The sequence below is a fragment of the Sminthopsis crassicaudata genome, chromosome 3, assembly GCF_048593235.1.
Source record: "Sminthopsis crassicaudata isolate SCR6 chromosome 3, ASM4859323v1, whole genome shotgun sequence".
Classification (NCBI taxonomy): Eukaryota; Metazoa; Chordata; class Mammalia; order Dasyuromorphia; family Dasyuridae; genus Sminthopsis; species Sminthopsis crassicaudata.
This window is the reverse complement of record NC_133619.1, coordinates 249,533,882-249,594,829: the sequence shown is the minus strand read 5'-3', so window position 1 is coordinate 249,594,829 and position 60,948 is coordinate 249,533,882. Positions and strand designations below refer to the sequence as shown.

General features: G+C 35.3%; 1 protein-coding gene and 1 long non-coding RNA gene across 3 annotated transcripts; one reads left to right on the top strand and one right to left on the bottom strand.

Annotated features, from left to right (window-relative positions):
- Positions 1-5,086: 5,086 nt before the first annotated feature.
- Positions 5,087-16,157, bottom strand: LOC141561174 (uncharacterized). Its single transcript, XR_012487982.1, has 3 exons — positions 16,075-16,157; positions 15,370-15,500; positions 5,087-5,964 (listed from the first exon to the last, which is right to left on the bottom strand). It is a non-coding gene; the product is annotated as an uncharacterized LOC141561174 (long non-coding RNA).
- Positions 16,158-16,632: 475 nt separating this feature from the next.
- LYG1 (lysozyme g1) lies at positions 16,633-37,909 on the top strand. Of its 2 annotated transcripts, none has more exons than XM_074300388.1 (6): positions 16,633-16,739; positions 28,217-28,284; positions 30,708-30,812; positions 32,478-32,671; positions 37,048-37,183; positions 37,616-37,909. In XM_074300388.1, exons 2-6 carry the CDS (start codon positions 28,233-28,235, stop codon positions 37,732-37,734), a joined length of 606 nt encoding a protein of 201 aa, XP_074156489.1. In that variant the 5' UTR covers positions 16,633-16,739; positions 28,217-28,232; the 3' UTR covers positions 37,735-37,909. The 2 variants fall into 2 exon arrangements, with proteins under 2 accessions (XP_074156489.1, XP_074156488.1); XM_074300387.1 differs by lacking the exon at positions 16,633-16,739 and adding an exon at positions 21,853-21,992.
- The last annotated feature ends 23,039 nt before the right edge of the window (positions 37,910-60,948 follow it).

Sequence of the window (60,948 nt, the reverse complement as noted above, 5' to 3'; positions counted from 1 at the left end):
AAGTAATCAAGACAGAACTCTTAACTTAGGACTTACAACTCCAAGCAAAAAGCTTTTTTCCCTTGTTGCTGGCCAGATGAACCAGGCCAGCTAAGGAGACAAAGATATACTTGTTTTTTTCTTTTTCATTGAGGCAATTGGGGTTAAAGGACTTGCCCAGGGTCACACAGCTAGGAAGTGGTCTGAGAACAGATTTGAACTCAGGTCCTCTTGAATCCAGGACCAGTATTTTATCCAGGGCACCATCTAGCTGCCTCTCAAAGATATATTTGTTCACAAGGAATATTGTGCTATGAGCAGCTATGTGGTCCAGAGCAATGGGCCTGGAAATAGGAATCCTTGAGTTTAAATACAGCTTCAAAAACTTTTAACCATGTAACCCTGGGCATGCCATTTTACCTCCATTTGCCTCATTTTTCTCATCTGTAAAATGAGAGAGTTTAATACTCTGTGAGTACCTGTTTTCTTGCTTTTAGTATTTGGTTGCTACCTCAAGAATCAGTCCTACAATCAAAAGAGATCTGTTTCACTGAAGTCTATCTGTACTGTGGAAAGAAAGGATACTGGATCTGAAATCACAGAACTTTAGTTGGAATTCTAGTTCTGCCACTTATTTACCTTGTAACTTTGGTCAAGTTGTTCAATCTCCCATAAAAAGAGAGCAGGACTAGACGACCTTTGAATTCTTTCCAGCTTCAACTCTATGATCCTAGGGTATAACGAGGTATTTGTCAAATTCACGCCACATACTAAGCATCACACTGGGTGTGGTGGAAGGATAAAAAAAATATCCAGGGGCTTACCATCTAACAAGAAAGTGTGGATACATGAAAAATACTTCGTAGAAAGTGAACAAACAAGAACAAAATCATAGCGTTATGTTAAAAAAAAAATGTCAAGGCACAAAAAGATTTTTGAGATGAATGGAGTTAGTGAATGAGTTAAATTACGTTTTTAAATGGTATTTTATTTTTTCTAAATACATGTAAAGACAACTTTTAACACACCTTCACCAAAACCTTGTGTTTCAGACTTTTCTATCTCTTCTTCCTCTTCCCCCCTTTCCAAGATAGCAAACACTCCAATACAGGTTAAACATGCATTTCTTCTAAATATATTTCCATATTCATCATGCTGCACACACACAAAAAAAATCAGATTAAAAAGGAAAAAATAAACAAGCAAATAAGAAATCACAACAAAGGTGAAAATACTATGCTTTGGTCCACATTCAATCTCCATAGTTCTCTCTCTGAATACAGATGATTCCTTCCAATACAAGTCTATTGGAATTGCCTTGAATCAACTCACTGTTGAAAAGAGCGATGTCCATCAGAATTGACTCATCACATAGTCTTGTTACTATGTACAATGTTCTCTTGTTCTAGTCATTTAATTCAGCATCAGTTCTTTGTAAGTCCTTTCAACTCTACCTTGATGCCTTCTTTAGCATAGTATTCATTGAGTTATTTTTCAATCATGCCAGACTCTATGTGACCTCATTTGAGGTTTTCTTGGCAAAGATGCTGGAGTGATTTGCCATTTCCTTCTCCAACTGATTTTACAAATGAGGAAACTGAGACAAACAGTATTAAAGTTCTTGTCTAGGATCACACAACTAGGCAGTGTATGAACCTTCCTGATTCTAGGTTCAGCACTCTATCCATTGCACAACCTGGATGCCCTATTAAAGCTATTCATAGCCTTCTTGTTGTTGTTCAATGGTGTCCAACTCTTAGTGATCTCATTTTAGGATTTTCTTCACAAAGATACTGGAGTAGTTTGTTATTTCCTTCTCTAGCTCATTTTATAAAAGAGGAAATAAGGTAAACAGGGTTAGGTGACTTGCCCAGGGTCACACAACTATGAAGGATCTGAGATCAGATTTGAATCCAGGAAGATGAGTCTTCCTGATTTCAGGCCCAGCATTCTATCCACTGCATCACCTAACTGCCCAGTAGCATAGAATAGATGCTATATTTAATTGTAAGCTTCCGGAGGGCTTGCATTGTTGTTGTTAAAGTACATTGTGTTTTTATCTTTTTGTCCCCAATGTCCACCTATAATAGGTACCTAAGAAACAAAGTTACTGAGTTGAATTAAATTGTTGAAAAAAGAAGCAAATTATATACAAATGGATATAGAACTTTGGAGTTAAGAAAGTTATGACTTTGGGGTTTTTTTTGTTGTTGTTTGTTTTTTTTTTTTTTCCCAGCAAGAAGCAAATTAACATGGTCCAAGTCACAGGTGTTCCTTAGAATGAAATAATTCTTAGTCATCTGACTTTGATTCAGTGTATACTAAATTACTTAATTATGTTATAAACATCTTACCTTAAGTAGAAATTCCAGGCACTGTGCAAAACAAACATTAGGAAAACATAGATAGGAAAGGGAAAATATTCCTACATCCTCTCAGATGAATTGCTCCGCCAGACATAATACTTTGTTTTCTTTATTTGTTGGATGATGATGAAATGTTCCATCCATTAGTAAACCTATGGTGGGGAGGTAAGGCTGGCCTAGGGATGAGAGGAGGATAAATGAGGCCAAACATAATAGTAAGAGGTTTCCCTCAATGCTGACATATACTGTTTCAAAGCCTCATTTTCAGCTATCAGCCATGATGCCAATAAGTTGAGCAAGGATGGGAATCCCAACCTGTCTGGTGCAGTAATCAGTATTTTCCTTTTTCCCTCTGAGAGGCTGAAGGAGCTCAGCAATTAACTGTTGCTGGTACAAATTATCTGCAGTTTATTGGAATTCTTTATGGTGGTAGTCCAACCCTGTAATTTGTCTCACTGTGAAACAACACCATCTCATGGAATCATAAAATGTTAGCACTGGAAGGGATGTTGGACATCATCTATCACAGCTCCTTCATTGTATAAATGAAAAAATTGAGACTCTGAAAAGTTGTGATTTTCCCCAAAAAATTCATTTAATTTTAATTTAAAAAATAATCCTACTATATTCTACTACAATAATACTATTATAATCCCCCCCTCACTTTTTTTTAAACAGATAAATTAAGGCTAAAGAAGATTAAGTGATTTTTTTAAGTTAAAAAAAATTAATGGGAATGAAAAATCATGAAAAGAATCATGGGAGTACAGTTTAGAATCAGAAGAGGTCCTAAAAGTCAGTAAGACTCCAGAAAGTTGTGATTTTCTCCCCAAAAAATTAATATAATTTTTAATTTTTCAAAAATAATTTAATAAATGTTTTGGGATTATAGGATCATAGGATCTCGAATTTAGATTTACAAAGGAATTTAGGGATTACCTGCTATAATCCCCCCCTTACTTTTTTTTTTTTAACAGATAAAGAAGTTGAGACTAAGGAAGATAAAGTAACTTTTTAAGATTAAAAAAAAATTCATGGGAATAAAAAATCATGAAAAGAATCATGGGAGTACACCTTAGAATCAGAAGAGTCCTAAAATTCATTGAGTTTTATTTCCTCACTTTGCAAATGTAGAAACTGGGACATAGAAGTGATGTCTTTTTGGCATCTTTTTATTTTGCTTTTTAAACATCCAAATGATTCCACCCCAAAATTTCAATTTCTCTAATGTAAAATAGGGATAATAATAGCACCTCCCTAAACGTGTTGTTATAAGGATCAAATGAGATAGCAGAGAGGAACTGCCTTATAAATGCTTATTCCCTTTGTCACCCAAACAGGTCCAGTTTCTAACCTGTTAGTGGCTGGAGCCAAACAAAGCAGACTGGAGACAGGAGAGTCAGGAATCAAAGAGAAGTTTAATTTCAGAGTTTGGGAAATAGCTTACAAACAAAAATACATGTATCAAGTAGTGTGGGGGGGTACCCACCTTAGAACAGTAAGATCTCAATACTTGTACCCATGGCTATGAAGTAAATTGTAGCCTTGACAAGGAAAGGTAACAGCAACAGTGTGACAAGTTTGATTCGTGGTGGGGCTTAAAATAATTTTGGGATTTTGAAGCAGTTGAGATCATCCAGGGGTTAAATGCAAAGGATTGCTCTGATACCAAGCTTGGGGTACAGCTTACTTTGGAAAACAGGGTGTCCCCAATATCTTGACATTCCCTCCTTTTGCCAAAGGGAGGGGGTCTGAGAGAATCCCTATCCTTCTAGACAATTAAGGAGAGGCAGGTATAAGTCAAGATACCACCTCCAGTTGGGCAGGAGGAGCATGTTTATTCCAGGAAGTCAGTTCCTTGAGATTGTAGAAGGAGAAAATGTCAATACATGCTTGGTATTTGGGTACATAACGAAAGAAAAGAGAAAAAAAATACACTAGGACAGTACATTCAGTCCTCATCCAGAATCTTGGGCAATTGTCTCCTCTGGATATCAGTGGTTTCTAAGTCTGTTCTAGACTAACTCGGAGGGTCTTGGAGGGTTTTACCATCCACTCAGCAGAGGGGCTTTTTTCAGATGATCCAGGAGCCTACACTCACAAGTTTGGCAGCGGGGGGAGTATTCAGAAGAACCTGGTAGGAACCCTTAGAGAAAACTCCTTGCATCAATCTTTGAATCTGAGTTTCTGATCAGCATACATAGGTCCTTAGTTAAGAGTTTCTAAATACACAGAGATGATTCAGCTTCCCAGAGCTAAGTTCAAACAAAGCAATAAAGTTTTTCCCACAATTCTCATAATTGCATAATCATATTAAGTCAGGTACAATTCAAAATACTTAGAGTGATCACAATGGACGTAGTTTTGATTAGGGAGATTTATATGTTACCAAGGTAATCAAGAAAACTTAAACATGGACATCTTGAAACAAAAGACCAAATTATTAGTCTTTTAAAATATTTTAAAATAAATTTAAATTAAAATTAAAAATGTTTTAATTAATATTTTTAATATTAATTAAAATTTAAAAAATTTAAATTAATATTTTAATATTAATTAAAATTATCAAGGCTTCTTGTATTTTAGTAACTCATTCTCAATATTCATTTTTTTAATTTAGAATTTTTTTTCCACAGTATATATGCATGAGTAATTTTTTTTTATAATATTATCCCTTGTATTCATTTTTCCAAATTATCCCCCCCTCCCTCCACTCCTTCCCCCCCCATGACAGGCAATCCCATACATTTTACATGTGTTACAATATAATATAGTTACAATATATGTGTGTAAATACCATTTTCTTGTTGCACATTAATTATTAGCTTCCGAAGGTATAAGTAACCTGGGTAGATAGACAGTAGTGCTAACAATTTACATTCACTTCCCAGTGTTCCTTCTCTGGGTGTAGTTATTTCTGTCCATCATTCAATATTCATTTAACCAGTATTTTTGAGTCCCAGATATTTCATGTAATTATCTGGTCCCTAGATATTCTTACTTGGATAATAGGCTTTATTCTCAGAACAGCTCTAAAGGGGCTTCCCTCCTTCCAAATCTAGAAGTTCTTAGATAATTTTGAAACTTCAGAGAATTTCAATTTATATACCATTTGTTATTTCTATTCTTATCTAAATCCTGCACCTAATATAACAATCTTTTAAAAATGTATGAGGGAAAAGTAGAGTCAAAATGGAAGAGTAAAGCTCAGGACTTGCCCAGCTTTTCCCCAAAGTGTCCAAAATTCCTTTAAATAATGACTCTAAACACATTCTAAAGCATCAGAACACACAAAAAAACAGAGTGGAAATTTTGTGGGTGAAGAGAACTTTAAAAAACAGCAGAAAAGGTCTGTGACACCCTGGTGGGAGTCTAGCATGCAGCCCCATGTAGCCCTGGCCCCAGTGGCAGCAAAGCAGGAACATGCCTTGGATCTCTGATCTCTGAATCAGTAGCAGTACTGGTGGTCTGCAAACTTCTCAGCCCAGAATCACCAAAGATGAGTTGAAAGGTCAGTGGGAAAGGTTTGTCAGTAGAGTGAGAAGGCCTTGGGAAACCAGTAGTAGGTGTGGGTGGTGGTAGCCAGGCAGCTTCCTGAGACCATCCTAGAAATGGAGCCCTGTTGAGAGAGAGAGAGAGAGAGAGAGAGAGAGAGAGAGAGAGAGAGAGAGAGAGAGAGAGAGAGAGAGAGAGAGAGAGAGAGAGAGAGAGAGTTAAAGCTAAGTAATAGTCTGGGAAAATGAGCACAACAGAAAAAGATTCTGACCATACAAAGTTACTATAGTGACCAGGAAAATCAAAACACATTCAGAAGAAGATAACAACTTCAAAGCTCCTACAACCAAAGCCTCCAAGAAAAATAAGAATTGGTCTCAGGCTATGGAAGAGCTCAAAAGTGATTTTGAAAATCAAGCAAGAGGATAAAGAAAAAAAATATGGGAAGAGAATTGAGTGTGATAGAACAGAAAATTTAAAAAGCTAATGAGGAGAAGAATGCCTTAAAAAGCAAAACTGGTAAAAGCAAAAGGAGGTACCAAACCCACTGAGGAAAATAATTCCTTAAAAATTAGAATTGAGAAAATGGAAGCAAGTGACTTTGGGAGGAATCAAGAAATAATAAAAGGAAAAAGACCTATATGTACAAAAATATTTATAGCAGTTCTCTTTTGACAAGACAAACAATTGGAAATTGAGGGGATACCCATCAATTGGGGGATGGCTAAATAAATTGTGGTATGTCATTATTATTGTTCTATGGAAAATGATAAACACCCTCCTCTCAAAAAAAAAAAAAAGTAGAAATAAATTGTGTACATGTGTAATAACAGTGGCAGCAAAGCAGGAACATGCCTTGGATCTCTGATCTCTGAATCAGTAGCAGTACTGGTGGTCTGCAAACTGCAAAAATGACTTTGCTATTCTCAGCAGTACAATGATCCACAAATACTCTGAAGAACTTATGATGAAAAATGCTATCCATATGCAGAGAAAGAACTGATTATGTCTGAATACAGACTGAAGCATACTTTTTTTTTTTAACTTTGTTTTTCTTGAGGATTTTTTCTTGGAGGAGAGAGCTATGTTTTCTTTCACAACATGACTTTTATGGAAATGTCTTAACTTCCATGTGACTTCTTAAAGGGGAGTAGAGTGAGGAGGAAAGGAAAGAATCTGGAAATCAATATTTTAAAAAGATATGTAAAAATTGCTTTATATGTAATTAAGGAAAATAAAAATATTAAATATAATAATAACAAAGAGGACTAATTACCAAAAAAAAATGTAGCAGGGTCCAATTGCAAAATGAACTCTTTTGACCTTTAAAATTGTCACAGATACCTTAGAATTGGGAAAATAATTTCACTTTCTTTATCATTAACCATGAAATTTATATGTAAATTTCTTAATCCAGTTTTGAAAACTTCTTACTAAAACATAATCAAAGCCTAAACTTTAATGAAAGATAAATTTTGGAAGCCATCATATATATCTGTATTTAGTTCTTAGAGAAAGCAGTCTAATTTTATCTCTTTCTCAAAATTTACTATTTCAATTAATTTTAAAATTTTCATATTACATCTTTGTCTCATTACATTGTTTAATTATTCCGGCCCCCGCCCCCGCCCCCCCACCCCCCCCTGGGGAGGATATCATCCCTGTATTACAATTTCTTTCTTTCTTTATAAGGTCCTTACCTGTAGATGCTTTAACCAAAGGAATGGAAATTTTTTCTTTAGTTGCAAACCTTTCAAGATTTCTTGGGGTTTATCAACTAGATTTGTTTCTTTCTTTTTTTTTTTTAACTAGATTTGTTTCTTAAGGACCATGCCTTAAACCCAAATCACTCTGTATTTCATTAATTGACCAATAATAGGTCCCAGGCCAACTCCCAGTTGGTTATCGTTTGGGTCATGATTAATTCAGAGTGAATGTATATAGTGATTGTTTCTGTTTTGTTTCTTGTGTGTAGAATCCAATTTGAAGAACTTATCAAAACATGCTCAAAGCCTGAATTTCCATAGTAGATAAATTTGGAAACCAATAATATACATCCACATAGAGTTCTTAGAGAAAATTTTCATTCTGTTGCTTTCTCAAATTTTAATATTCCATTTAATTAGAAAACCTTCACATTAAATCTTTGTAATAATTTCCCCCTTAGGAGGATATCATCTTTATTTTATAATTTGACCACAAATATAGGTTAAAATTGTAAATTTTTCATACTTGCATCCTATTATAGTAACTCAGAAATATTCCAGTGTTATTAAATAGATTTGGTGTTGTACTTAAGAAACTTCTTGATCATAGAAATTTGTTATAAAAAGAAAAAGAGGGACAAAGTTATAACAATATAACAATGTCATGCATCATTAACAGAGGGGAAAATTCCCAAGGGAATTGGATTCTGTTGGATTGGGCATGTCATATCTGACAGCCAATCATGTAGTCATTGGATTTTAAAAGCAAAGCTCAGGATTAACCACATGGGAATTTTCCTTTTCAGAAAGAAAATAGAACAATGGGGAAAGAGTCAGAAGGATCCTATGTAAAATCCTCAATCTTACTACTTTTGACATTTTAAAACTACAGAGTTATCAGACATGGAAGAATTACATTAAATTAAATAAGTAACAATAACATAGTGCTTCTTTTTCACATAAGCAATTTTCTGTAGTAAACACTTTAATCACTGTATAATTTTGATCTTCACAACAACTCTGGGTAATAGGTACCATTATTATTTTTTCTCTTTACAGATTAGAAAACTTAAGCAAACAGATAAGATAACTTGCCTAAGATTACATAGCTAATAAATTTCTTCAACCCGAATATAATTCAAGTTTCCCTGTGTTTTTCAAACATTTTTTAAACACCTGCATTTAGGAATCGGATCTGAAATGAGAGGAGTGAAGAGGGAAAAGGATAAGATCTCTGATCTGGGGGAATTAAAAGAGATCTCTGGTTAAGTACTCCTTTATTTTTTCAGGTCAGAAATATCAACAAAGAGTAAAGAGAGGTTGCTAAAAGGTGCAAATGTTTACTTTTTTTTTTTTTTTACTTTCTTCACTCTTTGATTATACAACTAGCTGCTTTACTTCATTGACCTAAAACAATGAAGCTATTAATTTTGTCATTTACTTTTAACTTTTTTTTTTTTTTTTTTTGCTGAGGCAATTGGAGTTAAGTAAATTGCCCAGGGTCACACAGCTAGAAAATGTTAAGTGTCTGAGATCAGATTTGAGCTCAGGTTCTCCTGACTTCAGGACTGGTGCTCTATCCATTGTACCACTTAGCTGCCCCTGACTTTTAGAATTTTAACTTTTATGTTCCTTTAAAACAAATTCTACAGAGTGGTACCCCAAAATTTACTAAGTTATTTCAGAAGGGAGTGAGTTCCTAGAATTGCCCCAAATCCCAGAAGTTCTCCTCTGCAATCTTAAAATGAGTAATCTTCAAGGTTCCAAAATATACTAAGATGTTTTTAGCATTTCTACAAACTTTGATTATTTCACTTTTTTCTTATTATGTAATGTCTCATGGAAAACCTAAAGTGGGGTTAGTTAGTTCTGCTTACTGGGACAATTGATTCAAGTATGAAAGTTCATAATATTTCCCAGTGTTCTAAGCTCTTTGGCTACAACTCCTAGAAGTTTTAAATCTTTCAAGATAATGGAAACTACAAACATCATACATAGAACACAAACATTTTATATTTTTAAAAGACACAAATACAAACAAAATGACAAGACATATAATTCTAACAAAGAGCAGACTAGAGATAGAAGAGTTAGGATTCAAATAGGAATTTAATTTCAAAGTAATGGAAACAGCTTCAAGTGAGGACACATGTTGGATTCCTTGTGGAGAGAACTTGCTTTAGTGTTAGCAGATCTCTATACTTATATTTATGGCTATGCCCTGACAATAAAGAGTAACAGCAATAATGTGAGAAGTTTGATTTATAGCAGAGTTTAAACAATTCTGGGATTTTGCTGTAGCTGAGATTATCCAGGAGATGAATACAAAGGATTGCTCTTATGCCAAGCTTAGGACACAGTTTGCTTGCTAGACCTTAGCTCTGGAAAATAGGGTGTCCCCTAATATCTTGACACCTTCCTAATGAGGCATACAAAATGCTTTTCTCTACATGCTTAAAAGAATTGAAAATCAAGGGAATGCTCATCAACTTAGAAAACTACTGAAAAAGTTGTAATATATGATTATTGAGTACCTCTTTGCTGTAAGAAATGACAAGGGGAAGTGATTTCAGAAAAACATCTGAGACCTATATGAACTGAGGTAAACTGAAGGAGATCTAGATCATTGTGCACTGTAACAGAAATGTTATAGTGATGATCATTTGTGAAAGACTTGCCATGCTGATCAATACAGTGATTGAAGACAATTTCAAAGGACTCATGATGCAAAAATGATGCTATCTCAAGAGAGAGAACTGATGAACTCTGAGTACACATTAAAGTATAATTTTTAAATTTTAATTTCCTTGTTTTAAAAAATGGCTAATATGGAAATATGATTTTATATTTCACATGTATAATTGATGTCACATTGCTTTCTTAATGGGTACAGAAGGGGGTAGAAAGGAGGGAGAGTAGCCATCTCTAGCAAAAGAAAAAAATTACATGAAACTTTATTATATACTTAAAAGGAACAGTAAGTTGTACATAATACGTTTGCAGTTTCATGTGCAATCATATTTTTTATTCTAATATTTTATGGAAATGCTTATCTTATTTCATAATTTATAAGGAAAATTTAAAAATTTAGACAGTCAAAAAATATATAAAAGCATATTTAAAATCAAACAAATTAAAAAATATGTACCTTATTCTATATTCACTTGTTGCTATTGTTTGTTTTTCATTTTCAAAGAGAGCCAAAGACATCATAGGTCTTTCAAATTAATTGGATTTATGTGAGGCAGAGTAGAGTAAAGTTGTCAGCTTCACTTTTTCTTCCAATCATCAAATACTATCAGAATACTAACAGAAGTATCTCTGCTAATAAATAAGAGGCACGATTCATTATCAAGTCATTTTAGCCTACTTGCCCTTTGCAATTATTTTCCTGGTGTTCTTTTTGTTTATAGTTTATGTCTATCTCACTGGAAGGTGAGATAATTAACTGGGAAATGACTACAAAATGCTGTTTCTTTTTTGCCTTTCATTTTAGTATAAAAACAACTTCACCAAATTCCTTTTTTGACATCTCCAAGTAGTACCTGGCAACCATCCTCCCTTTAAGCTGAACCTTCTTTGTATCTTCCAGTTTAATCAAAATTGAGAATGTAAAATAGGAACAATAATAGCACCTAACTCATGGGGTTGCTGTGGAGATCAAATGAGATAACATGTGTATGATACTTTCTTTGAAAACCTTAGAGTGCTATATAAATGACAGCTATTAGTATTACAACTAATGATTACTTTATTTTTTTAATAGTCTCAATAGTATTTAATTTTTCCAATTACATGTAAAGATAGTTTTCAACATTAATTTTTGTAAAATTTTTACTTCCAATTTTTTTTCTCCCTTCCTCCTTGACCTCCCCTCTCCCCAAGACAGTAAGGAATCTGATATAGGTTACACATGTACAATTAATGATTACTTTCTAATACAACTTCAGGTAATGAGGTCCTGAGCTATAATAGAGTCACAGGTGAATGATTAGAAAGGAGGAGAAAGAGGTAAGATAAGAAAGGTGGCAAAGGTAGAATCAATAACATTTGGCAACTGATTGGATGTAGTTGGGGAAGGGAGTCAAGGATGGCTCCTAGTTTGCAAAAGAGTGCCTAGAAAGATGGCAGTACTCATGAACAAACATGGAGAATTTTGGAAGGGTGGATTTAAGGGAGAATAAAATTACTTCACTTTGGAACATTTTGCAGTTGAGATGTCTATGGTACACTTATTTAGAGATTATTCAGAAGGCAGTTGGTGAAACTGGGAGCTAGGGAGGTAGGCATTGGCATAGCAATGATAATTGACTCCATGAGACTTGATATGAAAGGGTGTAGGAAAAGAAGAGGAATCAGGACAGAGCTTTGGAAGAAAACCTATAATTAGTGCATGGAACAAGCAATGATTCAGCAAAAGAGACTGAGATGACTAATTGGATAGATAGGAGAAAAACCAGGAGGGAGTAATGTCATGAGAACCAAGGGAGGAAAGAATATCCAAGAGTAAGGTGTGGTCAGATGCTACAGAAAAGGTCATCAGATTGGGCAATTAAGAGATAATTGGTAAACTTGGAGAGAAAATTTTCAATTGAGTGGTGAGGTCAGAAACCAGATTGTGTTCAAAGTCCTTTTCAATCTAGCTCCAATCTGTCTTTCTAATTTTATTTACTTATAATCCTTATATACTCCATATTCCAGTCAAACTGACTTACTTCTTTTCCTTGGAAATAACAATCCATCTGTCACCCATGTCTTTGCATATTTGCACCTAAAAATTAAAAACTAGATGACAAATTATAATGAACCAAGACAACATGTTGTGTGACTTCCTCTAATGTCATTCTGCAACATTATTTATTCATTCAGCAGGAACAGAGAAGGTAGATGGTGAAAGATAACCCAGGATTGGGATTTTGCAAATTATGAGTGGCAATAGAATGAGAAGCAAGAGATTCAAAAGTAGGTTTCAGTGTTATGTTTGAACTAATTAATTAAAGAGTACAAAGTGGGAGGGGAGGAAAGTGAAGTCAGAGCAAGAATAATGGAGAGGGAAAAAAGGGAGAAGTGGAGTGACTGGAGGTCACAGTGAATAATAATAATGGCTAGCACTCATATAGTGTTTTACAGCCTGCAAAGCACTATGCAGATAATAGGTACTATGCTAAGCATTTTACACATATTATCTGTTTTTCAGGTTTTACATGTATATTCATTTTTTACATATTTCTATGATGGTATAGGGAGAGAACAATCATACAAAATGGGAAAATCACAGGATAGAAAAAAACAGGAAAAAAAGTGAAAAGAATATGCTGCAATCAGCATTCTGTCTCTATAGTTCTCTATCTGGATACAGATCATTTTCCATCCACAATTTATTAGAATTGCTTTAGATCACTGAATTGCTGGGAAGCGCTAAGTCTATCATAATTGATCATCACACAATCTTGGTATTGCTGTGTATAATGTTTTCCTATAATTTTCTACTCATTTCATTGAGCATCAATTCATGTAAGTCTCTCCAGGTTTTTCTGAAATCAACCTGTTCATCAATTCTTATAGAACAATAATGTTCTATTATTTTCATATCTTATCATAACTTATGCAATCATTCCCCAATTAATAGGCATTCACTCATTTTCCAATTCTTACCCACCATAAATAGAACTGCTATAAACATTTTTGCACATACATATATTATCTTATTTAATCTTCACAACAATTTTGAGACAGGTGCTTTTATTATCTCCAATTTGCAGATGAGGAAACTGACTTGCTTATGATTCAGATAGTAAGTATTTGAGATCAGATTTGAATTCAAGTTTTCCTGACACCAGGTTAAGATTTTCCTCTCTTCAGGTGCAGTACACTACCTAGAGACCTCTGTAATAAAGATAAGGAATAGATTTAGAAGTGGATGGGAGAAAAGAAAAAATAGGAATTGGAAGAATAGGAAATTATGGTCATATAGAACAATTTCAGAGTTATGGATGACAGAAGTGAAGAAGTTATAGGTGAGAATGAGGATATCATTTAGTGAGACTAGGTGGAATGTAGGTCATAAAAATTGAGGAGATTGATGAATTCCAGGGTATTTGAGTGGGCACCAACATGTAAATTCACATCACTCCAGAGGCTGGAATAGAGAGGAAGTTTATGAACCTGGTACTGAACTCCTTTGAGAAAGGAGAAATGATGCTCTGTGCCTCAGAGCATATACTTTCTGAATAAATGAAAGCAGTGAAGGCATCACTGATAATGAAATGTTCCACAAAAGAAAAAAGATTTGTCAAGATTTCTAGGACAAACTATTTTTCTATCTATGATAGAAATCCCCCAATATTTGGATTCTGACATACGTCCCTAATATGATCAATTGTTGAAAGAGTAGAAATCACATCAAATAAGTCAACTGAATTGGACCAAATATACAGAGAGGAGGACCTTCTTAGAAGGAACAAAAATTTAAAGACACTGAGGAATTCATTTTTAAGAAATCCCAAAGGGAGAAGATACCATATGCAGAAAAAGTAAACATTTTCATTGCTAAATAATAACCATAATACTAATAACTACCATTTATAAATAGCATTTTAAGGTTTTCACATTGTTACCTAACCTCATTTGATCCTCAGAATCCTGTGAATTAGGTGCTTTCCCCTATTTTTTAGAGATGAGGAAACTAAGGGAAATAGAGATTAATTATGACTTACCCAGGATCACTAAGCTAGTAAAAGTCTGAGGCAGGATTCAAATTCAGGTCTTCCTGACTCCAAGCCCTTATCTGCTCCTAAAAATAGGGCACTTCCTTTGATCTTGAATTACTTATTAAATTAATTATTTCTTTATAGCTAAAATAAAATATTTTAAATAATAAAATCATGATGACAGGGAAGATATCAATAATTACTGATTGATATGCTTGCTTTCTCATCTTTTATAATCTCTTTATAAGAATAATATATTGAATCTATCCTTAGTGAAGATATGAAGAAGGAATAAGGCAAGTGTCATAGGCCATGCTCACACTTGCATACATTACCTGAGTTTGAGCAGTCACTGGTAATGATACAGACAAAATTTCAAGAATGGAAATTCCATGGTTGTGGAACAGATAGAATTGTAAGCCTTGTGGGATTTAGGGAAGCTTCTGGACAGTAGCCCCTGCCACATAGGCAGTTAGAGCATAAAGTCTTCTTTGTTTCATGTATAATGGAAAGCTTTGCACTGGTGACATATTTCCAGGCATTTTCAGTAGCATATAAAAAAGGCAGATCTCTACTCCCATCCCTCCAGCCTACCCTGCAGCTGTTGAAATGTCCCATTTTTTTTAAAGCAAAGAAACTCAAGTTTATCCAAGTCAATAACAAATCAATGTACATGTGTGTTTGTGAATACACACATACGTATATACACATTTATATGGGTATGCATACATTCATATATGTATGTACATATACACATACTACACATGTACATACATATTTAAGACAATATATACACCAGACTACAGAGAATGAAGGAATTCTCCTATTGGGATTGAAGTAACTCAACTCAATCAAAAGAGAATCATCTAAGGAGAAATTTCCCAAATTCTGTAGTGAAGCAAGATAGTGATAGGGATGCAATGAGACTTCTAGAGCCTTTTACGTTGGTTTTTTCTCAGTCTTATTCTCCCTGTCCATCTTTTCTCTTAAAGCTTGTAATCAGAAGTGCACCAAATAACTGCTGAACCCAGAGACTTGATGAATCCCAAGTGATTTAAAAGCCCAAAGAACAGATGTGAAAACAGAGCTCTCTTTCCCTTCTCACCAACTTACACAGATGTCGGGCAATGATTTCCACCAAAAAGAGAATATTATTCCAATGAGCTTTGGAAGATTCTTCCTCTGGGATTAAAGTCTTTAGAATGCCTTTCAAAGATTAGCAAGGGGAAATCCAAAATCTGAAACTAGACAGTATAAACACAAATATTGGCAATTTAAAATGACAAGGGTGATTTTCCTGGCATCACAAATTTTAAAAAAAAACAACAAAACAAAATGTGGTATTGTTGAATAAAACAATGAACATTAACAATACATGAAGTAGATATGGCTATACTGAGCATCATTTAGAAGGTTAGTACAATAACAACATGACTTGTTATATTCAGGACATAACATATGATTATTTCAAAGGTACAAGCAAATCCATAGTACACATCGAGCAACCAAAACCAATAGCAAAAGCTAATTAGCAAATTGAATTTGAGGCAGCATTCAATACCACTAATAGTTGGTTCCAAAGAGACAATGTCGGTTCCAAAGCATATACAACCTGAATTTAGGATGACTGGGCAGCTATCCATGACATTAGGCTTTTGAAAATTATATTCAATATTGAAATTTATCTTTGCATGTATTTGGAAAATAAAATACTATTACAAAATTAAAAATTAAAAAAAGAAAATTATATTAAAAATCAAACTTAATCTTATTAAGCATGCAATTGATTGAAAGGTACAAAGAATACAGGGCACCTACATGGCTTAGTGCAAAGAGCTCCAGGCCTGGGGTCAAGAAGACCTGAACAATAACACATAAAGAATACTGGATCCTGTTGTGCTTATTCATTTGTGGTGTGTGTGTGTGTGTGTGTGTGTATTTGTATATTTGCTTGCTCATTGTTGACTTTAAAAATTTTGAATCAGTAAAGCAAAATGTAACTTAGTTTCACTACTTCAACAGAATATTTCTTATTCATGTCAAAATCATCCAATATTCTTTTAAGGATTCATCAACATAGATAATGTGGTTTATCTTACCTTTTAATAATTAATATTGATTACTGAAATATGTACCAGGGAGAGGCAGGCTTATTAAAGATGCTCACCAGTACTATGGAGAATATCCAGTATAGAATCCAGGTAGAAGACAGATTCCCCATAGAAAATCAAGTCTTCCAGATGCTTATTTTGGGATGATATTTTGTCGATTGTAGCAAGTTCTAGAACCTTGCAGGATTTCTTAAATGAACTTCATAATTGTTCAAAAGAATTTGGCTATCAGTCCATACAGGAAAAACCAAGTGATAAAGAATGTCTATTGTTCAGACTATTATATACAGTTGCACATAGAGTCCATACCAGCACAAAGGTCTTGGATACTCTAGATGGACAGTGAGCTGAACTGAACAGAGGAGAAAGAGAGTAAGTAGGTTTAGCTGCATTTTGGAAAACTGTTTAATGCTTTCAATGCCTTTAAATTTCCCTCTATCTTTATATGTAATAAGAAATAATAAAGTAATGCTAAGTAGAAAAAATGTTTTAAAACCTTTAATAAATAAATTTCTCTCTGAAACAAATAGCTTCTTTTAAATCTGTGAGGTTTTTAAATTAATTTTTATGTTTTACTTTTATAAGATTTTTTTTCTAATTCTTTTTCTTTCTCCCTCTTTTTCCTTCCCTCTTCTCTTTCTCCTGTCTAAGATGGCAAACAATCTGATAAAGGGTATAAATGTTGAATCATATTAAACATATTTCCACTTTAGTCATGTTGTAAAAGAAGAATGAGAATTAAAGGGAAAAACTGGGGTTGGGGAGAAGTGAAAATAATAATGTTTCAATCTGTTTTCAAACTCCATAGTTCTTTCTCTGGATATGGATAACATTTTCCTTTATGAGTCCCTTGGAATTATCTTAAATCATTGCATTGTTGAGAACTAAGTCTATTTTTATTTTTATTTTAAAACCTTTATTCAACCTTTAGTTTACATATTTTCTCTCATTATCTATTTCTCAGGTCAATTTTTATAGTAGATAACATATTTTATTCTATTTTGCAGACTTTTGACTCTGTTTCAATATTGCTTGCTGTCTTACAGAGAAATTGAATTTTGCTTGCTTCCTTCTTTCTTTCTTTTTTTAAATGGTATTTTATTTTTCCAAATATATACAAAGATAGTTTTCAACATTCACATTTACAAAATCTTGTGTCCCTAATTATTTTTCTCTCTTCCCTGCCCCAAAACAGCAAGCAATCTGATATAGGTTTAATATGTGTATTTCTTCTAAACATGTTTCCATATTTGCTATGGTGGGCCAAAATAAAAAAATCAGACCAAAAGGGGAAAAAACCCAAAAAAGAAAAAAAAAAAAAACCAAGAAAACAAATAATGACAACAAAAAAGGTGAAAATGCTTTGCTTTGATCCACATTCAGTCTCCATAGTTCTCTCTCTAGATGTGGATGGCATTTTCCATCACAAGTCTTGGAATTATCTTCATTATTGAAGAAAACCATAGTTTTATTCTATCATAGTTGATCATCACATAATCTTCTTACTGTGTACAATGTCCTCTTGGTTCCGCTCATTTCATTCAGCATTACTTCATGTAAGTCTTTCCGGGTTTTTCTGAAATATGTCTGTTCATCATTTATTATAGAACAAGAATATTCAATTACATTCACATAACATAATTGGTTCAGTCATTTCCCAATTGATGGGCATCCCCTCGATTTCCAATTATTTTCCACCATAAAGAGAATTGCTACAAACATTTTTGCACATGTGGGTCCTTTTCCCTTTTTTTAGGATCTCTTTGGGATATAGACCACTAGGTTCATGCTCTTGCTGGATCAAAGGGTATATTATTGTCTTTTGACATAGTTCCAGATTGACATCCAGAATCACTTCACAACTCCACCAACAATGTACTAGTGTTTCAATTTTCCTACATCTTCTCCAACATTTATCATTTTTATTTTTTGTTATAATGGCTAATCTGACAGTATGAGATGGTACATGAGAGTTGTTTTAATTTGCCTTTCTCTTATCAATAATGATTTAAATCATTTTTATATGATTATAGATTGTTTTAATGTCTTCATCTGAATCAATTTTAAATTTATTAAGAATAAATTTCATTATTATTTTCTTTTAATATCACTCACCTTCTGAGAGCCATCCTTTAAAACAAAGATTTCTCTTTAATTTACTGCAGAACATGATATAAAAATATTTGTCTAAGCCTAAATTCTTCCAAACCAATTTCAAATTTTCCCAATAGTTTTTTTTAATTCAAATAGGGCATTCTTTCATATATAATTCATGCTTTCAGGTTTATCAAACTTTGGGTTAGTGATTTTTATTATTTCTGATTTTTCCTTATCTAGTTTGTCCTTACAATCTGTTTTTGTAAAGCAATGTTAAATGGTTTTGATGATTCATACTTTACAATACAGTTTGATGTCTAGAAGTGCTATTCTACCTTCATTGCTACTTTTTAATAGTTTTTTTAAATTGTAGATCTTTTGTTCTTACAAATGAATTTTTATTAGTTCAACAAGTTCTGTCAAGTATTCCTATAGTAGTTTGATTGGCATAACATTAAAACCATAAATTAATTTTGGTAGTTTTGCCATTTTTATTATAGTGGCCCAGCCCAAATAGGAACACTGAGTTCTTTATTCCTCCAACTATTTAAGTTTTTTTTTTTTTTTTTTTTTTTTTTTAAGGAACATTTTGTAACTAAATCTATATAAGTATTATGTGTGCTTTGGCACATTGACTCCTAATGAAGTTATTCTGAATGAATAGGCACTTTTAAAACACCCTATTTTCCAAGGTTAATATATAGATAGATAGATGGCTGTAGATCATAGAAAACCAAAATTTCTGAGGAATCAAAATTTCATGTCATCCTAAGGGCAATGAAGAAATACATGCACATTTAAATAAGTTGTAACTTATTATCAAGGACAAATTGTTGGTAAATTGACATATAACAGACATTATCAAAGAGATATATTATCAGAAAAAGGGGATGGCTCAGTCATGCAGTAAGAGCAAGAGATTATAGATGGAAAGCTCCAATGTGGCTCCTCTGAGCATTTTCACTGTTTTCTACAACTGAAATGCTCTCCTAGATCATCTCTACTTCCTGTCTTCCATATATTCTTTCAAGTTTCATCTAAAAATCTCACTTCTGTAAGAAACGTTTACAGACCTCCTATAATTCTGTACCTTCCCTTTGTCTAGTATTTTCAATTTAAACTAAATTTATCCTATTGGTTTGTAATATTGTATTTATATAATGCTGGCATATTGTCTCTCCCATTAGAATATGAGCTTCTTGAGGGCAGAGAATGTCATTTTGTCTTCTTTTCATCCCTGGCACTTAGCACAGCGTCCAGTATACAACATAGTAAGTGTTTAATAAATGTTAATTGAGAAATAAGGATTTCTAGACTTAGAAAAAGGAGTATTAGGGATAGTTCAGGGAGGGGGGAGTAGATGGAAGATCAGAACTCAAGTTTGATAGAATGAATAATGTTCCCCTTCCACTTTCTAGTCTTTTACCCCTGGATTTTGAGAGTCAAAAGGAAACCCAAGATATGTTTATGAAGAGAAAGGGGACCAATCTAGTTGAGTGGGCCTTTAGTCAGGAAAATCTGAGTTCAGATCTTACCTCACTTATTAGTTATATGACCCTGGCAAGTCATTTAACCTCTCTCAATTTCATCAACTGTAAAATGAGGATAATAATAACATTGATTTCACAGGAACATTATGAGGACCAAATGAGATAATATCTGTAAAGTGCCTAGCACATAGTAGGGGCTTATATCCTCATCCCCATGCCTTTAGAAGAAGGGTTCTTAACTAACCATTCACAAAAAGTTGTGGTTTTTTTGGGGGGGGGAAGCTGAGGAGGAAGAGGTCCTGAGAATTGTTTTTTAATACTTTGAGAACTGTCAATATAACTGGTTTCCTTTGTAAGCTCGTGTTTTATTTTATGTATTTAAAAATATTACTTTGAATAGAAGTCCATAGGCTTCCTCACATTGCCAAAGGATTCTGTCACACACACACACACACACACACACACACACACACACACACAATATATCTCTGCTGTGGTATGGTACAAAGAAAAGTTAAAGCTGAATCTGGAGCCAGGATGGAACTGAGGTCAAAGCCTGCTTCTGGCAGGTATAGTCTTATGACTTTGCTTTGGGCGCATCACTACTCTTGGAATATCAGTTTCCTCATCTGTAAAATGGGGATAATAACAGTTTAATGTTTTGAATCAGATGACTTACTGAATGCAAAGTGCTTTGTAAACCTTAAAGGACTATATAAATGTCAGTTATTAGGATGCCCTGTTTCATCACCTTTATGGTGTTGGCAAATACAAATCTCAAGGACTCTAAAACTCACCAATACATTCTCCAATTTTCCTGTGACCTTAAAATTCCAACACTTTCCCATTGCACATAGAAACTTTGATTAGGGACCTGAAAACTGGAGATGTCCGCTTATGGAAACAGACATTCTAAATCCTCTTAACAGTTTTTTTGTTTGTTTGTTTCTTTGTTTATTTGTTTTAGAACTCCTAGTTTCTTAATCTTATACAAAATCTCTTGTAATCTGTCTCTCCTATCTTTCCAGTCTTCTTACACCTTATTAGTCACTATGTATTTTCTAATCTAGAGACATTGACCTTGCTGATCCTTGCCCAAGACACTCTACCTCTTGACTCCAGATGTTGTCATTGATTGTTCTCCATACCTGGAAGACTCCCCTCCTTTCGGCTTCTTTTTAGCTAACATTTCACCTTTTACAGCAAGCCTTTCCTGATCCCTCTTACTTCTAATGCCTTATTACATTATGAGCACCTCAAGTTAAATATTGATTTTATCTTTCTTTGTGTCTTCAGCATTTAGCTCTGGGCAGACACTCTCCATAAATGCTTATTGAAAAATTGGGATGGAAAATCCCATTCCACATCCAGAGAGAGAACTATGGAGACTGAAAGAGGATCAAGCATAGTATTTTTCACCTTTTTTGTTTGTTTGATTTTTCTCTCTCTTGTTTTTATCCCTTTTGGTCTGATTTTTTTTTTTGCACAATATGACAAATATGGAAATTATATTTAAAAGAATTGTACATGTTTAACCTATATGAGATTGCTTGCTATTTGGGGAAGGGGGGAGATACGAGAGGGAAGGAGAAAAAACATGGAACACAAAGTGTTAAAAAAAAAAATGTGAAAATTATCTTTACATGTATTTGGAAGAATAAAATGTTGTAGAGGAAAATATAAATAAAAGCTTATTAACTTCCTTACTTCTGTTAATTATTTCCACTTTATCCCATAGATAACTTGTTTGTACATAGCTGTTTACATATTCTCTCTCCCATTAGGCTGTGAACTTCTTGAGAGTAAGAGCTGCCTTTTGTTTTCTTTGTATCCTCAGTGCTTAGAACAGAGCTTGGCACATAGAAGGCACTAAATAAATCCTTGTTGACTGGCTGACCTTATGGAACATCTATTTTTCCATTGAAAACACAAATATGCTTTTTCATTTCCACATATTTTGGAAGTATCCTGGCAAAGGAACGTCATGGCTGTCACCTACAATTATGCTACTTAGAACCTTCATCTCCTCCTGCTCATGGTATCTTAAATGCATATTAAGTACTCTTGAGGGAAAGCAGATAACGTAGCTAGTTTAATTCAGTTGGATAAACTCAGATGGGTAAAATAAAGACCTCTTGACTAGGTCTGACCACAGCTTTCATGGAAACCAAACACCTACACATCCTTCTTAGCTCAACCTATCTCTTCCTTGCACTAACTTCACTGACTTTCTCCATATGTTCTTTCATTACTTACTTCAATACCTTACATGCCATCCCCTTTTCCTTAAAAGCTGGGTGGAAATGTTAGCACCATTAGCCACTGCTGCTGCTGGTTAGCTTTATCAGTCATACCCGACACTCTGATCCCATTTGGGGCTTTCTTGACAAAGAATGGTTTGATATTTCTTTTCTAGCTCACTTTACAGAGGAGGAAACTGAGACAAAAAGGGTTAAATGATTTGCCCAGGGTCACATAGGTAGTTTGAGATTTACACTCAGAAAATGAGTCTTCCTGACACCAGGCTGGGCATTCTAGCCACTGTGCCAGCTAGTTATCCTCCCTCCATATCCTAGAGGCTGTACAAATGTAAAAAGATGTCAGAATCCAAAAATAAACTCATAAAGGCCTCTTATTCTTTGACAGTGACACAAAGATCCTAACTGGTTAATGTTTGCAAAATATTACATGGCATTACTGAATACAAGGCATTGTATAAGTTTAAAGTATTTTTAATTATTATGATTATTACTATGATTTATTAAACTTTGCCATAAATTTCCTCAGAGTAGGATGAGGTCAGTACTTTTTAAGAGCAGAAGAGAAGCACAGGTTGTACATACATACATATATATATATATAAATGCAGCTTTGCCTATCACCAATCTTACAAGACAAAGACTAGCTGAACACAGGTGAGTCTAAAGGCAAAACAGGATGGGGAAGAGATATTTGAACTTATTGAGGACTAAAAATCTTGTGTATGGGCATATTGATCTCTCATTCGTGAATAGTTTCCATTACAGGAAAATGGAAAAGATGAAAAATCTATTGAAATTATGGACTGCTGTATGGGAAATTCTGGATTCTAAAAAATTGTTGACAGTATACTTTTCCCCATGTGTGGAAATGACATTTAAGCAAAAGTTAATCTGTATGTTGGGGTGTGGGAAAGTAGGTGGAAATTAGAGACAGAAAAAGAGATTGGAGAGAGGGAGAAAGGGAAGACAGAGGATAGAGGAAAAAAGGCTGGAAAGAGAGAGAATGAAGGAAGAGGAAGAGACAGACAGAGAGAAGAGCAAGAGATAGAGCAACAAAGAGAGGGAGGGAGGGAAGGAAGGAGAGACACATAGTGGGGGAAGAGAGAGAAAGCAGGAAAGAAAAAGGAGGATAAAGAAAGAAGAAACGAGAAAATAAAAAAGAGATAAAAACAGAGAGACAGAAATTGAGAGAAAAGAGAGAGGGAAGGGAGGGAGAGAGATTGAGAGAAAGAGAGAGATGAGAAGAGACGCTCGAGATCGGGAGGGGGATAAAGGGAGGACAGAATGAAAAGAGAGAAAAGGAGGAAAGGAAGAGGATGAAGGATGAGGGAAAGGGAAAGGAAGAAAGAGGGAGAAAGAGAATATGTGCAACACGGAAGAATGAGGACAAAAATGTGTGATGATGGCAGCGTCAGGAAGACAGAACAGGGAATTTGTTCTTTTGAAAAAAAAATGTTATTTTGTAATTTGGACAATACAGAAAGAGTTTTGTTTTACCCAATGTGGGGAGGTAGGAGGGAAAGAAAGTGTATGAATATCTATGTTCATTGAAAAAAATTTTTAAAGTTAGTTTAAAAAATGAAATAAAAATAATAAGGGATAAAGGAAGAATACAAAGATGGGTAAATTGTGTTGCTGCTACTTCCCTAAAATTAGCACACCCAAGTGGAATGTGTCTTGACAGGGTCTCATTTTCCCCAGAACAGATGGAGAGAGGAATGTGAGACCACGTGAGCTGGGACCTCTAGAAACTTAGCCATGCTCAATGCCAGTATAATAATGGAAGCAGGAAAAGAAAGCACCCCCTCTAAATAACAAACTTCAGAACAAATTTAATCAGAGTTAATTTGATTTCTTTTTTTTTTTTTCCTAGAACAATACAGCATTAGTTTAGACTCTGCTTAGGGAAGAGCATAAAATCTTTCCCTCTACAAGATTTATTTCAAAAAAGGCATTCTGACTATTTTCAACCCTTGAGAATAACAGCAACTTTTGGAAAGCCAGTAAAGGTTTCCTTAGTCAGATGAAGGGGTCTAATACTAATGTATGGATTATTTGGTTAATATTTTGTATAGATATGCTGAGTTTGGCATGATAAAAAGAACCATAGTATTTAGGTTTGTATACCAACTCTGCTCCCTAATATTCAACTTGGTCATAGGCAAGTCATTTAATTTTTTTATGTCTCAATTACCTCATTTTTAAAATTAAGAAGATAGAATAGAAAATTCTAAAGTCTTCCAAAATTCATGTGGTTTCTTCCTTTTCCTTATGAGGAATGTTTATTCTACTTTTATTATCAGTTCTGTAATGTTTGCAGCTATTCACTTCCCTCTCCAAGTGAATGGGGAGATGGGATCAGTGATATGTTGGTCATTATTTTCTTGATACTTAGCATTTAAAGAATGGTTTCCAGGATCAGGAAAGTAGGTATGTATTAACTGTTTTGTTATCAAACATTTGAAGAAATGTCCTGCCTAGTGGTTATTTTATATATATATATATATATATATATATATATATATATATATATATATATATATATATATATATATATATATATATATATATATATATATATATATATATATATATAATTATGATGTTCAATTTGAGATCTTTTAAGACAAATACTTTTTTGCCAGCCTAGAAAATCAAGCAGCGGGTATTGCACTGCTAAGCATTTTTGTGTCTAGTCTTCCAGCCTTCTTTCCTTTTTTTCCTTCCTTCTTTTCTCCTTTCATTTTTTCCTTTCTTCATTCCTTTTTTTCTTCCTTCCTTCCTTGTTTCTTTCCTTTCTTTCTTCCTTCTTTCCTTCCCTTTTCTTTTTTCCTTTCTATTCATAGAAGGTACTCATTCATTACTAAATGAATTCACTAAAAAATATTAGGGAATCCTAGGTCCAGTAGGAGTCAGTAAGTCATTCTCCACATAACTTTATGGAAGTATATGTCATTTGCTAGCAGAAAGATAGCCCCAGTCACTCAGTATCTCACAATATACCATGCTGAACAAGTTATATAGTTCTCTACTTTGTAGAATAGGACTTCTTAAATTTTTTCCATTCATGACCCCTTTTTACCAAAGAAAGTTTTATGTGACTCCAGGTATATGGGTATATAAAATTAGCATACTAATCAAGCATTTAATGATAATAAATCATAATTTCACATCCCCTATATGAAGCCCCATATGGGGTCAAGATCATCAGTTTAAGAATAGGTAACTCCATAGTTACAGTACCAGAGACTTTCCATTAGTGACTCCATAAAGTAGGTTTTTGTTTGTTTTTTATTTTTGTCAAGGTTAAAGGTGAGACAAAAAAAATTATTGTTCCTCTTTGAATGGAAGTAAAGCATTTTAAGCAGGAGCCTTTTAGAAAAATTTTGGAAGACCCCCCCCCCAAAGATGCAATTTCAATAAGGTAGTCACCCTCTTCTTGTACCAAAACTCTGTGTACAATTCTTTTTTTTTTTCTTTTAGTAGGTTTCCAGGTATGTATGTGCCATACACTAAAAATATGTTTTCTGTTTGCTGCCCGAATAAGTCTATTACAGCCATAGCTGTAGCTTCCTTTATATATAGAACAATAGGACAGTGTTCAGACTAATTGTGGACCTCTTCTCCCTTCTCTTTTAAGCATTCTGAAAAATTAGACCAATGGAGTAAAAGAAAAGCCATATTTGCTGGAATGACTTACACCTTTGACTTGGAAAACAGAAAGTGAATTTATTTCTAGTGTCTTCCTAAATATTTCTCTTTCCAATAAAGTTTTAAGTTTCAAATGAGTTTTCTTTCCAATATAGTCTTAAATTCCTCTTAGTAGCCTCTCCTTCCATGAGGGATGACTAAGGAAAATACTTTTAAAGCATTTTGAAGGTGACAAGTGTTAATGGGAATGTTCAGTGATATTAATGGTGTTTAATAATGATGTAAGTTCAACCTATAACAGGGAAGGGTTTTATTGTTAAATGAGTTTGAGTATGTAGAGTTGATGGGTGAGATAGGGGTCAGTGAAAGCAATCATCCACTATATCCGGGGGTCAAAGTGAAAAGAGTATTTAAATATTTTTCTACTAGATGTTGAAGAAACTGGAACTTTTGTATTTTTTGATGGTGATTATTTGTGTTGTGGATGGGGGGGGGGTCTGGAACAATTGGCAAGTGTCACTTTTCAGAGTGCATAAAATGATAATTTTAACATTTGTATAGCACTTTAAGATTTGTAAAGCATTTTACAAATATTATCTCATTAAATCCTCACAACAACCCTGGGGTAGGACAGAAATTATCATCCCCATTTTACACATAAGGAAACTGAGGACAAGTGTCTTGTCTAGGATCACACTAGTGACAATTAGCCAGTGATTATCTGAGGTAGTTTTGAACTCATGTCTTCCTGACTCAGGGCCCAGCACTCAACTGTGCCACCTAGCTGCCTCAAAGATATTCCCTAGAAGACCATTCAAACACCAATCCCTAGAAACAGTTGCATGTCAGGACATGGCTTCATGGGATTTTTTTTTTTTTTTAACTTTCTAGATATATGTAATCCTATTATGTCTGAGATGCCTTCCCTGGACTCTCTATGCCTTAACTCAAGTCTTCCTGTGTAAATTTTCTACATATCAGATTGGTTATAGCAATCAAAATGAAAATAACTGACCTTTATTTACTTTAAAATATACAAAGCCTTTTAAATACATTAAGTCATTTAGTCCTCACACTAATTGTGTAAGGTAATTGCTTTTATTATTCTGATTTTATAGATAAGTAATTTAAGTGACTTCCAAAGTCATATGATAGTATCTAAAATAGACTATAAACCCAAGTCTCCTTGGCTCCTCAGTTGACATTCAATCTAGTTTCTTCTTCTCAACTGATTTTGAGAATGTGGGACTGAGGAGTCTGCCTTCCTGGATATGAGTGGGGCAGGAGAATCAGGCAGGATCTCTTTTAAGTGAAGATTGGAATGATAAAATTCTTGGTGAAATGAGCTGATCAAATCTCAGCTTTGTAAGTTACTATCTTTGTGACCTCAGCACATTTCTTAACTTTTTTTGGGTTGTCTCTCAATGTCTTTATCTGCAGAATTAGGAGATTGGTCTAAATGGCTTCTGATATCAGTTTCAATTCTAAAGCTATATTGTATGATTTCATAACTTTACTGATGCCAAATTGTTTGCTTTTTCAGTGAATGGAAATGGGAGAGAATTCAGAACTAAAAAAAAAAAAAAAATTAATGCCAAAAAAGTAAAGAAAAAAATCACCTTTCCATCAAACAAAAAAAGAAATATTACCTTTGCATACATATCTTTTCTTAATGTAGAAGCTGTGGGGGGAAGGAATAATCAATTAGTTTGCTTTCTCTAGTCACAACTCTGAGGATGAAGTTTGAGCAAAGGGCAGGAAGAGCATTGGAACAAAACATTTGTCCTAAATTTGTATGTGTCCGAAGGAAATACTCACAAGATGGCACAAAGGAGCAAGTGCTGGGTTAGAATCAAGAAGACCTGAATTTGAATCCAGAGTGGGATACTTACTAACTATATGACTTAACTTCACTTAACTTTGATTGCCTCAGCTTCCTCTTTTGTCGAGTGAGCTGGAGAAAGAAATAGCAAACTATTCCAGTATCTTTGCCAAGAAAATCCCAAATGGAATTATGAAGACACATGACTGAAAAGTGATTGAACAATAATTGCTCTTTAAATACATGCTTTGAAAAGTATCAGGAAAATTCATGGCTCGAACCACTACAAACCAAGGGAGAGTCAGGTTATTTAAAGCTTTTTTGAAGGATGCCAAAGCCTGTAGAACTAATGTTCACTTTTTTTCCCATTACAATTCAGATAATTTCTTTTTTTTTCTCTTGGTTGGGGTCTGGGGAAATTTGGTCCTTCCTATATTTGTTTTTTCTTTGGAAACATTATAGACTTTTATGGCATTTATTGATGGTTTCATTCCTTCAAACTAATATTTTTTTCCAAAACCATTTCAGGTACTGCAGAATAAGAATGATCAAGATGCTTGTTTCCTTCTTGCTTCTGGGACTTGTTGCCCTTATTTGTAAGTCATTGCTTTTCCTTTTCCATTTGGAATTGTTAACATTTATTTGTCCTTGGGGTTGGACAAAAGGGAAAGTATAGGTGGTAAGTGAATGGAGCTTCTAAAATATGAAATTTCAGGTGAAAAAAAAAGACACAAAACCTCTAGGTTTTTTTGTATTTTTTTTTTTTTTTGTTAGGACTAAGGTATGGGAAAAGACCAAGATAATAAGCTCCTACCATGTTCTAGGCTCTGTGCTAAATGATTTACAAATATCTCATTTGGACCTCACAACAATCTTGAGAGGAGCTATTATTATCCCCATTTAATAGTTAAGGAAATTGAGGCAGAATGAAAAAAAAAGTAAAAATTAGCGTTCTTCAATCTCTATTGAGGCAATAACAGTTCTTTCTCTGGAGGTGGATAGTATGCTTCATCATTAGTCTTTTGAGATTGTCTTGGAAAGATGCACACTTTTAAAAAAGCATGTTATACCAATCATAAAGGGAAAATGAATATAAATATTGAAAAACTTGAGCCAAGTCTATATTGACCACAAGTATAAAGGAAAAGAATATTTTCCATTAATGGATCTCTGTATTTATCTGTAATCTCCTAATCCAAAAGATTATAGCTCTAAGAAGAATTCATATTTCTCTTTCAGACTAATAGTAACATTTTCAAACTATAAGCTTAATGGAAGATTGGAAGAAATTTCCTAGAATTCTATTTTAAAATGTATGCAAATATATGAAATATATGACTTATTTTCAAAAGTTCAGAACTGTAAGGAACTTTAAAAAGTCTAGTCCCAATCTTTCAAAGTATATTAGCTAGAAGGAACTTCAGAGGTCAACTAGTCCCATCTCCTTTATTTCATAAAAGAAATGGATACCCAGGAAGCTTATATACCCCAGCCAAGGCCAGGAAAGCAATAAGTAGCTGAATTTGGATTTGGAGCCAGGTCCACTACTCCAAAACCAGTGATCTTTTTGTTGTAAATTACTGTCTCCTAAGGATTCATTGTTGGATCATGACAACTTATTTGATTACAAATTATTGCAATCAATGCCCAAAATAACTAAAAAGGCCAAACAGAAGAAAAGAGTAGCAAGATATTTTAACGGTTAATTCTCCAAGACTATAAGTAGCTTCAAAGAAGATGCAGATGAACATTAATAAAAGGAGCTCCTTTTCCAGATCTCCCAGAGACATTGATGAAATTACAGGTCTGTTAAAAAAAAAGTTTAATAAAAAATGCAATCTCCGATATTTTATTTAGTTATCCTATAACTTGGGAAAGCCTTTCTTTTAAACCCCACCTTAGAAATGCCCTTGCAATCCTCTTTGGAGATGTACCTTCCTTTTTTTGGACTACTAAATTTAACAGCTATGAAACCCTGATCAAGTTATAACCTCTGCCTCTCTCATTTCCTCATCTGTAAAATGGGGATAATGATAGCAGCTAATTATGAGGATTGATAAACCTGAGAATAAAATGAGACATTTGTGAAGTGTTTTGTAAAACTTAAAGTGCTATGTAAATGTTAGTTTATTATTAGAGATTATGAATGTAATTTATGTACACTTCTGATAGTTTCCCTAAGGAAGAAGCCTCTCCTTCCTTTCAGTAATTGTCTACATGCCAGCAGTTATCTTCAAGCAAACGTCCCAGATGGAACAAAATGAGATTTCCCCAAGAGGAACAACTAGTATTTTAATGAATTAAAGAGATGAATTAAAAATTTTCACACACACACACACACACACACACACACACACACACACACACACACACCCTCCACAGTCTTGCTTCTCAGAGTTAGGTCTCTATTTTAAAAACACATATCTGATTAAAGCAACATCTAAGTCCCTAGGGAGAAACTCAGAGACTAAACTGAGGTCCTAGAGAAGAACAAAGGGGAAAAAAAATTAAGTTGAGATAAAAAGTTATATCTCCACTCTTCCAAAACTATATTCGAATATCCATAGGTTAGACTGAACTAGTAGGATTTGAAAAAGAGAGGCTTTAGAATTCAAGATAAGTTGGAAATCATGTTACATTTTATATTTACATTGAAGATCAGTTTCTCAAGAGCTGATGGCCTCCTTTTCTTAGTCCTTGGTCTCTTCAGCTATGTGAAATTTCTCAAGAAGAAAACTCTTCACAAGTTTTAGGGGGGACATCAGCCTAGTCCACATGCATCAGATAGATAATGGAGGAAGAAATTTGTCTCCAACAGTGCATACATAATTTCACAGCCCAGATGACCAGTGTCACTTGATAAGCAAAATGAACCTCCCTGCCCCCTTGTAAAGTTGACAGTGCAAGAAGCAAGAATTCACTGCTAGAGTATTTTCTATTATGTGGCCACACCCACGTCAAAACTGTTCTGAACTATATCAAATAGATAGTTTACTATTAAATTTCTTTTTTCCTACAGACCCTACTGAAAGTAGAAATTGGGGATGCTATGGAAATATCAGAAACATCAATACCCCTGGAGCTTCGTGTATAATCGGAAGACAAAGAGGACTGAATTACTGTGGTATGATATTCACTATAATAGGAAATATTTTCTCTTTTCTAGATTCTTTTTCTGTCCCTTTAAAAAAATCCCTAAATAGCTGATTGGTCCCCTTCTTCCGTATGGCATCCACAATTTTCCTCTTCATGGGAACCTTTCATGAGAACTCAGATTTGCTCCCAACCAATACCATTCTAGAGAATTTCAGAAGGACTTCAATCTCTTTACTCAGCATCCCATGTCCAGTGCTCTCACTTACGACTTTCTTATTTCCTCTTACTTCCTGGATCCTCTAGGATCCTCTTACTTCCTCTAACTGGAAAAATATGTAAATCATTCCTTCCTCCATGCCATACCCTCCACGAGGATCTCCATTTTCTCCTGGCTCTAATTCATACATCTACTAAGTGACTGACTAGTCAGGTGATTAAATATTTGTTTTCAATTTTCAAACTATTATTCCCCTCAATTCTTCCTAAGAAAGGTGGGAATGGTATAGTGCTATCAATAATCATTAGATTAGGAATGAAGGAACCTGAATTCAAGCCTCTCTTTTTTTTTAGTGCATTTTATTAGTATTTTATTTTTCCAAATATATGCAAAGATAGTTTTCAACATTCACCTTTGCAAAAACTTGAGTTCCAAAATTTTCTCCTTTCCTCCCTTTCTTCTCACTTCCAAGATAGCAAGCAATCCAATACATGTTAAACATATACAATTCCTTTAAAACATTCCCATATTTGTCATGCTATGCAAGAAAAATCAGATCAAAAGAGGAAAAAAAAAAACATGAGAAAGAAAAAAACCAAGTAAACAAATATAACAACAAAAGATGAAAATATTGTGTTTTGATCCACATTCAATCTCTAAGTTCTCTCTTTGGATATGGATGGCTCTTTCCATCACAAGTCTATTGGAATCGCCTTGAATCACCTCATTGTTGAAAAGAGTCAAGTCCATCATAGTTGATCATCACATAATCTTTTTGTTGCTGTGTACAGTGTTCTCCTGGTTCTGCTCACTTCACTTAGCATCAGTTCATATAGATCTTTCCAGGCTTTTCTGAAATGAGCCTGAATTCTTGCCTATCTTAACCCTGTTCTTTGGACAAATTATGCATCTTTTCTGAGCTTCAAAGTGACATAGGGTAATAACAATTACTTGGATGATCTCTCAGGATGATTGGAAGAATATCTGCATGAAAGTTCTTTTGAAACTGAATAAGGTTAAGGATCAGATGTGTGATTTTATCTCTGTAGGGAAGTCCCAGATTAAAAACAAAAACAAAAACAAAACAAATAAACAAACAACAACAAAAAACCCCCACAAAACATCAACCACATTTATTAAGTGATTACTACTTGCCAACCACTTTGTTAAGCACTGGGATACAAATAGAAAAAGAAAGTCAGTCCCTGTTTTCAAGGAGCTAAGTAAAAAAAAAAATCTATAAGAAAGTGAATAAAAAAGCCCGGGGATACTTTGTTAACATCACTATGTTGGATGGGAATTTACAAGAAAAATTTGGAACTCTATTTTAGAAGCTCTATCAAGATCCCTTGAATACCCCATCCCAATTGAGATATCAAGTAAACTGGTCACAGTGTTCTAGTTTCTGATATACACTTTGTAGAACTATATTTCACAAAAAGTATTCATTGTTTGCTTTCTTTCCATTTGCTTTAGGTGTTCGTGCTTCTGAAAGATTGGCTGAAATAGACTTGCCATATATACAGAGGTATCAGCCCACATTGAGGATGATTGGCCAAAAATACTGTGTGGATCCTGCTGTGATTGCTGGTATCATGTCCCGGCAGTCTCATGGAGGCAATGTCCTGGTCAGTGAGGGGAATATACCCAGTGGAAATGTTTTGGTGCAGGTATGTTGCTGCTGCTGCTGTCATTATTACTACTACTACTATTACAATAATAATTAATAATAATAATAACTGGCATAACTTTCCTCATAACTCTATGAAGATAGTGATTCAAGTATTGATCTCTGTTTTATAAATGAAGTCACTGAGGCTTAAAGAATGATTTGACTAATATTATGTTTATTAGTAAGGGTAGGAATCAAAGAGAACCTCGAACTCTTTTGATTATCAATTACCTGTCAATAGAGAACAGAAAATACTCAGCTATATTACTACTTCATTTAGAAGGATCATGGATTTCTTTTTTCTTTTATGAGGTAATTGGGGTTAATTGAATTGCCCAGTTACCCAGCTAATAAGTGTGAAATAAGATTTGAACTCAGTCCTTCTGATTCCAAGATTGGTGCTCTATCCACTGTACATCCATTTGTGCCTTAGGTTTTTTTTTCCAAGTAGATAGAGCTATGCTATGCTGACTCCCATTTCCCTTCCTAGGTGCTCTATTGCTCAGCTAAGTTGACTTGCCTGTCCTGTGGGTGTCAGTTTACATATGGTGGGAATGTCTGGTCCTTTCTCCATAAATTACTTCTCTGATAATGGGCTGAAGGATTGGAAAAGGGATCAGGAGTCTGGGAGTAGATGCTGCCATTGCTACTCCCAGGACTCTTGTGCTTATCTGCTTGCTGGTGGTTGTTAGTGGTTACTGCTGCTGCTGGGAAAGGCAGACCCTTTCTCATCAATGATTTCTCTCTTCAATGAAGATTTCTCTCTTCAATGAAGGCAGTGGGGGGACTGGGCTGGAAAAAGATCTGATAGTCTGAGGGCCTTACTACTCCTAAGGCTCTTGTGTAAACTCCTAGACTGTCCCCATCAGGAGTTTAACTTACCTAGCTCATGCTGTTCTCAGTCTCTCCTTCTGGTACAAATAACTGTATATATATAATCTAGATTCAGTGAAAAGGAAAAGGCACCTCAGAAGGAAGGCCCAAGTAAGGGGAAGGAATAAGGAAGGACTAGGAAAGGCCTCCTGAAGAAGGTGAGGTTTGAATTGTGTCTGAAAGAAAACCAAGAAAGGTAGGAGGGAGAGATGAGGGAGAGCATTGCAGGCATAGGAAATAGAGAAAAGGTTGGGAGGTGGAGAATTGTGTTCAAGAAAAACAAAAAAACCAGTTTCACAGGATCATAGAATACATGGTAACAGAAGAGGGGGAAGAGTAACGTATAAAAAGACTAGAGAGGTAGGAAATGACTAGATTCTGAAGAGCTTTAAAAGTCAGAAGACGTTTACATTTGATCCTGAATATAATAGTCAGCTCCTGGTCTGTATTGGAAGGGTGACATAGTCAGATTTGAGCTTTAGGAAGTTCACTTTGTCAACTTGATAGATATCATGAAGACAGAAATAACAAGACTCAGCAAAAGATTTAAAACATGAAGATGGATGAGTGAGGGGTCAAGGATGATTTTCCAAACCTGAGTGATGAGAATGGTGGCCCCCTTGACAGTCATAGAGAGCTAAGGAAGATGGAGAGGGTTAAACACAAATATACAGGATGTGTTGACTAAACTAAGAGATAGCAAAAAGAAAGAAAGAAAGAAAGAAAGAAAGAAAGAAAGAAAGAAAGAAAGAAAGAAAGAAAAAAAGAAAGAAAGAAAGAAAGAAAGAAAGAAAGAAAGAAAGAAAGAAAGAAAGAAAGAAAGAAAGAAAGAAAGAAAGAAAGAAAGAAAGAAAGGAAGGAAGGAAGAAAGAAAGAAAAGAAAGAAAGAAAGAAAGAAAGAAAAGAAAGAAAGAAAGAAAGAAAAGAAAGAAAGAAAGAAAGAAAAGAAAGAAAGAAAGAAAAGAAAGAAAAGAAAGAAAAGAAAGAAAGAAAGAAAGAAAGAAAAGAAAGAAAGAAAGAAAGAAAGAAAGGAAAGAAAGAAAAGAAAGAAAGAAAGAAAGAAAGAAAGAAAGAAAGAAAGAAAGAAAGAAAGAAAGAAAGAAAGAAAGAAAGAAAGAAAGAAAGAAAGAAAGAAAGAAAGAAAGAAAAGAAAAGAAAAAAGAAAATACCTCCTTGGGTTATCATTGTATAAGAAAAATGAGCAAACGGAGAAAGTTTGGTACTTTTACTATAATTGCTTGTATTCGACATCAGAAAAGAAGAGTGGGGCTGACTTTGAAATAAAGAAGAATTTGGGTTCAGATTCTACTTTTAATGCATACTGTGTGACCAAGGACAAGTTATTCAGTTTCTCAGTGCACTCCAGAAACTCTCTTAAGTTTATAAATTATAGAGTTGCTAATCTGCATGAGTGGAGGGACATTCCATCCTGGGTCTTCTTAAACTATGAAATTAAATATCTGGACTTCTTACATAGAGAAAATAAGTAACATCTTTTTTTTTTTTTTTTTTTAATGAAATTCCAGGAGGCAGCTAGGTGGTACAGTGAATAGAGTACCAGCCCTGAGATCAGAAGGACCTAAATTCAAATCTGGCCTCAGACATATGTGATACTGAGCAAGTCACTTAACCCCAATTGCCTCAGCAAAAATAAATAAATAAATAAATGAGATGCCAGGGAGATTTAGGCTTTCATTGAACTTTTAAAATTACTTCCTTACAATTGCTTTCAGGTATACTGTAGAATTTGATTCTATTGATGAGTGTCAGATTTTCCTATAATGAGCGAGTTTGTCTAGGTAAAGTTAGATAAGATTTAGACTTTTCCCCAGACTTGCAAAAATGTTTTTGGAAGAAGCATTGATTTTCTTTTTCTTTCTTTTTTTTTTTTTTTTGGTGGCAAAGAAGTAGAAATTAAGGGGGATGTTCATCACTTGGGAAATGGCTGAATAAATTGTGGTATATGAATGTATTGTGTTAGAATATTATTGTGTTAAATGAAATTATGAACAGGCAGATTTCAAAAAAACCTGAAAAGACTTATAGGAACCAATGCTGAGTGAAATGAGCAAAAACAAGAGAACTCTGTACACAATAACAGTAATGCTGTGCAATGATGTGATTGCTTTAACTCTTCTCAACAATACAATGATCTAAGACAATTCCAAAAGACTCATGACAGAAAATGCTATCCACATTCAGAGAAAGAAGTATAGAGTCTGAATATAGATTAACGCATCTTATTTTTCACTTTTTCTGGTGACTTTTCCCTGTTGTTCTATTTCTTCTTTCACAGTCTAACTAATGTAGAAATGTTTCCATAATTGCATATGTACAACCTATATCAGATTGCCTGCCATCCTGGGGAGGGGGAAGAAAACTTGGAACCCAAAATCTTATAAAAATCAATGTTAAGATTTTTTTCTTTCTTTCTAGATCTGATTTTTCTTGTGCAGCAAGATAACTATAAATATGTATACATATATTGGATTTAACATATATTGGACTTTAACATGTATTGGACTACCTGCTATCTAGGGGAGGAGGGAGGGAGAAAGAGGGGAAAATTTGGAACAGAAGGTTTTGCAAGGTCAGTGCTGAAAAATTACCCATGCATATGTTTTGTAAATAAAAAGCTATAATAATAAAATAAAAAAATCAATGTTGAAAACTATCTTTACATGTAATTGGGGAAAAACCCCCAAAATATGATCTGCAAAGAAAAGAAAAAAAGAAAAAAGAAACATTAACATGTTCCTTTACTCTTCCAACTTTTCCTTCCTCTCTTTTTCTTCTTTCTCTTCCTCCTGCTCCTCCTTTTTCTCTCCCCGCACTGGCAAAGCCAATAGATTACAGTAAGTTCAATCCTCAGATCCTTTGAATAAAATTATAATTTTGAATGAAAAACAATTTTGAGTCATGTTCACTGGATATGGTTCTACCAACAACCCACAAATGTTATATTTGTATGATTTGTATGATTATATTAATTTTGGACTCTTTAGAATCAGCCAAAAATGCTTGGACAGAAAGATGTGATTCAAATTCATCTTCAAATACTAGCTTTGTGACTCTGGGCAAGTTATATAACTATATGCCTCAGTATCCTCAACTGTAAAATAAGGATAATAACAACACCTACTTCAAAGAATTGTTAGGATCAAATATGATAACTGCAAAATACTTAGTAAAGTACCTAGCACATAGTAAATACTTAATAAATACTTGCTTCCCTCCTTTTCTTCCTTTTTTTCTTTTCTTCCCTGATTTTCAGCTCTACCTTTCTTTTTTTCTACTATTATGCTTCATTTTAGAAGCAAGAGGTCTAATGGTTGGTACTGTCCCCTTCCATAGCAATCTTTTAAGCTTCCATCTTTGCTTAAGAATAGAAGTAGTAGTAGAGTACTGAGGACAAGGATAAAAATAGAAATAGAATAGAAAAAGCAAAGGTAATAACATCAAATCTCATTATAAGGTATCTCTCTGTTACCTTTTTCCTAGACTGGTGGTATCCAGCACATTCCTGTATATTGGACCAGTGAAAACCAGGTTGCTCAGAATGTTGAAAAGCTGAATATGAGAATCAAAGAAATTCAGAGAAGATTCCCAACATGGACCACTGACCAGTATCTGCGAGGTAAGTGTAATGTCATTGCTCTCCTCATGATAGAACATCCTATCATTATGTGAAAGGTACCCTGCATTCATGAAGGCTTTGCTATATGGAGTTCTAAACAGGGCTACCAAGCTGGAATGCCATTTCAGAAATGGTCTGTCATCCAAGATCTACTAAGGGATAGGATATTATGAATTGTGTAGGTAGAGGAAGTACTGGCATTAATAAAATCAAAGATCATTGGTGAATTGATTTGATCAATCAAATAGCATTTTAAGTAAAGAACACACAAAGATAAAAAGAAAAGAGTGAAATAAGAGCGATGGAATTCTTAATGACAAATTTAGTGTCATTGAGCCATTTGTCCCAATATCTTCATGGTGACCAGATGCCTTTGGAAACAGTTTAGGGCTGAAAGAATAACCTTCTAAATATTACTTTGTCCTATTTCAGGTGGACTTTGTGCCTACAATGAAGGGATAGGATATGTCAGAAGTAATCAAGACCTCGGATGTGACTTTTGCAATGATGTCCTGGCTCGAGCCAGATATTACAAGAGACATGGATTGTAACTTAAAGATAATTCATCAATTATCTGGATTCAACTATTCATCATTACTATGGGAAAAAATAATGAAGGCAAAATATTAAATAAAGATTGGACAAACAATTATAACTATGAACCTGTTTGTTTGAGATTCCCATAATAATAAGAAAAATAAAAATTAAAAGAGAAGTTATAATCAATATCTGGTACTTCTCCAATGAAGTATGTGCATTCACTACTTTTCTTTTAGGGTCTAGACATCGGATTTCCTTGGCATGGAAAGATCCTGGTGTGGAAACACCATCCACTGATGCAGAAGAACAATGTAAATTCATAAGATTCTAGCTTTCAGATAATTCAGCCATCATCTAGTCCAATCCCCTTATTTTTTAACAATAAGGATATTGAATCCCAGGCTAACTGATTTGTCAAAGGTCATAGAGATAGTGATAAGAAGCAGAATATGAACCCAGGTCTTCTACCATGCTATCTTTCATAGGGAACTACTTGCCATACTGAGAGGTTAAGCAGCTTGATAAAATGATTATTATGTGTCAAATGAAGAATTTGACCACAATTGTTCTACCTCCTTCCCTCTGGATATATCTATATTGTATATATAATGTATGTACAAATGTATAAGTGTACTTGATACTTATAGTATCTAATAGAGCCAGACTGTAACATAATACTTAACCACTTGGTATGGCCATCTAGAATACATAGTTTTAGTCTTTGATCCAGAATGTTAGAAAAGAAATAGAAATAATCTAATCCAATCCTCTCCTATGGGTAGAAGGTAAACTGAGATGCAGAGATAGGAAATGACTATCTGAAAATTACACAGAAGTGTGAGAAATAAACCTCTAGGATTCAGAAAGGGCTGAAGTTAAAAGTCTGTTTTATTACCCATCTGCAGAAGCCCTTGTATCCTATTATAGTATGCACAAGCACTAGGAGAGAGAACTCCTCCCCTTGAACAGGACAGAACCAGTTATACTCCATTTTATCTGATTCTTCTGCTACTTTGAATTTATGGAGAAAAACACTCTGTTATATCTCTCCGAAGTTACAGAGCCAAGGTTTGAATTTGGGTCTCTTGACTTCTGACTGGTCCAGTAAGCTTTCCACTCACTGCAAATGCCTCAAGGCACTTATCATCAATTAGTTTAAAATTCTATTAAAAATATTTGTATATGTGTTTGATCAGGTATGAGAGATATTTGTGTATGTGTTTGATGAAGGGGGAGATATGGGTGGGTTCCTGATGAATTACATAGATTAGAAAGTAAGAGGCAGATAAAGAAGTATTAAACTAAGTATAAAGACCATTTGGAAGCAGCTAGGTGGCTCAGTGGAGAGTGCTGAGCCTGGAGACAGAAAAACCTGAATTCAAATCCAGCCTCAGATACTCACTAGCTGTGTGGCCCTAGGCAAGTCACTTAACCCTAATTGTTTCAGTTTCTTCATTTGTAAAATGAATTGTAGAAAAAAATGACAAATCACTCCAATATTTTTATGAAGAAAACCCAAATGAGGTTATGAAGAACTGGACATAACTGAACAATAACAACAACAAAGACTATATATTCTACATTCCTTTAAAAAAATTGTTAAGGGATTCTCCTTAATAGAATTAGGAGGGGAAACTGGCCACTTAATCACCAAGTTGCAACCTTCTGGAGAATGTAGTTCAACGAATTTCTACCAATGAATGAAGGCCTTTTAGTCCCAAAAATGATGAGAAATTATGTACTAGGAATTTTCCTCCTCAATTATATAGCCTATCTAGTTCCTTATGGTTTTTAATATTTTCCTTGAATTATTCAAATAATTCCCTCATACCCTCAAACATTTGACTTTCTTGGAGCCATTGTGTTTCTTAAGCTAAGTTCCATAAAGTCTGCTATTCAGTACAGTTCTCTGACCACAATACTGCACTTACTTAATATAAGGTAATGTGCAGCAGTGTGATATAATATAGTGTGGTATAATAAGAATAGAGTTTTGTGAGAAAATATCCATGCTAGTGGCACTTCTTCTAAAATCTTAACTATGAAATATTTATGTATCAAAAATACTTATTACATGCAGAAATTTTGGGAAATGAAAATAAGTTTAATTCTTTTTTCTTTTATTCCCAAATTGCATTGGGAATTTCCATATCCCCAAAGCCCTGATGCAGCATTTATGGTTTTTGCCAATGTATTTCAAGTGTTCTATGGTCCAATGTGTTCCCTAGCCAAATTCATTTGGCAAATACTGCTGTAAATGATACACAAGAAAAAGCATCCAAAGAAACAAATTAACTTTTTACCAGTCTCTAGGGACCATATGTTTACCCCAAGGAGATAATTTACCAAATGACAACCTGTGGCCTTGAAGATTGTTTACTGTTCCTGGGGATGTCCTTTCTCTCAAGAAATATTTTATACTCCTTGCTTTATCACAGAAATATAGAACTTTCATATATGTGTATGTGAAAGAGAGAGAGAAAGAAAAGGAAAGAGAAAGAGAGAGAGAGTTTAATTTTTGAGCTTCTATCGTAGATCTATAGCCTGGGGAAGGGTATTCTAAACGGAATAGATATTATGGGATAGCCTATGAGCTAAATGGAACAAGTTGCTGCTCTAAGAAATCAGTCTCTGGGGTTGCTTTTGATGAAATGATACATAATTTCATTGTTTTTCACCATAGTCCAGATGTACCAAGCATACCCAAGAGCCAGAAAATGACTGAATCTTTTTTTTTTTCCTTCCTGGCCTTTGTCAGGGTTAGGAGGAAGGCAAGAGGACAAATGAAAGTGCTGTGATTACATTTCTCTTCCTACAATTAAGTTGTCGTTGTTTGTCCTTTGTTCTATAAGAGTACCAATGACATTATGATAGTGATGTCTTGATGAGAAAGTGAACCAGATTTGAATGAGACAGAGCTGTGCAAAGTCTGTCAGCTTCAGTCTCTCTTCTAGTCACCAGAGACAAAAATCGAGATAAGTGATGATAATCCATGAGGTGGTGGGTGACCTTAGCCTTTCTAAATTAAGGTCTTTCCTATATTTCACTTTATTTGAAGCTAAGCCCATTCAATGACTAAGGATTAGATGAGGTTTGAGACAAAAAATGGCTTAATTTACCATCCCAAAAAATATCAATCTGGGAGTGGAAAGCTCTCAGAGTTCCTGGCCCAAACAGAAAACAACTGCTATTTCCATTCATTCTAAATCATGAGTCAAAGAACCTTGAGCTGGGCCATTCAATGAAAACCAGAATTTTCCCAGTGCTGTACACCTAGCTTTAAGGCATACAGGATAATTACCAGGCAATGACACTGGTTAATGGGGCTTCCTGAAGGCTTCCACGTTTAAGAAGCAGAGCCAGAACCAGAGTTTCAAGGTGAAAAAGAAGAAAGGGGGGGGGAATATATGAAAAAGACAGAAGCCACCAAGCAAGGGTTTGTTAATAATAACACCTATCCTGAGGACATGATGTGAGGATCAAATAAAATAGTATTTGTAAAGTACTTTGCAAATCTTGAAGTTCTCTTTAAATGTTAATTATAAAAAAGAAGGAGGAAAAAAGAGGAGCTGAGTAATGTGAATTTAAATGAGAAGAAAAAGCTCTACCCCTTAAAATTAATTTTCTATGATGCTTGGGTTGAAAGACCTTCATTCATTGGAAGAAATTCACTGGATTATATTTCCCAGTGCCATACACCTAGTTTTAGGACATACAGTCTTATCACCAGGCAATGACTCTGGTTAATGGGGTACACTCTGAAGGTTTCCAAGTTTAAGAAGCAGAGCCAGAACCAGAGCCACAGGATGAAAAATAAGAAGAGGGGAAAACATGGAAAAGAGCTTCCATGCCATACTAATCACAGACTTATGGGCAAAGGAGCCAAGCTAAGGATGATGCTAGCTACTGCAGAATGTACTGAAGAGAGGAGCAGGAGCAGCAAAGATAGCAATGGTGGCAGCAGATACTAACATTAAGAGACAGAAGTGGTACCTAGCCAAAGGTGAGGATCAGTCTCTATTTGTCTCAGAATAAGCATCTGCAGTGTACTTGGATTCTGGGTTTCTCCTCTACTAATAGACAACAAACTATTCTTGGATATGGAAGGATAAGAAATGGTCCTCAGCTAAGAGTGAGATACATTGCTTGTCCTCTTGCTAATGGGGCTGAGATACTGGCTCCATGTCTATTTGCCACTTTACTCAACAGTCTATATTTATGATGACTGAAAGCTTTAGTTTGCTTGCAGGAAGGAAATTAACCCCCAAGGAAATCTAGAAATCTAGTCAAACTCTGATGGGACAGCTAGGTGCAGTGGATGGGGCACCTGGAGTTAGGAAGACCTGGATTCAAATCCAGATTCCTCCCAAGGTAGTTGGGAAGATCAAATGACATAATTGTAAATCACTAAGTATAGTCCCTGACACATAGTAAGTACTATGTAAATCTTCTTTTTATTTTCCTGGAAAGATTCTCAATGGAGGCAAAAACTAAAAAGTGCATTAATTATTTAATAAAACTTTATGATTGATTCTTTGTCCATGTCTATCCAGAGCTTTACTTATGAATAATGAATACTAGAGGCTTCTGGGTGACACAGTGAATAGGCATTAGATTTGCAGTTAGAAGCCTTTAAGTTCAAAACCAGCTCAGATACTTGGGCAAGTCTTAGAATCTTATCTGCCTTAGTTTCTTTATCTATAAAATGGGGATAATAATAGTCCCTACCTCTCAAGATTGTCGTGAAAATTAAACTAGATAATATGAATAAAGCATTTTGCAAACCTTAGAGCAACATGCTGGTTATTATAATTGCCTAGCCTATAGGAGCTGAATAATTACCTCTGAATGGCTTAAACTTAGGAAAGGGAGTTTCACATTCTACAAGTCATGCAAAATAAATTATATTTAGAAATAGGCACATCTAATGATTAAATGCAGACTAAATCCAACCACTTAGTAAAACTCTCAGGGAATATTTCTAGGATGCCAAAAATAACCAATTAATTCAATCACTTCCAGTTAAAATGATTCATTGACTAGAATTGTATAATATTTCTAAAATGCAACATTATTACTGTGTTGCATTCCCAGCCTGCTACATTTAACTTGTAAAAACTGTATCCAAAGTAAACATTCTGTCTGGATTTAGGGCAAGCAGAGTCTTGCTGGATTACAATTAGTTTATTGACTGATTCTACCTCCATAACAGATCTCATTCACATCCATCATATTCTCTTCACTTAACTGGTCACCATTCTCATTCAAGCTTTTATAACCTCTTACAAGAGCTGTTGTAATCATATAGGTGATTCCCCTGATTCTATTCACTTCCCTTTCCAATTTCTTTAATGTAGCCATCTACACAATATTTCTTTTTTTTTAAGTATTTATTTATTTAAAACTTAAATGCAAAATAAGAAAAAAAGAAAAAATTTGTCATATGCTCAGCAGAACAAACATAATATTTCTCTAAGAGATATGACTATCATTTCTTAGCTCAAAAATCTTAAGTGTCTCCCTCTAGGATAAAACATAGATGCCTTAATCTAGTTTTAAAGGCTAACCCACCTCTCCAGAGTTAATTCCTGTCCTTACCTATTCATGTACTCTACTTAGAAATCATACTCTACTACCAACTATAACCCGAACTTCACATGAAGTTCTATCTCCTTGTTTGCACAAGCTGTTTCCTAGTTCTGATAGGCATTTCCCTATCTCAGTTCTGAATCCTTTCAGAAGCCTTAGTGCTTTAAGACTCAGGTCAAGTGCCAGCTCTGGAAAGAAAGATTTGATTCCCACAATTATTAGTGCCTTCTCTCCTCAAATACTTCCAAAACTCTTTTTATCTGACACTTCTTTTCCCAATTCATTCCCTCTCCTCTATTATATTCATATGTGTTCATGGTCTACTTTCTGATATAATATAAGCTCCTTGAGGGTAGGGACAGGGTTTGTTTTTTTTGTTTGTTTGTTTGTTTTTGGGGGGGGTCATTGTGTTGAGGAACATCAAAGATACTTGAGTACCAGGGCAGGAGTTGTAGTGTTGTGTCTCAAAGAATTCAGGTGCAAACTATCTCCAAATCAAGCAAGGGCATTTATTTGGGCATTTACTTGGGGCAAGGGACAATGTACGCATTGAGCCTCCTCTTTAAGAGAGAGAGGGGCAAGCTAGCAGAATGAAGCAACAGTTTCATTTCAGAGGAGATTTTGCATATGTTTGGACAATCTTAGAAAAGTCCCTGTGATTCGATCATGCTTGGAAAAAGGTAAAAATCCCATTAGAATAAAATTTATTCTACTATAGTCCATGAGAGAAAGTGACAGGATTATTGGGCTGGGGCAGCAGCTAAGATTACATCTATTATGTCCCCAAATTTTAATGTTGTAGGTGATTAATACTTTTTAAAATTGAGTTGAATATCTAACTTCAGACTGGCCTTTCTCTTTAATCCACCATACCTCTGCCTGTCTTCAAATTATTGCTTACTCAATACTGCTTAAGTAAAAAAAAAAAAAAAAAACAAATGCTAATTTTAATCTGTGTGAAGGTTGCTCTGTAGTATGGAATCCTGACAAAAACAGGCAGACCACTCCCCTCTTCCACGCCCAGTTTTACTAGCATCTTTCAAAGATTTACTGAAACTTCAGGAAAGTTTTATATGTCTAGATACTAATTATCAGAGAGGGCATGATGGGAGTGTAAAGAGGCCCACCAAGGCGTGGCATTTGTCCCAAACCATGTAGATTGAGAGGTTTGAGCCCTTTAGGAATTGCACTCTCTGCAACAAGAGAATGGGGAAGAGGTTACTAAAGAAAGCCTTGCTTTAATTTCAGATCTCACTAATATCTATGGGCTCTAGTAAAGGGACAGTAAAAGAAAAATAAGAATCTTTTGGTACTGGTTAAGTGATCCCTTTCTGATGTCATCTAAGACCAGTGAAAGAGGCAATATGAAATTATAACTTTAATAACCTGGGATGACTCTAAAAGAACATGACAAGAGGCTCTAGGTATGTAGTAAAGGTTGCCCAATGCTTAAAAAAAAACATTTGAAGCAGGACAAGAGAATTTTTTTTTAGTCCATGGGATTCTAGTTAACTTGTGAAATTTGTTGTCTAAAAATCTAGTGATATCTCTCTGAGGAGTACAATGACCAAATAGTCCAGCCCCAACGTCTTGGTTACTCTCTTGGTAGGAATTAAATTTTCCCTTGAGAAGAGGGGAGGGGAAGAGGAAGAGGGATCAGTAAAAGAGGCAAGAGATGTTTATTCTACCTCTCTTCCAGTCACATAATGTGGTGGGGGAGGGGAGAGAGAGGAATAGTGGTAATTATAGGTGTTTGCCGGTAGCCTAGAAAGTTTGAGACTGCATGGGTATGGGAGAAGCCGTACACAATAGATTTTTTCAAAGTATTTGTATTACCCTCCCCCTCCTTCTCCATCATATATTCATAGTATATCTCTGTGTGCTTATCTCTGTGTGGTTGAAGTAGCAGCCAAAAAAAAAGAGGGTTTCCCAATGGGAGAAGTAGTAAAAAAAAAATAGTGAGGAAAACAGATTTAATTTGATAAATCCACACACATCATAGCTCCAGACTAAGGAGACTGAGCCCTGCCACCCACGAAAGAGTTACACTAGGAGAGACAACTGGGTTCTCTGAGGATGATGGAGAATTTGGTGTTAATGGTTCTAGTTTTTTTTTTTTCCTTTCTTTTTTTATAAATTTTTTATTTTTCAAAATGCATGCAAAGATAATTTTCAATGTTCACCCTTGCAAAACCTTGTGTTCCATATTTTCTCCCTCCCTCCCCAACTTCCCCCCTCCCCTAGAAAGCAAGCAATCCAACATAAGTTAAACATATGCATCTTCTAAACAAATTTCCACATTTATCATGCTGCACAAGAAAAATCAGATCAAAGGGGGGGAAATGAGAGAAAAAATAAGTAAGGAACAACAACAAAAAAAGGTGAAAATACTACATTGTGATCCACATTCAGTCTCCATAGTCCTCTCTCTGGATGCAGATGGCTCTCTCCATCACAAGCCTATTGGAATTAGCCTGAATCACCTCATTGTTGAAAAGAGCCAAGTAATGGTCCTAGTTCTGTATTTGGGAGAGTCCAAAATCCTTCTACATCAAATAAGATCAAGTGCTTAGCATTAGTGCCCCCTCGTGGTCAAAACTACATTAACAAAAGGCATGTGTTAATGCAAAGAGCACCAATGAAGAGCTGAGTATGGGATCAGGATCCTTTGAAGAACTGGGAAAAATATGTTTAAATTGGTAGCAACCATGTGCAATGAAAAGAGCACTGGATTTGAGGTCGGAGGACTTGGGCCTGAATTCTACCACTTACTATGTGGTTCTGGAAAGGTCATTCCATCTCTCTGGGAGTCAGCTTCCTCATCCATGAAATAGGGGAAGGAGAGGAAGGAGCCCAGCCAGGTAATTCTGTGGATAGAACACTGGTTCTGGAGTTAGGAGGACCTGAGTTCAAATGCAATCTCAGACACTTTACTAGCTGTGTAACCCTGGCAATTTTTTCACTTAACTCCAATTGCCGGGCAAAAAATAAATAAAATGGGAGAGGGAAAATAGTTGAATAGATTAGATGATTCTAAAATCGTTTATAGCTTTAAGTCTACAGTCCTACAATCATAGGATCCCTCCCAAAGCATACACATAGGTGTGGGTCAGTGTGACTTAAAGGATGATGAATGCCAGTCCTTACTCCCACAAAAATGTACAGCGGATTGTCTGCCATAGGAGACACTGGCACAGGACCACCCAGCATGGCGTGCCCTCATCAGAGAAGGTGCTGTGCTCTATGAGCAAAGCAGAAGTGAATTAGCCCAAAGGAAACATGCACAAAGTTAGAGAATCCACTCCAAATGTTCATGTGGACTATTTATGTCTGACTTGTTCTGAGCTCATATTGTTCTGATCAGCCATAGTCAGACCCACTGTAATTCTACTCTAACATAGTGATGCTATTTTGGTTCTCTTCGAGGACAAAGGACAACTACCACCAACAATGGAGGGAGGATACCAAACATACTAAAAGGAAAAAAGTTCAGTTGCTCAGACCCAGGATTGGGGTAGGGGTAAGAAGCATGGAACTAGGTTAGGCTATTAACTTTTTTCATATAACTATAAAAACCTGGATTTCTCTTCCCTTGAAAGCTACTGTATAACAGTTGAGGAATGGCTTTTATTCTTATAAATTTGAACAAGTTCTTTATATATCTTGGAATTGATATTTTTATCAGAGAAACTTGGCACAAAGATTTTTCCCCAGTTAATAATTTCCACTTTAATATTAGTTTTATTGGATTTATTTGTATAAAATCTTTTTAATCTTATGTAATTGAAATTACATTTCTTTTCTCCTAACTATGGATCTGATAGGTAACTATCCATGTTTTTCCTAAGACTTTCCAATACTGTAAGTTTGAGAGTAGGTATAAATGCCAAGAGGTAAAGGAAATTTCTTCATTGGGAATTCCCCACATTAAACAAATCGCAAGTCTAGGACAGCTAGGTGGCACAATGGATAGAGCGCTAGCCCTGAATTCAGGACTATATGAATTCAAATCTGGTCTCAGATCCTTAACATTTCCTAGCTGTGTGACCCTGGGCAAGTCATTTAACCCCAATTAGAAAAAAATCACAAGTCTAGTTAAATAATTATACATATATATGCATATATATGTATCTAGTTATATGTGTGTGTACATATGCATATGTGTACATACATATACATTTTTTTTTCCTTGAGTGGTTCTTGCATTAGCTGAAAAAGAGAGAGAAGTTTGGACTAAATAACTAAATGAAAATTAAAGCATTTCCACCATCACCCCCTTACAGATGAAAGAGGAAAAGTTTCTTTCTATGCAAAAATATTTATATCAGCTCTTTTTGTGCTGCAAAAACAGAACAGAACAAAACAAAAATGGGAAACTTGGGAGGAAACCCATTATCTGAGGAATGGCTGGATAAATTGTAGTATGTAAATGTGATAGACTATTATCTTGTTGTAAGAAAAAGGACATGGAAAGATTTATGTAAACTGATCCAGAGTGAAGAAAGAAGAAATAGAACAATTTACAAGATAACATTTATAGGGTGTCTCCAGCAAAAGATCACATCCCACCCAATATCTGAGTGAGCTCTAGGGAGAAGCAAAAAACCCCAGTGGAGTTATCTTGTACAGGCAGAGCTATCTAGAGGCTAAGGTATAAGACTTCAACTCCTAAGGCTATCTTGTATAAACAGAACCACCAATTGATTTACTGATGTGCACAATTTACATAGTTAGTACACCCTGCTCTGGGTCCTTTTCCAAAAAAATCTCTCCTCTTATTAATTGTGAGTTCATTAAGAACTTTGCCCCCTTGCTGAGCATTATAAGATAACTTTGCCCCTTGACATGGGAGATGGCTTAAGCCTATAAATTCATTCCAGATGACTCTGTGACTTGTTAGACCTCATCAACATCAATATTATAAAAATGAACCCTTTTGAGGATTTTTATAAACTAAATGATAAAGGAATAAAATGAGCAGAACCAGGAGAACAATTTTTGCAGTAACAACACTTAAAAACAATTTTGAAAGATGTAAGAATCAAGATTCTGCAATGACCATTTGTTATTTCAAAGGGTTAATGAAGGCATATGCTATATCCATTATCCATATCAGAGCTGTAATGGCTTCAAAGTGCAGATTGAGATATTTCTTTTCTTTCTTTTTTTTTTTCTTTTTTCTTTTTTTACATATACCACCATTAAAGGAACTTGTTTTTCCTGACTGTGCACAGTTTTTACAAGAAAGTTGCTTTTCTTTTCTTTTTTCTCAATGGAGTGGCAGGTGGGTTTGCTTATTCATTCTTTCAGTGGGGGGTGTGTGAGTGGGAGCTACAGATGTAAAATACTGTATGCACTTCAGATGAGGTCACTGTTTTTGGTTTTCCTTAAATTTTTTATTTTGTTACAAGAGATTTTTTATAAAGTGAAAATAATCTGTAAATATAGCATAAAAACAAAACACATTAATAAAACTTTTTAAAATTTAAAAGAGAGAAGGAAGGGAATACTTATATGGCTGAAGGAAAGCTAAGTAAGCATAATCTGGAAAAATATATATTCACATAACCATATATGCAATACTTATGTACTATAACTATACATATATGCAATATGTGTAATATATACATGAAACATAGAATACATATAGAATGATTACAATAATGTAAATGGAAAGAATAGAAACAATAAAACAATTATATTTGAATTCTATGCTATTGGGGCAAACATATTTGGTTGTATAAGATAAATGAGAAGGTACCTTTCTCTCATCTTTGCACAGTTGGAGGATTGTAGATGTGGGATTCTCCATATCATGCTAGACTTGATTGTAGTATTGTTTAGTTTTGCTGAATTGTTCCTCTTTTTATATTCTTTGTTATAAGAAATGGCTCTCTGGGTTGGAATGAGCAGAGGGATATTAGGAAGTGTAGGTTGTATAAAAATAAAAGATATCAATAATTTCTAAAAATCCATTCCCTCCCCCCATTTTTATTAAATGAGATTTCTATTCCCTTCTCCTGTCATTAAGTCATTAAGAGCCAGTGGCAGACAATCCCTGGTACTGGTATCTGTCTGGGATGCTCTTCCTTGTGAAGGAGGGCAGGGGTGGCCAAGTTATTATTGAATCCATCTCAGACTGACATTTGCTGCAGTTAAAATGCTAGAAGGGTGAACCAGAATGCTGCTCATATTCAGTGTTTAGATACTAGGTCTTATTGGCTGTATTATAGGCGACTAGCCAATGAGGACTCAGTCCTGGGAGCATGCACATTTAGTTTCTCCAAGTGCCACCTAATGAGTTGCCTGGCTCCTCACTTCAGAGCAGGCGCAGGCACTCTTTGATTCTTCAATTTTGATTGGCTGCTGAATCAGAAATGGAAGTGCATACAAAAGATTGCCTTGGAAAGGATAAAAGAGAGACAGAGAAACAGAGAGAAGGAGGAGGGAGGGAGAGAGGGAGATAAAGGGAAGCAAACAGACAACACACACACACACACACACACACACACACACACACACACACACACACACACAAAACAGTGACTAAGAGAGATAGACAAAGAGAAAAAGAGAGGGAGAAAGACAGAGACACAGAGACATAGAGAGAGAGAGGCCAGGAAAAAGACAGAGATAGAGATTGACAGAGACAATTAGGGAAGAAGAAAAAGAGGCAGACAGGAGAGAGAGAGAGAGAGAGAGAGAGAGAGAGAGAGAGAGAGAGAGAGAGAGAGAGAGAGAGAGAGAGAGAGAGAGAGAGAGAGAGAGAGAGAGAGAGAGAGGAAGAAGAAGAAGGAGGAGGAGGAGGAGGAGGAGGAGGAGGAGGAGGAGGAGGAGGAGGAGGAGGAGGAGGAGGAGGAGGAGGAGGAGGAGGAGGAGGAGGAGGAGGAGGAGGAGGAGGAGGAGGAGGAGGAGGAGGAGGAGGAGGAGGAGGAAGAGGAGGAAGAGGAGAATGAGGAGAAGGAAGAGGAAGGGAAAAGGAAAACAGAGGCAAGGATAGATTAGAGGGGATGGAAAAGGGAGAGACAGAAATAGAAAGAGCAGAAGAGAGGAAAGAGAGAGAGACATACAGAGAGATAGAAGGAAAGACAAGAAAGAGAGCGGGAGGAAGGGAGAGTGAGGGAGAAATACCGAGAGAAGAAAGAGAGGGATAGAGAAAGAAAAGAGAGAGACCCAGAGACAAAGAGAGGGGAAATGGCAGAGACAGATAGAGACAGAAAAAAGAATTAAAGAGAGGGAGGGAGAAAGGAGGGAGAAAAGTGACTCAGAGATACATCGACGGAGACAAAAGGAGAGTCAGAGAGATAGAGGTAGAGAAAGAAAAAGGAGACAGAAAGAGAAATAAGAGAGATACAGAATCATAAGGAAGGAGAGCAGGAGAGATAGAGAGAGAAAGGGAGAGAGGGGGAAATGAGATACATAAAGAAGAGAGAGACAGAGAAATAGGAAGAAAATAATCTGCTGCAGCTAAGAGAGATAGTCCTACTGCCAACAGCCTCTTCTCCCTATATAGGTCTTTATGAAGCCATGAACACAATGTCCTATCCCTGTTATGTTTATTCTTTTCTGCCTTAGGTGAAGGAGTGCTGGAGGTAAATAGGACTAGGTTGCATGTCAGCCTCACACTAGATTGGGAGAATACCCAGAAGCTATGCTAGAATTTTTGGTCAAGTGAGTCTGATAATTCTAGCAAGGACTCTGACTCATCCATCCCCAATATCCCTTCCCTTAGGAGAGGCCTTTGTATGTGTTCAGAACAGAGGCACCCCTTAAAAGAGAAAGTAGTAGTACAGTGCCTCAAACTCCCAGACAGGGACAAATAATGACACTTATTATTCAAGTCACATATTGCCTTTTATTGCTATTTAATTATTTTTCATATCTGTGTCTTTTCTATTCAATAAGCTTCTAAAAGGCCAGGGAGTACATTGTATACTTTTGTTGATCTCTATTTAACCATCAGGAAGCACTGAGAGCTGCTACTCACCTCAGCAAAAAAAAGGACTGGATCTTGAGCACTCAAAGCCTAATAACCCTCTCAGGTAGTGCCTACATGTGACTTTTTCACTGGCTAAGCTTCTCAGAGTCTGTCCCCTAAGTCGGTCTCTCTCTACAATTTGTGAACTCCACTAATCACAGATTCATCCAATCAAAAACCAATTCTAAGCCCATAAGGACTGACCAACCCTTGCCTTCCTCTGGACCTCACTCTACTTCATTGAACCTTTGTTATATAACCTTGACCCAATGGAATTGTTTGTCTTTTCACAGACCAACATGCTTGAATACTACATGTAGTTCTTTTGTTGTAAGTATAAAACTGATAAATAATAAATATTGTTCCCAGCACATAAAGTGCTTACTTAACAAAGGTCTATTGATTACAGATAATAATTATAAGATGATGTATAAAAAACATATATCTATGGATCTTCCAGTCTTCTAGATCTCCAAAGATTCCTACATAGTACAGAAGCTGTTTTGAACTTTGAAATTTTAGGAAATATAGTTTAAATTTTATTAGTTTCAGTTATGTTGCTATTCCTGTAAGTAGACAAAAGGATGCTGCTCATGTTTCTAATGGGATCATTTTTTAGATGAAGATAAAGAAATGCTGGAAGAACTCTCAGCTAAGTTCTAAGGCATGGGACTCAGGATCATTGTCAATTGTAGTTAATAAAAAGTCATCCTTTCCCCAGACTCTGGTTGTCCCAAGAACATCTAATCATTTCTGGTCTTGGCAAGCTTATGGTGAGGCAAGTCAAGAAAGCTTGACAGCCAAGCCCAGGAAGGAGCAGTGATGTCACTGTGACACCCAAATATCTCTTTCTAACCTCCAATATGGCATCCCTCTGCTCCTGAGTGACTTCTTCCATATCCCTGACTTCACACACAGTTACAGAGTGAAGGATATTGCACATCTTTGCAGCTAAGCTGTTAGGGACTCATAGGAAGTTCTCTTTCAATATTTGAATAAACATATGAATAAATGATGGCATTTGTTTCTGTGCCTGGAGTTAAAAAAGAAACTTCTAATTTAAAACTAGAAGAGACCTCAGAATTCATCTAGTATAACTTCCTCCTTTATAGATGAGGAAACTGAGGTCATGGAAATGATGTTCCAGAGAAATTAAGGTTTTACAGGGATAAATAGCAGAGCAAGGTTTCAAACTTGCTTTTAACTTCAAATCAAACATGCTTTCCACTGTACTGTGGAAAATGTACTGTGCTGTACTGTACTAAATGGAAGAGAAAGGCCAGTGGTCAGTCTCTTACGATCTTAAAAGCAGGGAACAGTATGTCAAGAGGAAACTAAGAAGTGATATAAGAAAACTAAGTTCTAGAAGATGAAAATAGTTTTTTTTATTGAAAAAAATTAATTGGGGCAACTAAGTGGCCCATTAGTTAGACCACCAGCTTGGAAGGCAGGAGGGCCCAAATTCAGATCTGGTCTCAGACACTTAATACTTTCTAGATGTGTGACCCTGGGCAAGTCACTTAACCCCAATTGACTCAGCAAAACAAAACAAAACAAAACAAAACAAAACAAAACAAACAAACAAACAAACACAAAACAACAACAACTAGTTTTTTTGATAAAAACTGGCCTTTCAAAGAAGAGTATCCTTTCTGAGTGCAGTAAATACCCTCTGATACCCTGGCAAGACTGCCTGCCTGGCTGCTAGCTATGTGGAAGGACAGGTGGACAAAAGGAGGACACTCAGGCTTAGACCTATGAAGTATTTTCATCATAGGAAGCTCCAATGAATGGTACAGTGGAGAGAATCCTGGATTCAAAGGACTTGGGTTCAAATCATTTCTGATACCATGAAAATGACTGTGAACGAGTCACTTAACAATGGCATGGTCTCAGGTTCCTCCTTTCTAAAACAAAGTTGGACAAGATGGCTTCTAAAGTACCTTCAGATTCTTGATTTGTGATCCTATAATCCTATTTCCCACTTGATGTAGAAATAGAAGCTGTGCAAAGTGTCTGAAATTTTTCTTCCTTAAGTACAAAAACTATCAATCATGGAACTTATCTTAATAGAAAATTACATACATGCATATTAGCATCAATTGCACAATGGAAATTTAAAGGAAAGGTTATAAAAAGCAAGAATATTATGCATTGCTCTTCTAGGAGATTAGTAGATACTCATTCAGTCTCTACTATATGTTAGCTACTGGGAGAGATACAAAATTTAGTTAAAACTTAGTTCCTGTCTCATGGAACTTATAGTCATAAGAAGATAAGACACAAATACAGATAATTATAAATAATATTGCATGATGAATATATGAGACAGATGCAAAAAAAAATATTAGTGAGGTCAGAAGGGAAAGGTAATTATTGTCTAGTGGCTGGGGATAATGTTGTTGTTCATCCTAAGTTTTGGAAGAGAACAACGACATCATGGGGTGATTTAAGTTGTACAAAGTTGTCAGTCTCACTACCTCTTCCAAAGTTATTGAAGTCCTATGGCAAGACAGAAATCAGAATGAATGGTGATGGCCTGGGGTGCAGTGGATGACCTTGTCTCACCAAGCTCTTCAGCTGCCTTCTGGGCTCTTGTAACAAATTGCTAAGGGTAGACAACCCCCACCTCACTGACAGGTTATTGGTTTTAGCCTCAAACTGATTTAGCCCACCACTGAGATGCTTCTACTAGAGGGTGGCCACGGCACATGATCTATAGCTTCTTGGAGCCATAGGTGAGAGTTGGGTGACAGATGGACACCAAAGATTAGGAATAAAGGATGATGTCACGGAGGAGGAACTGATGAAGTTGGTACTTTAAAAATGAGTAAGAATTCCTCAGATGAAGAAGAGAAGGAATACATAGTTAATAGTGTGAACAAAAATATGGAAGCAGGAGAGCAAGAATTTATTGCATAGGAGGCAAGGAGTTGCTTAGTTTGACTAGAGTGTAGGACAGATTCCAGGGAATAATATAAAATGAAGAAGAAACAGGTTGGTGCTAAATTGTGGAAAGCCTTGAATGCCAAGAAAAGAGATTTGAACTTTATTTGGTAGGCAATTAGAAGCATCTAAATATATTGTCAAATTAATACTAATAAGAATGTTTAGTTGGTTTTCATTGAATTGAAAACATTAGAAAGAAAATAAAATACATAACTTCACATAGATTACTTTTTTAGAGAAATAAAAAATATATAAGTAAATGATAGTATCTTATTTTAAAAATTCTTCTGCCTATTCTTAAGTCTTACCAAATAATTTAATGATCTTGTGCTAGAGTCTAGGATAGATTTTATGTACTGATAGGAAGACATAATACAAAATTGTAACTGTGACAGAATGCTTCATAAGGATTCAACAGCATTGCCTCCTCCCACAACCTTCCCAAGCTCACAAAGAGGCCTATTGAGTTGAAGGATTCTAGAGTAGAGGAAAGTAAATCTTTAAAATGGTTGAAATTGTATGTACATCTAATAAAATGAAAATAGAAGAGGGAAACTGGAGGGGTCAAGAGATTGTAGATTAGGAGAGAGTTGGTAATAAAATGAATTAAGCACTTAAGGCCTGGAATTAGGAAGATCTGAATTCGATTTCCAGCCTCAAGCACTTACTAACAGTTTGAGCCTAGGCAAGCCACTTACTTAATTTCTGTTTGTCTCAGTTTTCTCAGCTGTAAAATAAGAGTAACCATAGCACCCATTTCGTAGGGTTGTTGTAAGTATCAAATGAGATAATTTTTGTAAAAAATGCTTAACACAGTAACTGGCACATAGTAGGTATTATACAAATTGCCATACCTTTCCCCTTCCTTTTTTGCCTAAGGGCAAAGAACAGATTTTGAAAGGAATATGATAGTTGAAAAACCATAGGGATTGTGATTAAAAATTTCAGATTTCAAAATCTTGGGAGTAGAGCAATTTGGGATGATAGTGGAGTCTCAGGTGTGACCTCTTAAATGATGAGTAAGATAGCATGAAGACAGGTCATAGAATGTATGGCTGTATCATAACCCCAGACCTCAGTAAGCACCTTTCTCTCCTGAGGCCAGGATAGTCGATGTTGTGACAGAGTAATCCTGGGTGTTCATTAAAAGTGCCACGGAAAGCCCCAGAGACAAAGCTGATTGGAGGCAATGGGTCTCCATAGGCTAGGCTTTGTCAGCACCCTCACACTGGGGGCTTCATGCACAAACACATCCCGACTGGAGATGAGAATCAGAATGAGGGATCTGGGATGTGCAATCTCCAGATACCAAGGTTTTCTTTTTTAAAAAATTATAAACAATATTGAACAACAATATAATTAATTAATTCAAAAATAATAAATAACTGAAGCCTACCCATAAAAATATAACTTTTCAACTACTCTCTCTAAGCCTGGCCAAGATTCTTTGTCCATTTATTCCCCATTCACTTATCCTTTTGTAACTTAAAGAGAAGTTCAATCATTTAAAAAACAACAACAATAAACATTCAGCACTTAACAAACTACCTGGCACACACTAGGTGTTTAATACATGCTTATTGTCTGACTTATTAATATTTAAACACTTTATTTTGATTTTGAATGGTTTCCTTAATGAATGTTTATAGTTTACGAATAATTTTAAATATGAATAATTTATGAATATAAATAATTTATGAATTGTTTTTATTTATTAAATTGAAACACAAACTTAACAATGTTAGAAATGCCTAAGACATATTCCTGGGCTGCACTCTTGGCATTGCCCCATGGGAGGTCAGGATAGTGATGTGACCTGAGTCCAGAATTAGCATTCTATCAGGCAGTGCCCATTTCATCATCCTTCAAGGAAAAGGGTGAAGAGGTGAGAGAGGCTTGTGGGAGTGTGTTTTTAACTACTGAAGGGAATCCCATTCATCTCTCTTCAGCTGGGAGGATGCTATGGCCAATTTTTTTTTTCCTTTCCACTTTGCTGATTACTGAATGACTTCATCTCTTGTTAATGCATCTGCCTCAAACCACAGAAGTTCAGGACCCTAGTCTTAAACAGTGGAGGCTTCTGAATAAGGCAATGTTTTGATAATGTGAAACAGTCCACAGCAGCCACCTCAGTTCATTGAGCTTCATTGACAACTTACTTGGAATAGCCCAGAAGGGAAGGCTATTTGTAAATTATTTAAGAACACTACATAGTAGCAGTGACTAAGATGTGTCAGAGAAGCAGAGATTCTCTGAGAGGGACAACTAGAATAAATTTATTTGAAGACCTACAAAGTCAATTTACAATGATGAATGTGGTCTAAGGTATCCCCTCTATTTATTTATTTACCTATTCATTCCTTTTTTTGTTTATTTATATGATTGTTCATTGGCTCCCTGTTTCTTACTGGTGACTTTTCCTTCTGAGGGCTCTCTGGCATTCTATTTCCCAACCAAGGAAGGAGAAATGGAAGGAAACAAGCATTTGTTAAGTATCCAACATGTATGAGGCACTTTACAAATATTATCAGATTTGATCCACACAACAACTTCTGAAAGTTGATTCTATTTCACGATGGGAAAACAATATCAGCTATGAAAGCATTCCAAATAGCCTCTACCCCCTTCCCTAGTTGTTACCCTTGGCTGTGGATCTTGGTATAACAATCTCAGTCAAAATTTAATTTTCCTTGTGTTATCTGCTTTTCAATGTGGCTCACACATCAGAAATGTTAATGAATGAAAAAAATCAACAGTGGGACAGCATTAGTCCTTCCTATCAGAAGAGTCATAAATATGGAATGTTTTCCTCACTTATTTGTTTGGCCCCTTCAAATTTTCCTGCTTTATTTATTATAAATTAGGGGCCCTATTCTGATTGTCACAATATGAGGCAGCTCTATAAACTGAAGATCAGACTTGGAAAATCTGAGGCACTCAAAAACCTTGGAAGTATAAAGAGGAGGATAGGAAGTAGAGAGATAATCACTTCTATGGTGTTAGTTAACAGGCAATGAAAAGCTTGGCCAAACAAAATACCCTCTCCATAGAGACTGGACAAATATTTACATCAGACCTACTTTGGCATAGGGCATTAAGAAATTCCAACCACTGTTTAAAAAAAAAAAAAAAAAAAAAGCAAAATTGTAATCTGGAAATATATATATATATATATATATATATATATATATATATATATATATATATATATTTTTTTTTTTTTTTTTACTTGATTTCATTTTTGGTTCCAAATTCTTCTTCCACCCATTCAGAAGGCAAGCAATTATGATACCTATTATTCAAAAGAAGTGAAACAAAATATAAAGAAAGTAACCTATAAATCAACATCACTCAATATCTTATCTTGCATTAGCTCATGATTATTTAACTATATCTAGAAATCATCACTATAATTAACTATCTCCTAGAAACCATCACTCTAAAACGGCAGTAGATAATATAGATAAGGACAGGTAGATGATATAATATGTACTCAGTCAGAAAGTCAGAAAGACTTGAATTTAAATCCTAACTCAGATATTTACTCTATGTAAATCACTTAGGCTTTCTCATCTATTAAATGGGAATAATAACAATATCTACCTTTAAAAGTTGATTTGAAGATCAAATGAGAAAATAATAGCTAGCATTTATATAGTGCTTACTATGTGGCTGAAACCCTGATAAACACTTTACAATGATTATAATCTTTACAATGGGCAACTAGGTGGCACAGTAGAGAGAACACTGGGCTTGGAATCAGGAAGATTCATCTTCATGAGTTCCAGTCTGGCCTTCTTTCTCTCCTTCATATCCTATCAAGTCCCATGCACTTATCCAGAGCCAACAAAAGAGCAAACAGACTTTTAAAACCCAAAGAGATGACAGCAAAATTATGTGATCAATTGTGATGAACTTGGCTTTTCTCAGCAATGGGGTGATTTAAATCAATTAGACTAAACTTGGGATGAATAATGCCATCCACATCCAGAAAGAATTAGGAAGACTGAATGTGGATCAACACGTAATATTTTCACTTTTCTTTGTTTTTTCCTTCTCGTGATTTTTACCCTTTTAGTCTAATTTTTCATGATTACAACATAACAAATAAGGAAATATGTTTTAAAAGATTGTACATATTTAGCCTGTGTCAGATTGGGGAGTGGGGAGGTGAGAGGAAGAGGGAATAAAATTTTATATTTCAAATATAAAATCTTACAAAAAAAGAATATTGAAAACTATCTTTATGTGTATTGGGAAAAATAAAATACTATTGAAAAAAACAAAGAGACTGGTGATCCCACCACTTCCCTGCAAATATTCAATCTGCCTCTGATTTACTTCATTTTATTGTGGTCTTTGTTTTCCCCTCTCTACGATTTACTTTTGGACTTTTTGTACTGATTTCTATCTTTATCTCAGGCCCACCTTGTTAAAGTTTTGGACTTTCCTGTTTTTCTCCAGGGTTACTTAGGATTAGTATCTGTGCTCTTCTAACTTTATTTAAATCAAGGGCAATCAGAATTTTGAATATTTAGGTTCTTTCCACCCTAATCATGGAGTTGGCTCATCCATTTATCCCTAGCAAGGTTTCTGCTGCCCCCTGCTGGTAGCAGAAAAAAGACAGGCGTTTCCAACCATTCCATTGGGCTTCTGTTTAAATCTTTCAGTCCCTTGTTTTCGACAATCTTGCCAATTCTTGATCTTTCTCACATATCTCCTTTCATTCCCAAAGCTACCAATCACCCTACTTAAAATTCTTATTAGCTCTCACTTGGACAATTTCAATTGCCTTATTTCTTCTTCAATTTATACTAAACATTGCTGCCAAATTAACTTTTTAAAAAACATGGATACCGTTTTTTTTTTTTTAAACAGTTTTTCCCCTATATCCTTCTACTCCCGTGAAATCAGAAGTGTCAAACAAAGTTGGCAGCTTCATGAACCAGGAAAACTCCCAATGCAGCAGACATCAGGAGAACCTGAGTTCAAATCTGGTCTCAGACACTTAACACTTCCTAGCTGTGTGACCCTGGGCAAGTCACTTAACCCCAGCCTCAGAAAAAAAATAAAAATATATATAATTGGGAAATGTTTAACAAAATAAATAAAAACACATTACAAACGTTGATAATGTTAATTTATAGTTTTACAAATCAATAAGTGACCATGTTTCTATTTGAGTTGGGCACTGACATCAGTGCTCTAAAACATCAATAGTTACTCAATACCTAATGAATAAAACATAAACTCCTTCCCTTGAGATCCTCTACAAGCAGGTTCTAACTTACTGTTTTGAACTTCTGCATATATTCTGCATATATCCATCCTTCATTACTCAAGTTTTTCCATTTGAAATACTGCCCAACTAATAAGACATGGAACAAAGAGCAAGCTTTTTTTTTTTTTTTTTAATTCAAAATAAGTAGCAGTTCATGGACTAAAATTGTACCAAAGAAATCAGCCAAGGAGCTATGGGAAACTCTCAGCATGAGACCAATAGGAACTCTCATAAATAAAGTCTTGAAGAAGATGAAAAAAGAAATAGCTTTGATGAAGTGGAAAAAGAGAAATTTTCTAAAGTGTAGATATTCAGGGATCTCTCCAACTAAGTTAGATTTTTTTTAAGACATCCACAAAGGATGGAAGCAACATTAGTTAGTGGAATAGGAATATAAAAGCATAGTATGGTTCAGAACACAAAAGAAAGAATGATCTGAAGATGAAGTGGAATGCTAAAAAACAAAACAAAAACAGAAAAACAAGACAAGAAAAAAAAATCCAAACTGGTGTTGATGGGAGTTAGAAAAGAGGGAATCCCTTTTGGTTTGGCGCAAGGATACATAGTTATATGAAGTCTAGTGACAGCGAAGAATTCCCTGTAAAGGAATTTACAGGCCCAAAAACCTAGATTGATAAAAAAAGGTTTATTGTAGAGTTTGGAAGATTAAAAGGTAGGAAAACACCAGAGCCAGGATGGCTCCGGTGGGCAGAAATCCTTGATATGACCGACTTAAGGATGCCATGTTTGGGACCTCTGCAAAGAGTGGACTCCAGTCTGGCTCTTTTTATAATGGGGGGCTTTGGACAATCCGAAGGGGCCCATGGGTGGAGTCCCAGGCTGTCCTCCAGCCTGAGCTTTAGTCAAGGTTAGAATTTGAATAGAATTCAATGGGACCTTTGATAAGGAAGAAGCTGTTTGTGGGGGTTGGGGAAACCTGAGCAGATAGTGGGGGCTGGGAAAGCCCAGATATCATTGGAATTCAAAAAGGGTGCTTTTTTGACCAGGATTTGTGAATCAAAAGATCCTAGCTTCTTCAGCCATGAGGGGGTTAGAAATCAGAAAGGAATCTTAAAGGGACCTCACCCCCCATCAATGTGATCTATGATGTGGGGTTTGTCACCAAATGATGGCAGCCACCTCTTTGGCAAAAGGTAGATTTATTTAGGTAAATAAATTACAGACAAAATGAGGGGATATAATAGGCACTGGGCATGGTAAGTATGAAATAGAGTGGAAGAGCATGTGAAAGACAAGTTCCTCAGTAGGACTCACAATTACCCAGGAGAAAGGGAGCACCCGATGAGGTTGGGACATGCCCTTAGCTGGCAGGCTAAATCCTGAGAGGGATTATTAGTTAGGAATTAGCTATAAAGGAGAAGGGAGGTTGGGAAGCATAGTGGAGTTAGGGGAGATACCACATAGCAT

Bases quoted from the DNA above. Each gene is read 5' to 3' on its own strand.
- LYG1 (XM_074300387.1), top strand. From the start codon at position 21,889: ATGCTTTTTCATTTCCACATATTTTGGAAGTATCCTGGCAAAGGAACG. The intron at 21,993-28,216 runs GTATCTTAAATG...AAACCATTTCAG, and splicing joins TTCATCTCCTCCTGCTCATG to GTACTGCAGAATAAGAATGA. The intron at 37,184-37,615 runs GTAAGTGTAATG...GTCCTATTTCAG, and splicing joins CACTGACCAGTATCTGCGAG to GTGGACTTTGTGCCTACAAT.